The sequence below is a fragment of the Rattus norvegicus genome, chromosome 2 (genome assembly GCF_036323735.1).
Source record: "Rattus norvegicus strain BN/NHsdMcwi chromosome 2, GRCr8, whole genome shotgun sequence".
Classification (NCBI taxonomy): Eukaryota; Metazoa; Chordata; class Mammalia; order Rodentia; family Muridae; genus Rattus; species Rattus norvegicus.
This window is the reverse complement of record NC_086020.1, coordinates 207,389,624-207,449,529: the sequence shown is the minus strand read 5'-3', so window position 1 is coordinate 207,449,529 and position 59,906 is coordinate 207,389,624. Positions and strand designations below refer to the sequence as shown.

The 59,906-nt window shown below is 41.2% G+C and overlaps 1 protein-coding gene across 2 annotated transcripts; it reads left to right on the top strand.

The window, feature by feature from the left end:
- The first annotated feature begins 3,570 nt into the window (after window positions 1-3,570).
- On the top strand, window positions 3,571-59,581 carry Agl (amylo-alpha-1, 6-glucosidase, 4-alpha-glucanotransferase). Of its 2 annotated transcripts, none has more exons than XM_006233229.5 (34): window positions 3,571-3,806; window positions 4,357-4,506; window positions 17,083-17,293; window positions 18,300-18,466; window positions 19,286-19,489; window positions 21,130-21,311; window positions 21,518-21,629; window positions 22,526-22,649; window positions 23,101-23,203; window positions 23,293-23,390; window positions 24,723-24,862; window positions 25,268-25,455; window positions 26,406-26,529; window positions 27,366-27,529; window positions 27,765-27,866; window positions 27,960-28,115; window positions 28,233-28,383; window positions 29,744-29,868; window positions 29,957-30,069; window positions 30,399-30,533; window positions 35,071-35,201; window positions 39,244-39,380; window positions 39,630-39,763; window positions 40,683-40,858; window positions 43,428-43,530; window positions 47,340-47,565; window positions 47,902-48,013; window positions 50,295-50,430; window positions 51,856-51,968; window positions 52,561-52,772; window positions 54,385-54,482; window positions 55,548-55,635; window positions 55,738-55,871; window positions 57,039-58,709. In XM_006233229.5, the coding sequence occupies exons 2-34, from the start codon at window positions 4,425-4,427 to the stop codon at window positions 57,154-57,156; spliced, it is 4,599 nt and encodes a 1,532-aa protein (XP_006233291.1). In that variant the 5' UTR covers window positions 3,571-3,806; window positions 4,357-4,424; the 3' UTR covers window positions 57,157-58,709. The 2 variants fall into 2 exon arrangements, with proteins under 2 accessions (XP_006233291.1, NP_001102034.1); NM_001108564.1 differs by having other exon boundaries at window positions 3,806-4,280; window positions 57,039-59,581.
- Window positions 59,582-59,906: the final 325 nt, after the last annotated feature.

The following is a 59,906-nucleotide window of genomic DNA, read 5'->3' as shown; positions in this document are numbered from 1 at the left end:
CTGCTTCCCCCACAGGACATGGGTGAATGCATGTGGGTTTAGTGTCAGTGTTGCTTTGTAAAGGACATTCCCTAGTGGTCTTTCATTCCACTGTTGCAAAGGGTATCTTTTTGGTAAGAAAACTTAAAACACAATGCAAGCTGGAGCAGACTATCAGTTGTATGAGGAAGTCCCTTCTCTCTTCCTTTAACGAAACCCAGGCTTAGCTAGCCCCAGGGCTACCGTGTACGTCTGTCTATCTTAGCGAGTCTAGTGAGTCATAAACAGACATGTCATGCCTTTTAAAAAGAAATTATCTTTAAAAAGAAGCTTATTCTTTAATTTTTCTTCGCTCTGCCACATGAACTTGGCTATGATAGCCCCATCCCCACCACACTTAAGTGTAATTAAGATGTGTTAGTCCAGGAGGAAATTATGAAGTAGGAGTCTGAGTTCTGGATATCATAGAGGTGTTCCGCTAGCTTTGACCTCTTTACTCCAGACTGTTATGTTAGATGGGAATAAGCTGACATCTTATTTAACCTGCTACTCTTTTGCTTTTGCTGCACTATATCTGAAGTGACCGAGACAAATAGATGAGCAGCTTTGACACCGTCCACTTCCTGATCCCTTCTTCTAAAGCAAAATGCCAGCTGGAAGCCCTGAAATATGGAAAACGTGGAGTCAACGATTTGAACAGAAAGATAAAACACTGTTTGAAAGGGTAAAAATGCTTGGTTTTAAATTAAGGAACACTTAAAAGATCTTTCATGGGGAGGGGAAAAAAACCAACCCAAACTGAAGCACACCTCTAAGTCCTGGTGTTTGCAAGTCTCTTCAGCTAATTCGTTGTATTAGTGCTTGGGAGTTTTTAAAATTATTTTTCTTTTTTTTAGACTTTTTTTTTAAATGTGTGTGTGTACCTCTAGGTATCTAGGTATATATGTGTATCCAGTTGCGTGCCTGGTGTCCACTGAAGCCAAGAGAGGGTGTCAGATCCCTTGGGACTGGAGTTACAGACAGTTGTATGCCTCCATGTGGGTGCTGGGAACAAAACCAAATCCTCTGGAAGAACAGCCAGTGCTGAAAACAGCTGAGCCATTCCCTCAGGCCCTCTCTATATATATTTTTAAAAACATATTTACTGACTAATCTAAATGTTGTTCTTAGTCTCCGTTTTTCCTGAGAATACATTTACCCTAATACCCCATCTTCTCAGAGTAAGAAACTTCCTGTAACCTTTTGTATCTGTCGTGTCCCAGGACATTTCATCCAGCTCACTGGACAGCATCATTGACCTAAGAGTAACCCCACCTATTTGCCTGACAAATCCCCCATTTAGAAATCACTCCCACACCCTCCCTGTTCCTGAGTATGGAAACCAGTATCATCCCCGAATCCAGGGCTGATCTCCTGAACTCTGTGTTAGGGGAAGACAGCCCATGTGCAAAAAGAAAGCTTGCTTTAAATGAATATCCTAGTAAGAGCACCAGTGGAAGGGGAAGCCCTGGGTCCTGCTAAGACTGAACCCCCAGTGAACTAGTCTATGGGGGGAGGGCGGCAATGGGGGGAGGGTTGGGAGGGGAACACCCATAAGGAAGGGGAGGGGGAGGGGGATGTTTGCCTGGAAACCGGGAAAGGGAATAACACTCGAAATGTATATAAGAAATACTCAAGTTAATAAAAAAAAATGTAAAAAAAAAAAAAGAAAGAAAGAAAGCTTGCTTTAATTAATCTGTCCATGGTTTGGGTAAGCAGTTTTTCTCCTCTCATCTGCAGGATTAACAGAAACTGAGATTGTCTATTAGAAGGTCCTTAAGGATTTTCTCCTGACAGCTACAAGGTGAGATTGTTGCATATATATATAGAGCCTGCACACACAGGACACCGCAAATGTGACAAACATCCATCAACATGCATGTGGTACTACGATGCTGTGGACTGCAATCTTTGGCATTCCGAGAACTTCACAGATAGCTCGTCCTTGTGGCTTCTCATTTTAAAACCTACCACATGACTTGTAAAAGTGCCCTACAAGGCATCTCTTACCAAAGCAGCTGCCCATCATTTAATATTCCCTTTATTTCACAAAATGAAACCTCCAAAGTGGAATTGACAACACTTGAAAACTTCAAGCACCTTCACAAGAATAAATCACTGCTTAAGGAATTTATGTTCTCAATCTGGTTTACCTCTCATATCTACTTGAGACACTGGGTGTCCCATGTGAGTTTTGCTAGAGGTGGGACAAAGGGAAAGGCTAGTTTGGGAGCCCTGGAGAACAGCTGTCCACTGGGGAGCAGCTGGCCATAGGATAGCATGATGAATCTGTACCAGATTAAAAAGTCAGAGCTGCGGCCATGTTCCTTTTTTCAGACGGATCAGAACACTTTGGTTAATCTATGTTTAAAAGAGAAAAAAAAATCAGAGAAACCCAACATACAGCACTAGAGTGTGGTATCTGGGTCACCAGCTCCCATTCTTCAACCCTCCCCATATGAAGACCTGCTGTGTTGATTAGTATAGCCGGAAGTCTCAAACTGGCGTATCTTATGGTCAAGCTATCTTATGGTCAAGCAGGAGTTTGTAGCCAGTTCACAGAGGGCACACTCTGGCCCCCGCACTTCCTAGAAACCCAGGAGAAGAGACACCTAAGGGAGCATCAAAGGAAGAATAGGGCAGGAGGACTTCCTGAAGGGGAAAACCTAAAATGACTCACAGAAGAACCAGAATGCCTTTATAAGCTAGAAAGCAAACTCAATCTCCAATTTACCAAGTCTTTATTGATATCAAGCCAAGGAAATAATGTCAGCCTCAGATAAAGAGCTTACTGAACAGAAAACACCAAGAACGCACTTGAAATCGCATACACTCCGTTGTTCATTAAGTGGCTTTAAACAAGTTACTTAACCTTTGGGGGACTGTTTCCTCATCTTTAAATCAATGGTAACAAAAGCAAAAACAAAAAGCATGTTTGCTGTGATAAAACCCTGACCAAAAGCAAGTTGACGGAAGAAAGTGTTTATCTGGCTTACACTTCCTGGTCACAGTGCTTTATTGGAGGAAGTCAAAGCAGGAACTCAAAAAAAGACCCAGAGGCAGGACCTCAAGCAGAGACCATGGAGAAGTGCAGCTTAATGGCTTGCTCCTCATGGTTTGTTCAGCCAGTTAACTTACAGAATCAAGGACCATCTGCCCAGGTGTGGCCATGCTTATTTTCCTCCCACAGCAACCATAAAACAAGAAAATGCTCCCAAACACATGTCCATAGGACGGTCTGATGGAGGCAATTCCTTAGTTGAGGTCCAGTGTTCCCAGTGTCTAGTTTGTCACAAGTTAACAGCAAAGCCAAACATCACAGAGAATTTTAAGAAACTTGGTTTTTCCTAACTTGCATTTTCTTTACAAAAAGGACAACCCTAACTGAACATTACCCCTGCTCATCTTCACTCCTTAATTCACTTAAGGAAAAGTGATTGTGCATCAGAGAAATGACCCCCTCAAACCCAGACCCCGTCATCCCCTCGCCTGGCCCACCTCTCGCGAGACTAGCTGTCTGCGCTAGCGGGAGCGAAGGCTCCCGGAAGTGGGCGGGGAGGCAGGGCCACGCCCCCTGGGCTTGTCCCGGGGCCCAGCGGAGCTCGCAAGTCCTTCGGCCGCGGGGGGCGGAGTCTCGGCGGCCCCGGCCTGTCACTGTCTCTTGGCCTGGGTCCCGGCTCCCCTCCCCGTGCCCTTCACGGCGCCCTGCCCTCCCGGGTGCCGCCGCTCGGCCCCGCGTTCCCGCTGTACCCGGCTCCCGCTCCCGACGCCGCACGTCTATCCCGCTTGTAAGTGTCTGGAATGCGTCCGGCTCTGGACGCGCATTCTTTCTATCTATAGCAGCTCTGTACATCGCAAGCCGCCGCAGCTATTCCCGGGGCAGCAACTGCTTCCCTCTCGAATCACCTCCCTATTGGTGGCTTCAGACCCGAATTTGGGAACGGGGCGCTCTTCCACCTGTTCAGCAGCCTGATCTCCTGGAGGCTGCAGTGCCATTTGGAGCTTACAGGGCCCTCTGGCTCAGGGACGGAATTTATGCCACTGATCTCCAGGGTTTTCGCGGATGCATTGCTTTTCTCTGAGAATGTTTTAAGGGGTTTTTTGGTCTGTTCTGTTTTGATCAGAGTGTAAGACTCTACGTCTTTGCTTCAGGCTTTCTTATTCTGCTCCAAGAGAGAAGAAACTTCTTGCTTGTCGGACTTTACTGACAAGATTTCATTCTTTCTCTTTGCTCTTCTTGGCTTTAACCATATCTAGGACATGTAAGTGCCGCTGTCAACTCCGGAGAGTTTTAGGTCATATTTCCTTTTTTTCTAATAACTCCACTTTGTTTTATAGGGGTAACTCATTCCACTTCGGAGTTCTTTTAATTCTACGGAAAGAGTTCAGATCCCCCAGAGGCCAAAATGGAACACAGTAAGCAGATTCGAATTTTACTATTGAACGAAATGGAGAAGCTAGAGAAGACCCTCTTCAGACTTGAGCAAGGTCAGTCACCAGTTGTTTGATGAGTTCTTTTTATATCTTTTAATGCATTAACACTCTATTAGATTGTTTTAAGCTTCAAATTAGAGACTGGGTGTTGGCTGGCATAGCTCAGTGATAGAATGCATGCTTAGCATAAATGAGGCTCTAGATTCAGCCCTTTGCAGAACTCACAGACACACACCAAAATAACTTTACGTTAGATGAAACTTCATAGATCTTGATTTGTGCCAAACTGGCACTGTGTCCCACATCAGTGGTGAGTAATGAATGTTTATGTTGATTAAGAATAGATCTTTCCAGTTAGCACAGTGATAGCACAGTTCACTTTGTGGCAGACTACCACCTAAGGGACAGGTTATAGGAAGTCCCTCATGGGTAGAACTTGTGCCTAGTCTGGATTCAGGCCCTACCCAGGGAGAAAAAGAAGTGGTAGTAAGTACATATGCAGTTAGAAGACCGAGCGTGCTATTTGTAATAGCACTTATTGTTACAACTTGTGAAATCATATGGAATTTAGCTTTGCATATATCTGAGGGGTGGCTTTTTAGAGCACAGGCTTTTCATTTGTTGAGCTTAAGCATTGGTAAGAGAGTACAGCAGAAAGCACAGTAAGCCTGCTTACACTACCAGAAGCCTCTCAAGCGAGTAGAAGATGAAGCCAAATACAGTGAAAATCTGATCAGGTGATGTTGGAACATTTGAGCTATCGTTTAAAAAACTAAACTGAACTAGGGCTCTAGCTAAGTGGTATAATACTTGCCTAATACAAGCAAAGTCTTGGGTTCAAACCCCAGCATCACAAAAATCTGTAAATAAACGTAAGATCAAAGATGAATTTGTAGTTCTGTAAGACGTGTTAACAGATGCTTCACATTCAGTGTGAAAACAGTCCACTGATGATTTATAAATATAAGCTGTAAAATACAAGGACAAAAACCAGCCGTCTGGGATATACTCAATGAACATTGTTAAACATCTTGAAGAATTTTTCTTTAATGTTTTAAAAGTCAGGTTTTTGAAAAACCATCTACTGTGTTGCCTTGCTGCTGAATGGTCCTCGTCTTCCAAGTTTGTTTGGGGTTTTGGATCACTGAGTTCTGGCTCCAGCTTGGCTCTCCTGACTCTGCACTTTCTGGTGTTGGTTTGCCCTTCTCTGCTGTCTTCAGTATTCCTGTCACTTTGGTGTCTCTTCTCAGGCTCTGTCTTCCTCATTCCAGTTAATGGCCAGTACCTGCCTGGTTCCCTTCTTGCTCTGTTCATCTACCGTCAGATACCATGAGTTCTCACCATCTGGGCTCTTGCCTCTCTGCTGAGGCCTCTTTGAAATAATGGCCTCAAGTGTCACCTTTTTCTTGTAAGCTTTTAAATCAAATATAATGACAAAGGTAGGGAGGCAACCTTCATTCATTCATTCACTCACTCATTCAAGCTATTAATGGACAAATTTCATTAATTTTTAAGTATTAATTTCCTTGTAAATATATGTTGTTCTCCTGTGGAGTTTAGTTTTAAGATTGTAATCTAGTAATGTTGAGCTTTGTAGCAATAGAGTCGTAAGTAGCAACAATGTATTGGTCTTTCTGCTTCTCAGTCCACTCCACAGAGCTTAGCTTTGTTCTGATACTATTCTGTAGACTAGTTATAAGGTAGCTATGCTAGGCTATACTCTCATCCCCCTTTACCAATTCTTAGTGATGTCTTCTGTCTTCATATTTTTGCAGGCTAGAATCTTCCTATGATGTCACCTCTTTGTCATCTCTCTTTAAACTCAATTTCTTTCTCATATCCCTCCCTGTTTGTCTCTTCCATCTAACCAAATGTGAGAGTCTAAATCATCTTCTTATTCAGTCTTTTCCCTTTTGATCTATGGGACCTCTGCCTGCTTCCAAGACATTCTGAATGGGACTGCACTTTTTCCTGCCAAGACTGAATCTCTCTGTTCCCTGCCTTTAGTGTCTGAATCTAGAGTTCTACATTCTGTCCTGCTTACTCCCATCTCAAGTGTCTTTTCTCGTGCTGTGCTTACATCTCCACTCCTGTCAGATCCCTCTGTATCTGTTGTACCTTTAACATTCATTCTGTGTTTTCAATATCCAGTTAAAGTGCCTTAGTGAAGACTTCCTGTAGTTTTTCACTGTCTCCTTGATTTGGTCTCCAGGTTCACAGTGGACACAGAGCAATTAAGTGCTGAACAATGAAGCAGCCGCTAAAGCTTGCTAGGAATACAGTGAGGTTTGTGAGGACAGGACAGTTTACAGACTTAGAGCTATGCGTAACACTTAATAAATATCCACTAACTAATTCTTTTAAAAATCATTTGTTTATTTTCTGTATATGAGTACACTGTAGCTGTCTTTAGACACACCAGAAGAAGGCATCAGATCCCACTACAAATAGCTATGAGCCACCATGTGGTTCCTGAACTCAGGACCTCTGGAAGAGCAGTCATTGTTCTTAACTGCTGAGTCATCTCTCCAGCCCCCAGACTAATTCTTAAACCCAAGCAAAAACTAATCCAAACTGGAAAAGCTTCTAAGTTGCTTGAAGAGGCAAACTGAATAGTATCAGCTGGACAGTGGTGGCACACACGTTTAATTTCAGCACTCAGGAGATAGAGGCAAGCAGGTGTTTGAGTTCAAAGATGGCTTAGTCAACAGAACAAGTTCCAGGACAAGCTATACAGACTCTGTCTTGAAAAAAAAAAACCCAAAAACCCAAACAAAATGAAAGTTCAAAGAATAATGTTCAGTCTATACCACTAAGTAAATCCAGTAAACCCATCCATTTTTTTTTAATAATTCGTGATCATATTTTTTGAGATCAGTGGTTTTCAGCCTTCCTAACCCTGTGACCCTTTGACACAGTTCCTCATGTTGTGGTGACTCCTAACCATGGAATTATTTTGTTGCTGCTTCATAGCTGTAATTTTGCTAGTTATGTTATGAATCGTAATATACATATCTGCTATGCAGGATACCTAAAATATGCGACCCCAAAAGGGTTTGTGATGAACAGGTTGAGAACTGCTCTTTTAGAAGGCAATTTTTGATGTGAAAGAAATATTGAATAGAGGGAACATTGGGATAAGAAATCATTGAGAAGACCCTTTAAAAAAATCCTGTCTATTCTATTTACATACCTTTAATGCCAGCACTCGGAGGCAGAGGCAAGTGCATCTCTGTGAGTTCTGGACCAGCCTGGTGGTGTACATAGAGTTCTAGGCCAACCAGAGCTACACAGTGAAACCCTGTCCCCTCTCCACCTTAAAAATTGTGACTGGGCTGGGCGGATGGCTCAGTGGATAAAGCGCCTGCTGGACAAGCACTCACTAAGAGCTGGGTGTACCTGGAATCCTAGCATTGGGGGTTCAGAGACAGGTAGATCTAGGGGGCTTGCTGGCCACCCAGTCTGACCAGTCAGTGAGCTCCATATTCAATGAGAGACCCATCTCAAACAAACAAACAAACAAACAGAAAAGTAAGGATGACTGGAGAGATCTCAGTAGCTGAGAGCTCTTGCACTCTTGCACCCACATGGCTACTTACAACTTCCTGGAACTCTAGTTCTGGGGTGTCTAACACCCTCTTCTAGTTTTTGTGGGTCACACACACACACACACACACACACACACACACACACACAACACATACATACATGTGAGCACTCATACATACACATAAAATAAAAATAAATAAATCTACTTTATTTTTTTACTCTTAAGACAGAGAAGAATTATGGAAGACAACCAATGTCAATCAATGGCTTCTGCAAGCACTCTCAGCTGCACACACCTGCACATACATTATACACAGGAAAATAAAGAAAACAGTCAAACAGTCATACCAGGTTAAAGATGAGACTGAACAGTATCAGAGTTGAAAAGGGAGACAATAAGAAAACTCATAGACTTGGTGACAATTAAATGTGAAGAAAAACACTGATATTTGGGTTTTTATATTTGACTCAAACCCTTCTCAGCTTTTATTTTTTCTGTAAGAACCAGTTATAATTTTCAACACTGACATCCTATAGATTCCTCAGACTCAAGTAAAAGTCCCAAGTAATTATCTGTTTTAATCAAATTAGAGTCTTTTAGTTTTCCTTGTCTCATTGTGTATCAGAAAATGAACAAATTTAGCATTCCTCAAGCCTGAAATTGATTCTTCCATCTTTTGTATAGGTCGATTTACAATTTACAGTTTTTACTATATTTATCATTACTGTGTGACATGTATATGCAACATGTGTGGGGTGTGTGTGTGTGTCTGTGTCTGTTGGGGAGAAGGAAGTGTGTGACTGCAGGCTCGCTCATGCCAGTGAGAATGCATGGAGAGCAGAAGAGCTTTTGGGAATTGGCTCTCATCTTCCACAGAGGTATTCCACAAGGAACTCAGGTTTGTTAAGCTCGGTGTCAAGCATTCCAGGCTTGGTGGTACACACCTTCTAGGACAGCCAGGGCCACACAAAGAAAGCCTGTCTTGAAAATAAATAAATGAATAAATAATAACAACCAAAAAAAACCCTAACATCAACAAAAATTAAATAAAATGTGCATTCGCAAATGTTTTCTTTTTTAAAAAAGATTTATTTTTCATTTTACGAGTATGTTTGCTGGCTGGCATGAGTTTATGTGCAGCATACACATATATATATGCAGGTGCCCTCAAAGACCAGAAGGTATTGAGTCCCTTAAACTGGAATTAGGTGCGGTTGTGCGCTGCCTGATGTGGGTGCTGGACAGGGAGCCCAAGTCTTCTGTAAGGGGGACAGGCACTTTACCTGCTGAGCCATCTCTCTAGCTGCGAAGCTTTCTTTCTTGAAGCCATCGACCCACCGCCCAATGGGGAATTTTTGTTTACAGTAGTAATTTAATCCTTTATCCTCCTAGCTAGCTGTCTACAAGATGTCTCTGTCTGTCCAAGTAAAGCGTTGTTAGTGTTAACGTTAACCAGATAGCCACACTGTGTACTGTTGTGACCTAAGCTAATTTTAGCAGAGGTATTTCATGTACTACAGAAAACCTGCTCAGGTTCAGTGATTTGACTGAGCAGTTTAGAGTGGCTTTGAGCTTTGGGGATACTTCCTAATCCCCTACTGGGATAGAGAAATAAAAGATAACATCTTTCTTTGAAAAGAATTGAATTTGATAACATATGAATGGACACTGATGCTCTCAGTCAGTGAATTGAAAACAAAAAGGAAGAAGGTATAGTCTAATGGAAGCTCACAGGCCCCTCCTTATTTGTTGTAGTGTTCCTTGAATTGCACCTGTACCTAACTAGTGGATAAGTCATAGTGTTTTAAATCATACAGATTTACGTTGTAGCTTCATAGTAGAGCATTAATGTAACATGCTCAAGGCCCTAGATGCCATCCTTAACCCCACAAAAAAAAGTAAATGAAAATTTACAAGTTAGAATCTTTCAAAAATTTTATAACAAGAGGAGAAATAACTACGAACATCTCTTTTACGTCTTAGAAATTGTCGAACCTAGCCAAGCATGAAGGTGCACTTAGAAGGCAGAGGCAGGTGGCTCTCTGTTGAGTCCTAGGTCAGTCCTGGCCTACATAGTAAGTAAGACATAGACAGAAAGCAAGAAGTCAGGGAAGCATGGTGGGGTCGGGGTAGGGAGCATGACATGACAGTGAGATCGACTGACTTAAAGATGAGCTAGAAGGGTTTGAAACTTACTCATTCAAATTTGTCCTTTTTAGAAGTTCTATCTGCCTTTTATCATGTGAAACTTAGAAAATCTCATTAGAAAAGACCCCAAAACTTTGTGTGACTGCTGAGGCAATGCAAGTGAGAGCTTTGAAGCTGAGTGTGGAGCAGAGTCAGGTTTCCTGTGCTGTGCAAGTGTGAGACCTTTAGAGCTTTTCCATCCCCTGCTCTTCTGTAGCTAACCAACTCTGCACTGGGACACGAAAGCAGCCAGACAAGACATAAACGAAGTGGTGTGCTTGTGTTCCAGTAAAACTTTATTTGTAGAAATGTGTTGAGCCAGGTAGTTTCCCTTATTATTGCCAAGCGTTCTGATTATTTACTTTAGAAATGCTTTTGTTATTACATGATTTTATCTATATAAGGGAATACCTGCCACCTTTACAAATTTTCTAATCTATTTCATCTCTTGTAAATAAAAACTTCACTTGGTTTTCCAAGTATAAATATAGATTAGCTTGTAAAAATAATTACTAAGTGTCAGGAAAAATAGATATTATCCAACCAGATCTTAGCAAAAGTCTACATAATTGGCGAATGGAATTCACAATTAAGGTCAAGTTTTAGTATGTATAATTACCAAGAACTCCTTTTTTAAATCTATGTTTGGATACGTGTGTGTGTGTGCGTGTGTGTGTGTGTGTGTGTGTGTGTGTGTGTGTGTGCGTGTGTGTGTGTGTGTATGTGTGTGTATGTGCATGTGTATATGTGTATGTTGTGTGTGTTTGTGTGTGTGTGTGTGTGTGTGTGTGTGTGTGTATTGAGGCTCAAATAGTTGAGGCTATTTAAGCCATTTGCCAGCATAAGCAGAATTTGTAATATTTAAATTACATGACTACAAAATTTAAAGTAAGACTTTAAAAAATAGTGAATCTTGCAGGGTTGGGGAGAAGGCTGAGGTGACTTGTGCTTCCTGCTTGTACAGACAACTTTGGTTCTCAGTGCCCACATTACTGCCCGTCACCCCAGTTTCAGAAGATCTGGCCTCTGAGGACACTGGTGTTCATACGTGCATATAGCCACGCACATATACACACATATTACAGATAACCAGAGTCTGAGAGGTGTCTGAGGAGGTGAGAGCACTTGCTCCTCTTGCAGAAGTCCAGGTTCAATTCCTAGCACACACAGGATCATACAAGCTATCCGTGATTCCAGTTCTAAGGGATCCGATGCCTTCTTCTGACCTCTGAGAGCACCAAAAGTGCATGTAATTTACATATACATATGCAGAGGAAATACTCAGACATAAATAAATGAAAAAATATAACCTTAAAATTGTAAACTAATTAAAAATAAATCTTTAAAAAATGGTGAACTTTTAAAAAGTAATAAATATTCAGCTATATTGTTTCCTTGATGGTGTCTGCTTTATATGTATTAGTATTTTGTCTGCATGTATACATATGTGTACTTTGTGCATACCTGGTGCCCATGGAGGCCAAACAGGGTGTTGGATTGCCTAGAGCTGAAGTAAGGTTATTGGTATTGGATATGGAAAATAGGTTTCAGCCACTTTGCATTTGATTTGGGGTTACTTAATTTACACAGTTTATAAGAACAGTGCCACATATACACACAGTATTTGAAGAATATGCTCGAGAGAGATACCCCCATTACTCCAAATACTGTTTGAGAGAGTCTAGGTGAGTTTTAACCTTTGTACTACAGTTTCTCTGAAGCATTGTGTAATTACTAAAGCAATATTTGTATAAACTTAAGAAACAAGTTGTTTAAATATCAACAATGCCTCTGATATCTGTGCATGTTCTAAATGTTACTACTTTTCCTGGTGATAAATTTAATTATTCTTAGAAAGACGTAGAAATTTATAATCTTAAACATTGTAATTTTTTATTTCATTTGTTAATTGAGATGGATCTTGCTATGAGATGATTTTTTTTTTTCTGATGACAGTCCCTAGCCCTGGCTGACCTGAGCACACACATATACACATTACACGTACACCTTCCTACCCCCCCCTTTCTCCCTCTCCCCTTCCCTCCCTCCCTCCCTCCTGCCCTCCCCCTACCCTCACAAGAGAGCTTTTGTTTTGTTTTTAAGACAGGATCTCATGCTGTGGCCTAGTCTGGCTTTGAACTCCATAGTTTCCAGGTTGGCCATGAAACTGTGATCTGGTTGCCTCAGCCTTCTGAGTTTTAGGAATAAAGGTGTGCAAGTGTGCAGTGTGTGCTACCCCAGGTGTTTTAATCCTCTGTGCAGTTATTTTCTAAATCTATGTCATTATTAATCATCTTTAATTTTACAATTATTTTCTCAAGTACAAAATGATAGGAACATCTTAAAAGTATCAGAAAAATGTTGTGACCTATTTGTGATAATATCATACTATATATTTTCTATTTGTCTTCTTACTCTGTTTTAGCCATATTCTTTTTTCCCAGAAGGATTTCTTTTTCTTTTCTTTTTTTTCAGAGCTGGGGACCAAACCCAGGGCCTTGTGCTTGCTAGACAAGCACTCTACCACTGAGCCAAATCCCTAACCCCTTCCCAGAAGGTATTCAAAAGGTGCCATTGATAGCATCTTATCCACAGTAGAATTTCCTTCAAAATGGGCATCAGTCTTCTCAAACCCTGTGCTTTTATCAGCGGATTTACAGACTATCTAAATCCTTTGTTTTCATGGCAAAACCTGCATTGGCAGCACTGGGGCATCAGAAGCAAAAGGATCCCTGCCCACTTGATACTGGCCTCTGATCAGGACTGGTAACTTTAGGGCAGCCAGAACTACAGAGTAAGACCTTACTCAAACAAACAAACAAATGAATAAAATTTAGACTTCATTCCCTAAACGTTTATCCTAAAGCTGTAACAATCCAGGCATATCTTTAGACACTGTTGTTCTGTATCTAATTTTTCTACCAAAGTCTTCACACTGTCACAGCTGTCTGTGAGGAGTGAACTCAACCTTTCCCAGTTCATGTTATTGTTATTGTTAGCACCACCTTGAGTCACAAATACTGTTAATGGCATCTGGAGTCCACCTGACACGTTGCTATTGATGGCACTGTAGTCTTACACACTGTATTCCTTAAATAGTAAATATGTGACAGTCAGTTTTACCCCTTCATCCTCAGGCTACAGACATTAAACAAGTTATATTAGCACCCATGACATTAGTCTCAGTTTAAGTTTCTTCCTGCCCTCTTGGGTGATCTAGTTCATTGTCAGTAAACTCTAATAGTTTTAAAGGACCCATTTTTTTCTGAACGTAGATATCAGAATGCACTAAAATACTCAGAAAGCCTTACTGTAAGCTCTCATCCTGGGCGTGTTGTTTATAGATCATAGGAAAAGTAGATTTCATCTAGTCCTGTAGAGTCACCTGCAGGCACTAGCTGCACCCCCACTCCTGAGGGGCTCAGCCTGTCCTCTGAAGCATTGGGGCTGGGCATTACCTGTCTGGTGCTATGGAGTCCTCTGTCCATCTTGCTCTAATGTAAGACTCTCAGCTATACTGAAAATCCCTTGTCTAGGGGCCACTCTTGGAAGTTACCTGAACCAGATCTGCAGCTTCTACATTGGCATTTGCTATTTCAATGTGGAATTTTTGTATTGGAGAGGTGAATTCCTCTTCTTAAGTCAGATGAGCTAATTTCTACTGCCCTCCGCAGCTTCCTCACTTCCCTCGGCTGTCAGAATTGAAGCCACCAAAGGCCTTGCTCTAAGATAGGCTTTTGCTTCAGGGAATGTTTGGCTGTGTCCGTTGTTGATGCGGACCACTAAGTCATGCCAGCAGTGCACTCACAGGAAGAGCACCCCTACGTACGGCTCACTAGGCATGCGCTGAACTTTAGCACACCTCCCTTGTAATGTACCTCCTGTGCTGATTCAAAAGGAGAGGCAGGCCGCTCTGCTTTTCTCCTGGACAGTTAAGGCTATTGATTATCCTAACAAAGGCACCATCATGCTCAGGAAATTGGGTGGCCTGAGGCAATGCGGAAGGACGGAATCAGCTGTAAGAGCAGTCTTAGCGACAGGTTTGGCAGCTACATTCTGCATTTTAAGTGGGTGTGGTTCATGATACTATAAAACAAATTAGCATCAAAGATCACTGATGCAGAACAGCAAATAGAATAGAAATGAAGACAGTTGAAATTGTGGCTATATGAACATGCACTGCTGTTCTTCAGAATGATATTTATGTCTGTATATGTGTACGTATGGATGTCCAAACATATGCAGATGTACATGTATGTGTGGTTGTTTATGTTCATGTGAAGGCAAGATTAACCCTGGGTATTGTTCCTCAGGATGACTGTCTCCTTTTTAGAGACAGATTCCTCACTGGACTGGGACTGACAGTGAGGCTAGGCTGGTGCCAAGGAGCCCTCTGTCTCCTTTATCCCAATGTTGGGATTACAGAGTGGGCGCGCCTAAGCCCAGCTTATTATATGGATTCTCGGGATCAAACTTGGGTCCTCACACATGGATGGCAAGCACTTTACAGGCTGACTTATATCCCTCATGCCAGAATGGTTGTGCATGTGCGTGCATGTGTGTGTGTGTGTGTGTGTGTGTGTGTGTGTGTGTGTGTGTGTGTGTGTGTATGCATGCATGTATAAATGTGGAGGTAGTCTTACTGAACCCAGAGCTTACCTATCTGGCTAGACAAGCTGGATAGCAAACCATAGGGATCCTCCTGTTGCCGCATAATCTTCTTTTCTTACTTATTTGCTGTCCATTGCTTATGGTGACGACCACTCTAGAACTGAAGCTCAAGGTGAGTGAGATGGTCCTGGTAAAGGCCCCTCCTACCAAGCTCCATGACCTGAATTCAGTCCACGATCCACACAGCGGAAGGAGATAACTAACTCTTGCAAGTTGTCCTCTAACCCCCTGCCATGGAACATGTATGCACACAGACTCATAGGTTTGACAACTAAGTTCTCCAACTTTAGTGGGCATGGTTCATGATACATGATAAATATATAAACATTTTGAAAGAATGTAAATCTCAGGAGTCAGCTGATTTATTCATTGTTACAGGATAGGTTTTCATTGTATGATTTTTATTAATTTTGTTGCATGTTTCATATACATTATAACTATTAGTATATTCTCCTTTTATTTGTCTTTCTTTTCTTTTCTTTCTTTCTTAATTTTCTTTCAGACAGGGTTTCTCTATGTAGCCATGGCTGTCCTGGAATTCTGTAAACCAGGCTGTCCTTGAACTTACAAAGATCTGCCTGCCTCATGCACTACAAGGCATGCACCACCACACCCAACAGTGTATTCATTCTCAATAAGCAAGTTCATTAAGCTTTAAGAGTTCTACTCAGAACCTTCCCCACCTTCTTCAGTTGTGTTTGCCCATCATGAATTGAGATACATCTATATATACATTTCATTTTGTTTTTTAATGGGTCTCACATAGCTCAGGCTGGCCTTGATATTGCTTTGTAGCTAAGAATGACCTTGAACTCTTGATCCTACCAACTCTATCACCCAAATGCTAGGACTCCAAGCATATGCCACCACAATAAGCAATATGTAAAACTTGCATGGATATAGTCATAAATCTCACATTCTGATCATCGTAAACAAATCTGAGCTGAACAAGGGTGACATCAATAGATAAGCCAGTGTGGGAGGAAAAAAGTTCTCGAGGCCTCAGCCCTACAGAGAGAACTGCAGGCAACTAAGAAATGCTGAGAGCAGGAGAAAAAGTCTTCCTCAGAAAAAAGCATACCAATCAGTTATCCAGTACCCAGTGATCAACCCTAAAAACATATGTACAATTAATATCATACAGGCTGGGCAGTCTGTATTTATGTTTTTAGGAATATGTGTATGTATACATGTGTAAAAAATGAAAAAAAGGCCATGAATTTGAAAGAGAGCAAGGAGTGATATATCAGAAAAGGAATGTTAAATTATGTAATTATGTAAACAAACATAAATTTCCTGTTGTGTAAACTGTAATTTTAACTGTAACATGTGTTTTTTCCCTCTTATAATACAATAGTTGTCACTCAGAAGTCTCAGCTATATTTTCATAGAAACAGCCTAACTTTGGTAAAACGGGGGATATCTTGACTTTCAGGATCCACAAAGCTTTAATACTTGTGAGATGGGTGGATAGAGGCAGTAGTGTGTGGCTGCCGCACACAGACTCATTAAGAATCCACTGCACACATCCCTTCCCAGGTCTGAGCCCCGTGATAATGTTTGGTAGCTTTAGATCATCCGTGGTGGGGTCCTTCTGTAAGGAAGGCGACAGATACTGCAGGCTGGTGCTTCCCATCCCCAGGGGAGGTTGTCAGGCCACACTACTGTGCTTGAGCAGGGGTAAAGATGTATTGCAAAGCTTCCAGAATACTCTTTAGGACACTACAGTCTGCTGAGCTTTTCTGTGCTAAGCTGTCCTGTGGCATTTCCCAAGTTCTGCATACAATCTTGTTCTCTGGTGGAGTCTCACTTTCTTCATTTTGGTCTGTGAAATAGTTCTCCTCAGGTACCACATCTGGGTGGTTGGTTGAGGGTTGACAGGAGGGATTCAGAACGGAATGGTGGAGGGATTAGGGCCAACCATTGGGAAAGAATCTGTACAGCTCACAATTGTGTGAATAGGAATCAGGTTCCAGGGAAGGGGGAAGGAGGACGCCTCAGAGAGACAGTTCTGGAATACTGATTATATTTGCTAAAATATACAATTCAGCTAAATCAAAATGCCAAGTAGTTCCAAAAGTAATATTAGGTATGACAGATTATCTTAAGTATATTTGAAAATTCATACGTTTTTATAATGCTTTAAGTTAAACATCTGTTTGAATGTTAAGTCCTTCAATTACTTTATTAAAGTAATTTATTCAAATGTGCTTCTTGTTTAGGATTTGAACTACAGTTCCGATTAGGCCCAACTTTACAAGGAAAAGCTGTTACTGTTTATACAAATTACCCATTTCCTGGAGAAGCATTTAATCGAGAAAAATTCCGTTCCTTGGATTGGGAAAACCCAACAGAGAGAGAAGATGATTCGGACAAATACTGTAAAGTTCATCTGCAGCAGTCTGGGTCTTTTCAGTACTACTTCCTTCAAGGGTAGGCCCAGTTAGCAGTCTGTGACTTTCGTTATCTGACCGTGCTACCGACTGAGCAGTGGCTGTGCAGCGCTCACAGTGCTCGCATTTTATTTTTGTTTTTCTTTTTTTGTTTTTTGTCTTTTGAGACAGGGTTTGGAGATCTGCCTGCCTCTGCCTCTTGAGTCCTGGGAGTAAAGACATGCACCACCACTGCCCAACTACACTGCTTTTTGGGATGTAATTAGGCTGTGATTCTTCAGTTTTGGGGTCATTATAGATCCCATTCCAGATTCAAGTTAAAATTCCAAGGTTTTCCTGCCATTGGTTTATAGGATACTATTTATTTGAATAGTATTGTTACTGATAGACATTATCATATTATTTTCTAATGAGTCAATATTACTGGATGTCATTTTTTACTCTATTTAGATATATAGTAGGTGAGAAAGGACACAAAATACCTGTTGTGGACCTGGTCCAGATTAGTGATGAAGAACTTGAATTGCTCTTGTTGAGGACCCAAGTTCGGTTCCCAGCCTTCCCATGAGATGGATCACAACATTCTGTAACTCCAGCTCCAGGAGGTCCATTTTCCTCTTCTGCCTTCCATAGGCTCCCAAGTGTGCATACCACACACTCACAGACATGAACACATGCAAGAAAGGAAGGGAGGAAGGAGGGCAGAAAGGAAGGAAGGAGGGAGGGAGAGAAGGAAGGAGGAAGGAAGAAAATACCTGTTTTGTTGTTTTGTTGCAACCTTGTAAAATGACTTCTATATACTTAGAAATAAACATATTTCAGCCATGTGTGGTGGCACGTGCCTGTATTCCATCCCTGGGTATACAGAGGCAGGAAGATCTGGACTTCAGGATCTTCTTCAACTACATAGCCTGGGCTACATGAGACCCTGGATGAAAGGGAGGGAAGGGTTTGAATGGGCAGTTAACCTTTCAGAGAGAATCAGATCGAGTTAATGACTTTTCCCCTCGGACTAATTAAAAATGTTTTGGTTTATTTTTCCTTAGACAGGAGAAAAGTGGCGGAGGTTACATAGTTGTGGATCCTATTCTGCGAGTTGGAGCTGATAATCACGTGCTACCCTTGGATTGTGTTACTCTGCAGACATTTTTAGCAAAGTGTTTAGGACCCTTTGATGAGTGGGAAAGCCGACTACGGGTGGCAAAGGAGTCAGGTAGTGTTGGTGCTTGTTTTTTCTTTGTTTGCTGTGATACCGTTCTCCAAGGCTGGCTTTCTCCTTTTTAATTTGGCTTACTAATGTACCAATAACAAAAATCTACAATGTCCACAAATACCAGATTATGTTGGTCAGGTTAACAAAAGGAACACTGGTCATAAAATAAGATGATTGTCATTTGTAAGATTTTATTTGGCACATGAAAGTCAGTAATAAATTATTAAAGGAAAATGAATAAAAATTGTGAAGGAAAATGTATCATTATATAGTTTTTATTAGCCAATATTGATTATCCATTTTCTACGTAAAGGCACATGCTACTGGACATGCCAAGAGTAAAATGAAGCTAGGCTGTGTTTTCCTCTGAAGTAAGAGTAGCCTGTCAATGTCCAGGTCAACATTCTGCTTTCAAGCTAAATATTTTATGAAGAAGGGAATGACAGCTCATTGGTGTAGCTATGATAAATGCAAGTCCCGTGGGACATTTAAAGCACTACCCTTGTAGGAAAGCCTGTACAAGCCGCTCTGTGCTGTCAGCAATTACAGTTGAACCTGGTAGTGGCTAAGGCTGTGCTGATGGCTACCACGGCCTTCATGTCATCCCTCGCTTCTCCTAGATGAGGACAGTGAGTGCCTGAAGGCTTGCGTAGATTTGCAGGCAGTCGTTACTAAATCCAGGCACTGAACCCTATCGTGGGTTCCTTTTCCAGTCATGGCTGTCTCACTGCTGGTGAGTACTGAGGACGCGCATGGTTACACTCAGCTAGGCTGTGTGTTCGCTCTTTCATACAGTGGTCTGTGTTTTCTCCCTTGTAGGCTACAACATGATTCACTTCACCCCGCTGCAGGCTCTCGGACTGTCCAGGTCATGCTATTCCCTTGCCGATCAGTTAGAATTAAATCCTGACTTCTCAAGGCCCAATAGAAGATACACCTGGGATGATGTTGGGCAGCTAGTAGAGAAGCTGAAGAGGGAGTGGAACATTCTTTGTATTACCGATGTGGTCTACAATCATACTGGTATGAGCTTCGGCAATTTCAGTGTGAATATTAAATTCTTACTATTTTATTTCTTAATATTTTAATTTCACTTTACATTATTATTGTTAGAAGTAGTAATGCTTTGCAGTATGAGAAATTGATTACTGGCCCTCATAAATGCTAAACTAAGCAAGCTGTTTGCCTCTTAGCCATGTCCCCAGCCCTTTATATAACATTCATTCTAAAGATCAAAAAGACAATTAAGAGGCCTTCAGAGTTAAAAGCCATTTTATGGAATAAAACCTTTTTACTTCCAAGGAAATAGTTAGGTGAGCATATAGTCAATGTGTAAGTACTTGATGCTTATAAAAATGGGAGGATACATAAAAGGGACATAGGTCATATGTTTTCACCTGAATATAAATGGCAGTGTGGAAAGTCTGGTGACCACCTCTTTACATATGTCAACAATGGGAGTTGTGGGTGGTGTCATTTAAGGACATGTGGTTGTTTAATGAAGTCTTTCCTAAGTAACCATAGAAATTAAGAAGTTATTTAAAAGCATATGCATATAGTTCACCACTATTGGTGATAATCTCTAATAGAGATGGCAAATAAAGTTGGGTTTTTAAAAAGACACTTTCCAAAATGTGATGTTTCTGTATGTAACTTGGAGCCAGGCTTCAAAGTTTACAGTGAAAACTATGTATTTCAGTAACTCCATATTTACCACTTGAAAACTGGCAGTATTTAAAATGACTTAGACATCCATGGTATTCATATCAAATTAGCAAACCACATATGCTACCAATGATAAGAGTTAGAATACTGCCTAGGCAGCTCATTAAGACACTTAATAAAACACTGGATTTATTCCTTTCAGATTCCAGATTAGAGTTAGCTCAGTCGTGATGGGGAGCCAGGTTCTTTCTTCTGGGTCACTCGGTCATCTTGTAGCCTTTGCTTCCAAGGTTTAATCAAATATGGCTGCTCTGCCTCCTGTTGCTACACTTGTGGAAATGGGAAATCATGTCTTTAAAGGCACAGCCTCATGTTTATGTCACTTGTGTCCGCTTTGCATCACGTAGGAGTTTGTCTTTATCACACCTAGGTACGTGGGAAACTTGTAGTAGTGTTAGGTTCTGGGGTTTTTTGTTTTTTTTTGTTTTTGTATTTGAGATAGAGTCTCACTTTGTAGCCCAGGCTGTCCTGGAAATTCCTTTGTAGGCCAGGCTAAGTTCAAGCTTTGCGTAAGCCTTAAGCTTTTGGTAACCCTGCCTGGGCTCCTAAGTGCTGGGGTTATAAATACAAACCACCAAGCCGAGAGGTGCATGCCTTTAATCCCAGCACTCACATGGCAGAGGCCAATCTCTGTGAATTTGAGGCTAGCCTGGTCTACAGAATGAGTTCCAGGACAGCCAGGGCTACACAGAGAAACACTGTTCAAAAACAGTACAATAAGTTAATTAATTAATAATTAATCAATGCTGCCATGCCTTGCCTGGTCTAACTTTCATTATGAGATTCGTGCTCTTGACGTGTCCTATCTTCACCCCAGTGTTTATTTATTTTAGGTACAACTAAACATTAAACAAGTTACTAAATGAGCAGTAGAGAGAGAGAATGGTGTTTGTAAAGTCCAACCTAAATACAAAATATGTTTTTTCCTTCTCTTTAAGCTGCTAATAGTAAGTGGATCCATGAGCATCCAGAATCTGCGTACAATCTTGTAAATTCTCCACACTTGAAACCTGCCTGGGTCCTAGACAGAGCGCTCTGGCATTTGTCCTGTGATGTTGCAGATGGGAAGTACAGAGAAAAAGGAGTCCCTGCTCTAATTGAAAATGACCATCACATGAACGTAAGTGTGTGTTCACCAACTTCCAAAGAGTGTGTGTGTGTGTGTGTGTGTGTGTGTGTGTGTGTGTGTGTGTGTGTGTGTGTGTGTGTGTGAGAGAGAGAGACAGAGAGAGAGACAGAGAGAGAGAGACAGAGAAAGAATGTGTGGAATATGGCTTAAATCAGGTCAAATATATTTTATGTTGTTTTTACCTTGAAATTTTTCAGTGCATTCGGAAAATAATTTGGGAGGACATTTTCCCAAGGATTCAGCTCTGGGAGTTTTTCCAAGTAGATGTTCAGAAAGCGGTTGAACAATTTAGAAGACTGCTCTCTCAAGGTAACAGCTTCACACTAGGCCGTCCTCTCTCCTTTCACTCTTTAAGAAATGTAAAGTAACTCTTGAAGGATGACACCTTCTCTCCAGTTAACATTGTCATTAAATCTTTATTACATCATATTGTGTGTTTTATACACAAAACTCCAATTTTCCCTGGCATAGTGATGCATGCCTTTAATATCAGTCCTTGGGAGGGAGAAAAGCACATTTGTATGTACATAGAGCAAATCCCTCTTCCTCAAATCTTAAAATTACTTATTAGTACTTTCTTACGTTCTTTTCAAATATTTCTCAAGGAAAGTCAGAATTTATCAGTAGTTTAATATAATTTTCTCTATAATGTATACATGTCTGTATTAATATCAATTTAATATAAAATTTAAATATTTAATATAAATAAAAATTTAATATAAAAATAAGACTAGAGACTAAACCTTACGTTTGATTTTTTTCATTGACAGTATGAGTTTATTATTTTGTTTAACTATTCATACTCTTAACCCCTACTAGGCAGTGTGTGGTTTTTAAAGTATCTTACTTTACTAGTGACTTAGACAGATTACTTGAAGTGTGTTCACTGTTCACTCGTTAGAACATGTGTTGAACCAATCCGTGTATGCTAGAGACCTTTGAGGTAGGGGGATTTAGTGGTGACCAGCAAAGCTGAGCTGCAGGAATCGTGGGTTTCCCTCTTTAACAGTCAGGCTCTCTTCTTATGTCCCTCCCTGAGTCTGCAGGGGATGTATGTGTAAGGAGGGTAGGGAAGGGAGGAAAGATGCTTGCTAACTTTTTACATTTTTTTCTATAAACAGCTATATACTAAAAAATTGAAAAAGTAACAGTTATAATCTTTTATCAATATTTACATTTAAAATACCTTTTTTTTTTCCTTTCAGAAAACAGAAGAGTAACTAAGTCTGAACCGAAAGAACATCTTAAAATTATTCAGGACCCCGAATTCAGGCGGCTGGGCTGTGCTGTAGATATGAACATTGCTCTGGCGACCTTTATACCACATGAGTAGGTTATGTATTTGCCCTGTAATTTTACTCATAATCATTAATGCTGACAACCTGAAAGTGATCCTCAGAACCCCACAGTGAAAGGAGAGAATCCACTCTCAAAAGTTTCCTTTGACTCCACACACATTGTAGCATGCATGTGCATATACACACACACACACACACACACACTCCCTACACACATAATGATATAAGTAAACAAATAAATAAATGTAAAAAACGTTTTTAAGTAAAATAAATAATCTGCCATTTCAACACCCGAAGCACCCTTTTCTACATTCTCTGTCAGTCCGTTCTGCTAAGCCTGTATGTAAAACCTTTTACAATTGAAAATGTAAAAGGTTGAAGAACTCACTCGTCACTCAGATTGAGTTTTTGGTGACACCTGGAAATGTTTAGTGTGGGTTTTTATGAAAGCGCTGCTGTTTGTTTTGCTCCATCTGTGCTAGCAATGGGCCAGCTGCAATTGAAGAGTGCTGTAATTGGTTCCGTAAGAGACTCGAGGAGTTAAATTCAGAGAAACACCACCTCACCAGCTGTCATCAGGAACAGGTTCGCTGAGCTTTGAATTGCTGCTTTTCTGTTTTTGAATTTGAGTATCTGTTGTCATTGGCGTTGTAACATGATTCAATGTTTTCTAGGCCGTTAATTGTCTTTTGGGAAACGTGTTTTATGAACGGCTGGCGGGCCATGGCCCTAAACTAGGACCCGTCACCAGGAAGTACCCTTTAGTTACCAGGTACTCATTCTGTCCTTAGATTGTCCTCTCACTGACGGTTAAAAGCTGAGAATATTTGACTTCAACTTAACCTAAATGTTTCTTTAAAGGTATGACTTCAATACGTTTTCTTGAAATAGAAATTTTGGTTCAGAAATAGGCTTAATACTGATTAAGGAGAATGTTTAATTAGAAAAACCATCACCAGTTTGAACCCATTTATATTTGTTTATATTATATTTCTGGAGGAATGCATATTTAATGTCAGTCTGTTTTCTATTGCTAAAAGAGAATAGCAGGGATTGGGTAATTTATAAAGAGTTTAATTTGGTCGAGGGTCCGCAGACCAGGAAGTCCACGAACATGGCACCATATCTGCCCTGCTCATCTTCTGGACAGGACTTTGGGCTGTGTCAGCTCGTGGCAGAAGGGCAAGTGAGAGCAGATGGAAGACACAAAGCACAAGACGGCGTCTGAAAATCCATCTCAGAGCTATGCCAGGTCCCCAAGAACAAGAACTCACTCAGGAGATAGTCATCCTAACCCAGGCAGCTGCCACTGGGCTCCATCTCCCAACACTGCTCCTGTAAGGAACTAAGGCTCCACACCTGCCATGGTGGACAAGTCTGTGATCTGTAATCCCAGCCATAGGGAGGCAGAGATAGGAGGAGTCCAAATTTACAGTCAGTCTTGCTACAAAGTAACACTGTCTAAAGGAAGGAGGTGGAAGGGCTAAGGTTCCAATAGAAGAACCTTTGAGGATGTGCTATAAGAACAACACTTAGCAGTAAATTCAGTGTCAGAAAGCAAGCCCCTAGCTCCTCACGTAGAAGCATGCAGCATAGGGCCTGGAGGGGCCTGGAGGGCCTGCTCAACGGTGTGGGGCACTTGCTGCTCTTTCAGAGGACCTGGGTGCGGCTCCTTGCATGGCAGCTCACAGCCCTCGTAACTCCAGTTCAGGGGGTGCATTGGCCCCTTTGTCCTCCACGGGCACCAAACACACACACAGGGCACGTAATACATTCAGGCAAAGCATTCATACACAGAACATAAGAGTGATATTTCTTTATAAAGCACACAGCATGTGTGTAGGTTAGGAAGGCCTCGATGGTTTCTCTAAAATATTAAGAAGTTGTAAAGTTTATTTAAAATGTTAGCCATTTTTCAAATCCTACTGATTTATTTTAAAAAAAATCCACTGGTGATCTTTGCTTTCTGTGAAGTTTATATTGTACAAATGGGGCCAAACTAATTTTATCTATCCTACTCACTAGGGGATGTGTAATGTTTCTACTTCACATTGTCTTCAAGGAGTTTCCTTGTGTGGACCTTGCTTTACTTCCGTTTCCCTAGGTATTTTACTTTCCCCTTTGAAGAAATGGCCTTGTCTGCAGAAGAGTCCCTGCTCCACCGCCCAGATAAAGCTTGCTTTCTGATGGCACACAATGGCTGGGTGATGGGCGATGACCCGCTTCGGAACTTTGCTGAGCCAGGTGCCTGATTTTTCACTTCTCTGGAGGCAGGGAAACAAGAGCGTGTGGAAGGCCACCTTAGATGTAATTTTAGTCAGGAGGCAGGAGAACCGGCTCTCAGTGTGAAGCTTGCTCTTCCAGAGAACATGGGTTCAGCTGCCAGCACCCACAAGGTGGCTCACAGCCATCTGTAACTCCAGTTCCAGGGGCTCAGACACTCACTTCTGGCCTCCAAGGGCAGTAGGTACACAGACATACATGCAGGAAGAACACCCATACACCTAAAATAAAATCATAATTTTTAAAAAATTTAGCCAGATATCATTTATGGGAAAAACGACACAATTTAGAAGCAGCGCTGTTTCCTTGAGGATTTTTGTCATTCAGTTTCCTGCTCCACTGAAAGCAGCTCTTCCTCTTTAACAGGTTCCAACGTTTATTTAAGGAGAGAACTTATTTGCTGGGGTGACAGTGTGAAATTGCGCTATGGGAACAAACCGGAGGACTGCCCTTACCTGTGGGCACACATGAAGAAATACACTGAGATCACTGCCACTCACTTCCAGGGAGTGCGCCTTGACAACTGCCACTCCACGCCTCTCCACGTGGCTGAGGTACGGACACCTCTGTTGACAGAGAATGGCAGTGATACCTGTAGCCTCCAAAGTCCCTGCCATGCTGGTCTAGTCAGCCGGCTATGGATTTGATAGAAATATCGACACACATGACAGCTTAGCCAATTCTAACAACCCGACACAACTGCTGTAGAAAACTAGGCTGTGATGTGTTTACTAAGTTAGCTTTTAAGTTTAGATCATGTTGTGTAATGGCATGCATAAAAAGTGTTTATTGGTAATAAGTAAAATGCTAAGTGGTCTTTTAGGTTGTTTTCAGTATAGATTGTTAGCAGTGTAAAATTAAACGGCTTTACATAGTCCAATGATTGTTCAACTCTGCTTTCTTTTCACGTTAAGGGTACTTGAAGCAGTGTACATTTTAGGACTGCTCTGTTCTACACCGAGCTACACCCCAGTCCTTACTGTGCACAGTTAAACTCTAATACTCTGGCATCCTGAGGCCACACAAGGGGGAAGGAGCTGGCATTTGTTGTTATTTACAGGAACAAGTTTAGCCTAACCTTTACAGATTAATTCATCAGCATATATAATTATCAGTCTGACTTACTAGCCACCAAGAGATCAGTAATCTTATTAGAGCCACTAAAAACAAATAAAAAGCCGGGAGGAGACTGCAGAATTGCAGCGTTACTGGCTGCAGTTATAATGACACTAACTTTTCCTTTTTCTTTCTTCTTCCCCTCTGTCCCTATGTCTTCAAAATCTAATCTCCCTTTTCTCTGATGCTCTCTGTAAATCCTCTGGTCCTCCGTGTGTGGCTCTCTTTCCTGTTCCCTTACATGTGCACATCAAACTTTGTTTGGAACTTCCTTTTGCATCTCTCTGCTTTTGTACCTATCTTATGCCAAATCCATGCCCAGTCTGTCCCTCCTTCCCTCTGTCCTGCTCTCTTCTTCCTTTTACATTTGTGACTGTGCTTTTTGCAGTACATGCTGGATGCTGCTAGGAAATTACAGCCCAATCTTTATGTAGTGGCTGAGCTGTTCACAGGAAGCGAAGATCTGGACAATATCTTCGTTACTAGACTGGGCATCAGTTCCTTAATAAGAGGTAGGAAGTGCATTTCCTATCTGAGATGCTTCACTTTTGTTTAAGTAAATGACAAGGAGTGTAATAGCCTTATGTGCAATACCTAATATAGCTGAGTCCCCTTTTAACAGTTAAAATGTCCGATTTGTAGCATGACACTCATTTCAGAGAGAAAGACCACTGAGGCCAGATTCAATGATCTCCCCCTGTAATCTCACCACTAGGAAACTGAGGCAAAAGGATCACATCATTAAGGCCAGCCTTGTCTACATGAGTTTCAGGCTAGCCTAGGATATATTTTTTTCCCCCAGATTCTATCTCAAAAATAAAGAGTAAAAAAGCTAATGTGATAATTCAGTGAGTAAAGGTATGGGGGACCCAAGATCTGAGGTAAGTCCTCAGAACCACAGGGTAGAAGGAGAAAACTGATTCCTCAGAGGTGTCCTCTGATGTCCACACGTGTGCTGGCATCCGTGTACCTACAACATGTCCACAAAATTAATTAATTGATTTTAAAGGGTAAAGAGGGAGTGAACTACTGATTAAAAATATATTTTGAAATATACAAATCTGTTTTTAACTACTATATGATACAGGCTTTAAGTATTTTTCTGTAGATTTGATATGATAAGCATCCCAGTGAACAGCTATTGATCCTTTTTTCTACTCAAGCTGTTTCTTCAGCTAAGTCGTAGTTAAGTGTTGGTCACTTGTACTTGGTGACACTGCTTAATTACTTAACTCTCACTTTTCATAATGTTGATAGGCCTTGAATGTCAGTCATGATAAGAACTGTAACCTTCTCGTGGGCATTTCTGAGTAGCAGGATTGCTAAACTTTGCTGTGCTGCTCTGCAGAGGCAATGAGCGCATATAACAGTCACGAAGAGGGCAGATTGGTCTACCGGTACGGAGGGGAGCCCGTCGGATCCTTCGTTCAGCCCTGTTTGAGGCCTCTTATGCCAGCTATCGCGCATGCCCTGTTTATGGACATCACCCACGATAATGAGTGTCCAATTGTGGTAAGCAACATCATGTTTCTTGTGCTGACCTATTTTGCTAAATGCTTCAATATTTAGTGGTCTGATGCTTGATGACTGTAATATCCACATACTTTTTAAGGGATTGAAATACGTGGATTTTAAGACACCTTACAGAATGTATCTGTACTTGTTCTTTTGCTCCATTATGCTAATGAGGTATGAAATGTCACTTTGCGTTTTAGGAAACATAAACTTGTGCTTTCTTCTTTTCTAGCACAGATCAGCCTATGATGCGCTTCCAAGTACCACAGTTGTCTCCATGGCGTGTTGTGCTAGTGGAAGTACAAGAGGCTACGACGAGCTAGTGCCTCATCAGGTGTGTTTAACCTACAGGGCCAGCACACCAGCCACTCTCAGCCACAGTCCTTGCCGTTAACCTGCACACGTGACCAGGCTTTCCTCTCTTCAGATTTCAGTGGTTGCTGAAGAACGGTTTTACACTAAGTGGAATCCTGGGGCATCCCCATCGGATACAGGAGATGTTAGCATCCACAGTGGGATTATTGCAGCCAGATGTGCCATCAACAGACTCCATCAAGAGCTTGGAGCCAAGGGTTTCATTCAAGTAAGAAACGAAAATCTTAAACTTCTCTCCCAACTTTCCATTTCAAAGGAAGACCTTCTGACCTGAGCACCCTTTCCGAATGGGGCTCTAAGCCGGCCTGGTCTCTCCATTTCTCAGGTGTATGTGGATCAAGTGGATGAAGACATAGTGGCAGTAACCAGGCACTCACCAAGCATCCATCAGTCTGTTGTGGCTGTATCGAGAACGGCTTTTAGGAATCCCAAGACTTCATTTTACAGCAAAGAAGTGCCTCAAATGTGCATCCCTGGTAATCTAAGACAAGCACAGTAGAGTTAGCCGTGAAGCTATGCTCACGCAGTGTCTCTATGCATACAGAGCACTGGCATATAAACGGAGTTGAGAAAAGTTAGGATACGGGCCCTTTCTCTGCATGGAGTAAAATCTAGACAAAAGTAATTGAAAGTATTAACGTTGTTTGAGTTGTGAAATACTTTTGTTTGCATTTTAATATATTCCCTTTCTAAAGTATATATGTGCTTCCTTATACTGTGGGCAATCTGTATGTATGCCCATTTATATACTACATATGCATAAATATACAAATATATACTATATATACATAAATACCCATATGTGGTTCAAAAAGGCAAATATTAAGACTGTTCATAGTCCGTCCTCATCTACCATCCTAGCCGTCTGTCAGTCTGGCATTCAGCCAAGTAGATATTTTCACTATTCTCCAAGAAGTCTTACCCACCCGCATATGAATATTTACAGCATTTGAGGACTAAAGTTCTACTTTTTAAAGAAATCTGTAATTATAGAGTAAGGTCTCTCTTCTAAACATTATGGCATTTCTACAGTCTGTTTCTCTTTTGACAGTTATGTATCTCTGGGATTTTCCCTTACTGTTGGTTGATTTTTTTTCTAGATGTCTACATTTTACTTCCTACGGTAGGTAGTGTAGTATAACACAGCATAGACCTATGCACACAGGAACTGCTTGTTACCTGAATAAAGAGTCTCAAAGCTCCCATCATACGTGTACATCTGTATGTATATGGGTATGTGTGTATGTATGTATATGTGTATATCTGTATGTATATACATACGTTTTTAAGGTAACAGGACCGACCACAGTCATACAGGGCTAGCCTGTCCACACTAGCCCTGGACTGACAGTTACTGACCTGTCTCAGATTCCCAAATTGTAAGATTGCAGATATAGACACCCATGCCCAACCCACATTCTATATTTCTTGGTAATTGCTAAATATCATGGCTTCAACTTTTAAAAATTGTCAACCTAAAGAATTTTAGGGTTAAATATTCATTACTTGTGTTAGCTGAATAAATTTATGTTTTAATGATCTAATAAGGTCTTCTTGCTAATATTTAAGTTATTTTTGTCTAGTATGTTTTGGTATTGGATATTAAGCCCAATACATGCCAAGCATACATTATACTGCTGACCTACATGCCCAGGTCCTCAGTTTCTCTCCTAGAACTCACTCACTGTGCAGTGTTAGCTGAGGCCTGGTGTTGATCCTGATCACCCTCAAACATGGCCACTTTTCCGGTCATTACTTGTAATGTGATTTTTAAAGAGTATTATATTTTGAGTATATATTAAAATAATCTTTGTTAAAATGTTTTTATTTTCCTAGGCAAAATTGAAGAGGTAGTTCTGGAAGCTAGAACTATTGAGAGGAATACAAAACCTTATAGGAAAGATGAGAATTCAATCAATGGAATGCCGAACATGACAGTGGAACTTAGAGAACGTATCCAGGTATTTGGGAGTCTCGGGTTTTACTGTGCTTAGTATTTTAAGGGCATGTAAGATACTTAATGAATGGATTTTCTGAATTCTTTTCAAGCTTCATGAAAGTAAAATTGTCAAACAAGCTGGAGTTGCCACAAAGGGTCCCAATGAATATATTCAGGAAATAGAATTTGAAAACCTATCTCCAGGAAGTGTTATTATATTCAGGTAAGTTCATTAGAGTTTAGACTGTTGACTTGACTGTATTGAAAATAGTTTGGGTGGTCTGGAGAGATGGTTGAGTAGCTAAGAGTCCTTCCTGATCTTGTAGGGAACCTAAATTCAGTTCCCAGGACCCATGTCAGGTGGGTCTCTTATAACCACTGCCAGTGATCTGACGTGCTCGTCTGTGCTCTCTGGGCACCTGAACACATACAATTTATGCAGACAGAGACATGTACTCACTTAAAAAAAAAAAAACTAGAGAAAATAGTTGGTATATCCTTTTAAGTTTGGATAACCTAAAAATTACCTACTTCTTTATCAACATTATGCAGAGTTAGCCTTGATCCACATGCGCAAGTTGCTGTTGGAATTCTTCGAAATCACCTGACCCAATTCAGCTCCCATTTTAAATCTGGAAGCCTTGCTGTTGACAACTCGGATCCTATATTAAAAATCCCCTTCGCTTCGTAAGTATTCCTTATTTTAGAGTCTTACCACTTGAACAAAACGATGAGCTGGCCCGATCTGGGCAGTTTTAAGGGTGCTTTCTCTCTTTGGTACCCAAAGTATGGGACTGTCCACTGCTGTCATCGTCAGCCCGTTAGCTTTCCACTCCATCACTTGATCATTTGCATGTGTGCTCACATGTGCACCTTTTCATGCCTGTGTATTCTTTCTCTATAGACCTTACATGTACACATGCCATCACATGCACATGAGCGTTCTAAGCTCTACAAGATGAAGTTGCTTACATGATACTGCTTACCACATCATTTTAATGCCAACATATTGCATTAAGTACAGCTATGTCACAATAAATTTGGTAATTATCCACTTCGAGACACCCAGAGTGCTTCTAATTATTCCCTGTTTTGTGTCTCGGAACCTCGATTCTTGCTAAGTTTTTAAATGTCCCTTTGCTTCGCAGCAGCACACAGTACTGAAGAATATCCAGTGTAGACCTAAGTTTAGCTTCAGCACTGTCAGCATGATCTTGGCCACGTTATTTAAATTTCCTTCTAGGATTCTCATCTAGACAGAGGGGCCAATAATAATACTTATTTCTTAAATATTGTAAAGATTAAACAGGGTAACGTGTATCCCTACCTCGCTCACCCACTTAAAACAGACATGACTACCTTCCATCCCAGCCAGTGGCGAGGCGAGGAGCATAGGTCTGTCTGCACTGACCTGCAGGCCTGGTAAGGGAGTGATCCCACTCCTGCCAATCTCAGGACATAACTCCTGGGTTTGGACACACCTCGACCTCACTCTTGCTCCAAGACTGCTCCTCATGAACCCATGTCTCCCCAAGCATCACAGTAACACATGAAAAACATGTGATGCATGCCTCTCACCTGAGAGCTGCTTAGCAAGCCGTGGTCACTGACACTAAGCTCAATTCTCAAAATGGAATTTGGGGGCTAGAGCGAATCACATATTTGAAGTTTTTAATACATACTGTAAAGTAACCTCTGGGAACTACTTGATGGGCATGTAAGAGTGGCGTCTTTTCCAAGAACGAGTAAATATGACATTGTAATGTCATATTTAAGAGCACTCAGTAGGTAGAGGTAGGCAGATCTCTGTGTGTCTAGCCTGGTCTACACAGTGAGTTGCAGGACAGACAGGGCTATGTAGAGAGACCATGTATCAAGAGGAGTAACATTTTGCACAAGATACAATTAGAATGCCTTTTTCATTTGTTTGAGTTTTTGTTTCTTGTTTTTCCATACAGGGTTTCTCTGTATATCCCTGGGTGTCCTCTGTACACCAGGCTGACCTTGAACTCAATATTCACCTGCCTCTCAAGTGATAGGACAAAGACATGTAGACCAGGCTTTTTATAGAGTTACAAGAATTATTTATGTAAAACACCTGGCACAGTCTTTGACACATAGTATTTGATCATGATTACTAAAATCCAACTAGAAAATATAAAATAAAATACTTTAACATTTTATTTTAAATATTGATTAAGCTAATGTTTACCCATTGGTATTTATTTGGCTAAATGTTATTTTATTGCAGTAGCCTGTTTTTCTACTACATTCAATATTTTGGTTGTTTTGTAAGAGTTTGTATACACTAAGGATATTAATTCAAAATATTTTAGTAAAGCAGTTACCTACTCAAAAAAGTCTGATGAAATAGCTGTGTATGGTCTACAGAATGTTATATTAAAAATAACTTAGACCAACTCAGAATATTTCAAGGTAAGGATAAAAATGTGTGAGAGAAGGATAGGTAAGGATAAAAATGAGAGAGAGAGAGAGAGAGAGAGAGAGAGAGAGAGAGAGAGAGAGAGAGAGATCGCACCAACCAGCCAAGCACTGAACTTAGCTTACGAATGCCTAGGCCCACCTCCAGTGGAACACGTCCCTTCCCTTCCAAGTTCACACTGACCCTCCAGTGGAACGCTCCCCTACAAGTTCACACTGACCCTCCAGTGGAACGCTCCCCTACAAGTTCACACTGACCCTCCAGTGGAACACTCCCCTACAAGTTCACACTGACCCTCCAGTGGAACACGTCCCTTCCCTTCCAAGTTCACACTGACCCTCCAGTGGAACGCTCCCCTACAAGTTCACACTGACCCTCCAGTGGAACGCTCCCCTACAAGTTCACACTGACCCTCCAGTGGAACACTCCCCTACAAGTTCACACTGACCCTCCAGTGGAACACGTCCCTTCCCTTCCAAGTTCACACTGACCCTCCAGTGGAACACTCCCCTACAAGTTCACACTGACCCTCCAGTGGAACACGTCCCTTCCCTTCCAAGTTCACACTGACCCTCCAGTGGAACGCTCCCCTACAAGTTCACACTGACCCTCCAGTGGAACGCTCCCCTACAAGTTCACACTGACCCTCCAGTGGAACACTCCCCTACAAGTTCACACTGACCCTCCAGTGGAACACGTCCCTTCCCTTCCAAGTTCACACTGACCCTCCAGTGGAACGCTCCCCTACAAGTTCACACTGACCCTCCAGTGGAACACTCCCCTACAAGTTCACACTGACCCTCCAGTGGAACGCTCCCCTACAAGTTCACACTGACCCTCCAGTGGAACGCTCCCCTACAAGTTCACACTGACCCTCCAGTGGAACACTCCCCTACAAGTTCACACTGACCCTCCAGTGGAACACGTCCCTTCCCTTCCAAGTTCACACTGACCCTCCAGTGGAACACTCCCCTACAAGTTCACACTGATCCTTCTAAACAGTGCTAATCCTGGCTGTTCTTACTTAAACTACCACCACTATGGCCAACTGTGCCTAGTTACATGGTCCCACTGCTCAGTGAACAAAGGGACATCACAGCTGTCATAAACAGTTCTCTGTCCATTATCAAGAATATGTTTCTATGGAAACCCAATTTTCATAAATAACTGAAGCAAGGAGCATTGCATCACAGAAGGAAGAAGTACCAAGAGGAGAATGCGAAGGCCGGCTCTGTGCTCTCTCAAGTGCTGACCTTTAAGCTGTCTAATTATTCCTTTATCAGTCCTTGAGAATTTTTAGTTTAAGATAAATAATATAGGGCCAGTGACATGGCTAATATATAAAGTGATATTCAAACAAATCAATATAAATGGACAAGACCTTAATATTTAAAGTGGGATGTTAGCCAGGCATTGGTGGTACATGCTTTAATCCCAGCACTCGAGAGACAAAGACAGGCAGATTTCTGAGTTTGAGGCCAGCCTGGTCTACAGAGTGAATGCCAGGGCAGCCAGAGCTATATGAAGAAACCTTCTCAAAAAACAATAAAATGAAATAACATAAAATAAAATGAGATGTTAAAGTATTCTGCATTTACCAGTTTGATTAGGATAGCAATCATGTAGTAGTTATCAAATACTGTTCCAAGAGTTTTACATGAAATTCTTAAGACTGTATAAAAGCTACTATATCCAAGGGAAAATACTAAATCTAATAAAGATTTTTAAAAGTGAAAGGGCCAGTATGATGGTTAAACACAGCTAAGTGCTTGCTTCACAAGCCTGACAAGCAGAGTCCAATCCCACAGCCCACATGAAAAAGCAGATGCTTGTGACCCTAGGTCTCAGCACTCCCACAGGGAGGTGAGAGGCTCACACAGAGACTCTCCCGCAGGCTCAGGGCCCACTAACCTGGAGTACCAGGAAACAAGAGTGGAAAGTACCTGAACAAGGTAACAGAGAAAGAACTCACAAATCTGCCCTCTGATTTCTACATATGCACCATGCAGTTGCACAGGGCTCGCACGCACGCATATATGCACGCGTGCACACACACACATGTATGCGTGTACACACACATATTCTCTTTACAATAACAACAGTAATAAACAATATCTGCCTAAAGATCTAGTTCTTAATGAATAAAATTGACACAGAGCTAGAGACCTGATTTATAAGCACTTGCTGTTACAGAAGACCAGAATTCAGTTCTCAGCACCCATATTGGGTGGCTAACAACTGCTTCTAATTTTAGCTCAAGAGGATCCAGTGCTTACTTTGGGTCTCCATAAAGTTCTGCATACACACACATACAAACACAGACATAGATAAGTTTTTATTTTTAGCTGTCACTGGATTTTTTTAATTTAGTTTAAGTGACATTAGCTCTTATTTAATTCCCAGCACATTTTGCTCAATTATGACTTGTGATCTATTATGATGTGATGTTTACTGCAGTGATTAGTTTTTAGAACATAGATGTACTAAGTAGTTTTTTGTCGACTTGGTACAGCCAGAGTGGCCTGCAAAGAGGGAACCTCAGTTGAAGAATTTCTCAGCAGATTGGCCTGGGGATCAAGTGTTGAAATCTATGCCTCTGAGGACCTGTCTCATTCAAACCACCACAGACTCTGGTTGGTTCTGGGCAGAGTGTTACCATAGCAACAGAAAAGTACCCAGAACCAAGCGTTTCTGAGACATTTAATATTTATAATGCAGATTTTGCTTTTGCTTTTACTCTCAGAAAATGAAATGACAGTATATTTATTTTCTAATTCTTAGCATTGCCTCTAAATTGACTTTGGCTGAGCTAAATCAGGTACTTTACCGATGTGAATCAGAAGAACAAGAAGACGGTGGAGGTTGCTATGATATACCAAACTGGTCGTCCCTTAAGTATGCAGGTCTGCAAGGTAGGTCTATGAGGATAAAGGTTGTTTGTTTTCTTTAGTGATCATCTTTATAGAAATAAGGAGTGTAAGCCTAGATACGACACCTGAGCTCAGATTATAACTTATGGCTTCTTGTTGGTTGCCACTAGTAAGTAGCATAGCATTCTGAGCCCCTCAACCAAATAAGAATGATAGAGCCAGGCACGTGGTAATGCATGTTTCCATTGTTTACATTACTCTATTTTATGGGTGTGTTTTGTTTGCATGTATGTATGTATGTGAAAATGTGCTTGTCTGTTACCTACAGAGGCTAGAAAAGGGTATTAGAGCCCCAGCAAGTGGATTTTTGCCATGCGGGTACTGGGTACTGAACCCAGTCTTGGTGTTTACAAGAACACCAAGTGGTCCTAACCACTGAGCCATCTCTAGTGCACATCCGTAGTTCCAGCACTTGGGAGGCAGAATTAGGCAGATCTCTGTGAGTTCAATGCCTGCTTAGTCTACTTAATGCGATCCAGGCCAGCTAGAGCTCTACAGTGAATCCCTTTCTCAAATGAAACAAAACAAAAAAGTATTAATGATAGCCAGGCAGAATGGAACAAGACTGTAATTCCAACTACTCAGGAGGCTGACACAGGACAGTTGGATATTTGAGACCACCTGAATTATAAGTAATGTTACTTAACTAATTGAAATCATTCATGTGAAATAGTAAAGAAGAGTGTGACAGAGTATTCAGTCAGTAAGTATTCCCTAAAACTGCCAGCTCTGTGCAAAGACATGTGTCCTTAGAGACATGTATCCCCCTTAAGCATTAACCTCGATAGATATTTCTTGTCTTGCTTTGTTTATCTATTTATTCATTTTAGTTTCTTCAAGACAGAGTTTCTCTGTGTAGCCCTGGCTATCCTGGCACTCACTCTGTAGACCAGGCTGGACCTAGATCACAGAGATCCACCTGCGTCTGCCTCTGAAGTGCTGGGATTAAAGGCGTGTACCACCACTGTCTGGCCTTGTCTTGGTTATTATGAATGTCCTTGACATTGAGTTTTATACGTGTTATGCACTTTTGAAAAGTCAAATGAGCCAAAGTTCTAAACAAAGTATTTAAATGGAACCCTTTTTTTGCATATTTGGTTTATCCTATATAGTTAAAATATATAGCGTGCTTATAGAACTACCATATGAACCTGATGCAGAGACAGAGAAGTACGTCTTAATTTAGAATCCTCATATCATGTAACTCTGCCTGTGTGAGTCTAGCTTTTTTCACTTAACATAGTGCTTCCTAGTTCAGTTTTCCTATAAAGGACGTAATTGTGCTCGGTACTGTTGAATAAAGGTCCATTGTACGTGTATTGCACTCACACCCTGGCTCGAGGGAGTCGTGCTCCAGGGCTTGTGGAGGTGCAATGTCTCTGTGGCTGACTTAAGGTTCTTTCCAGGATGAACCTGCATGGTGTGTGTCTGAGTCATAAGGCAGCTGTAGTTTTAGCGTTTTTAGGAAGCTACACACTGATTTCCATATTAACTGTGCCAGTTTACATCCCATTAACATGCCCCACACTAACCTCAGAGACACTATTTTGCTAAGGATAACCTTACTCTGATCCTCCTATCCCCACTCTTAAATACTGGGTTACATGCATGTATGAAGCCTTTTTTTTTCTTTTTAAGATTTATTTGTTTTATGTATATGTGTACACTGTAGCTGTCTTCATGCACATCAGAAGAGGGAATCAGATCCCATTACAGATGGTTGTGAGCCACCATGTGGTTGCTGGGAATTGAACTCAGGACCTCTGGAAGAGCAGCCAGTGCTCTTAACCGCTGAGCCATCCCCTTCCCCACACCCTTTCCAGCATTTGTTGTTTATTTTCTAGTTTAAATTAGTTTTACTGTTATTATGTAGTGTAAATGTGGGCACATGGATGTCTTTTACCCCCTTCTCCATTTCCCTGGACCTGTTGTCTATTTTCTTGATGACAGTCATTCTGACTGGATGTGATGGAATTTCAGTGTAATTTTAATTTGCATTTCCATTATGACTGAGTCTGAGCTTTCTTTAAAAACTACCTTATGGGCTGGAGCAATGGCTCACTGGTTAAGAGCACTGCTGTTCTTCCAGAAGACCTAGGTTCAATTCCCAGCATCCGCATTGTGTTTACAACCATCTGTAACATCTGCTGCAGGAGATTAGATGCCCTCTTCTGGCTTCTGCAGGTACATACATGCACATGGGAGATATATATATAGATATCCATATTCAAGCAAAAACATCTTTTTGAAGACCACCTTATTTTTTGTCTCTTCTGTGAAGCCTTTCTTTTGGAGACAAGTCTCACATGCCCCACACTAACCTCAGAGACACTATTTTGCTAAGGATAACCTTACTCTGATCCTCCTATCCCCACTCTTAAATACTGGGTTACATGCATGTATGAAGCCTTTTTTTTTCTTTTTAAGATTTATTTGTTTTATGTATATGTGTACACTGTAGCTGTCTTCATGCACATCAGAAGAGGGAATCAGATCCCATTACAGATGGTTGTGAGCCACCATGTGGTTGCTGGGAATTGAACTCAGGACCTCTGGAAGAGCAGCCAGTGCTCTTAACCGCTGAGCCATCCCTCCAGCCCGACACTTTTTAGCAGACTTTAACAGCCCTAAGTTTAATCCTACCTAAGCACTGCACTGATCTTTTCTTGCCATGAGCACAGTTGTGTTCCCACCTCTTACAATATCCATGTTCTGCTAATTTGGAATCTAGGAACCTTTGTTGCTGTTCTGCTCCAGATTCTCAGCAGCTTGGTTATTTTCAGATTCTGTGTCCCCTCCGTGTGCCATTTCCTTTGCTCTCCACAGTTACCGCCCATTCTAAGACTAAGCGCTTTCTACACACCAGCTAGCCAGTCCTGCATCCTACACAAGCCCTCAAGTCCCACTGGCACTGCCAGCTCTGTTGGCCGTCACACTTTTTTATTGTCATTTCTTTTTTCTTTTTTTTTTTTTTCGGAGCTGGGGACCGAACCCAGGGCCTTGCGCTTGCTAGGCAAGCGCTCTACCACTGAGCTAAATCCCCAACCCCCATTGTCATTTCTTAACTCAGCACCAGCACCAGTGAGTGCTGAGTAGTGATCCTTCCCTGAACATATTGGGGCAGAGGGAGGTCGTCTGTAACACGTTATTTATGCAACTTGTCCTCCCTCTCCTTTGGAAAATTACATTTACCGAGAATTCTGAACTCCAAGAGAGAAAGAAATCCTATATCTTAAATTTGTTGTTTTTAATTTTTCAAAGCATGCTACACACATAAAATCCATTAAATTCTAACCAAATGAATTTACTTAAAATGAAGTCAGTGGAGCCACTCACTGTTTTAAGGTAGAAAGTATTATTTTACTTTTAGGTGAACATGTAGTCGCTCTGTGACAATTGCAGAATCTGCTCTGAGGATGCAAAGGAAGGCTAGTGACTCAAGAGTGTCCTTCATAGTCATCATATGCCCAAAAGCTCACTTAGCAACCTTATCCGGTCCTAAGTATCTCCTGTTGTATTTCAAAGGCTGCTTCTGAATCAGGCTTCATTATCATCTGCCATCGGTGATCTTGCTTCCTCTGAAACGAGTTTTGTGATTTAATTCCTTCCTAACTATTAATCTACCACTTGCTAACACAGAAACACTCAAGCTTATCTGCTTGATGCCCCGGGGTGAGAAATCATGGCAGTTGCGTTCACATGGTCCCATATTAAATACAAATAAAGAGCAGTCTCAGGGACCCTGATTCTCAGGAAGCTTTGTTTTCTCACAGCAGCAGATCCTCCTCTCCTGCTTTTCCGTCCTTGGTAAAGTAGGCACCCTGATATTTTTCTCACTCAGCAGCTAAGTGCTGCTGTGAACTGCACGGCCTTTATGTCTGTCTGTGTGGGGAGACACACACACACACACACACACACACACACACACACATTCATTCACCCCAAATCATTAGAGACTGGGCGTAAGCTTACCAACAAGAACATCTTGACTCTGTCAACAGCTCAATAATGTCTGCATTTTTAGGATTAATGTCCGTGCTGGCAGAAATAAGACCAAAGAATGACTTGGGGCATCCCTTCTGTGAAAACTTGAGGTCTGGAGACTGGATGATCGACTACGTCAGTGGCCGGCTAATCTCACGATCAGGGAGTATTGCTGAAGTAAGTAGGGTGGTGTTCAGTCTGAACGACGGAGGGGATTGTTTGAACTATTAATTATGTTTATTACCCTGTTGTAGGTAAGTTATAGTTTCCTTGACCAGTTTCCTTTCTTGACCATCTTTGCGTTCTAAGGAGTGGTCATCTGGTTAGTGGGTTACTGGCCAGCAGAGTCAGATTGAGCTTTAACTCTTAGAATAGATCTAGCCTATAAACACAGCACGTTAACTTTTCAAATTATTCCTGTAACAGGTTGGAAAATGGTTGCAGGCTATGTTCTTCTACCTGAAGCAGATCCCGCGATATCTCATCCCATGTTACTTTGATGCTATATTAATCGGTGCATATACCACTCTGCTGGATGTAGCCTGGAAACAGATGTCAAGGTACGCCCAGCACAACCTGAATGAACGGGCACAGTGGGAGGCTATAGAGTCATTTTATACACGGTCTTAAAGACCAAACCCGAGGGGCTGTCAGACTCAGCTGAGAAACTCCTCAGACGCATCTGTTAGTCTAGAACGTGCAAAAGCAAATGGAGAGTTCGACTGGGGTTTCTTCTTGTTTTGAGATGGGGTCTCATGTCTTGAAGGCTTCAACTACACTATATAGGCAAGGATGAACTTATGCTGATCCTCCTGCCTCCACTCCCAAATGCTGAGATTACAAGTGTGCATCCAGTTCATAAGGTGCTGAAGATCAAACCCAGGGCTTCAGGCACACAGAAAAGCACCCTACACACACACACACACACACACACACACACACACACACACACACACACACACACACACACTGTGTCCACATTTTAAATTTGATGGGGATGCTTGGGTGTCTAGCTCAGTAGAGCATCATTTGCCTGGCAAGAGAAGGCCTTGGGGCAGTCCCCAGATGAGGGGTTGGGAGTAAGGGGTGCGGTTTAAATCTAGTTTACAAAGCCTGTAAAATATGATATAGAGGGCTGGAGAGATGGCTCAGAAGTTAACACTGACTGCTCTTCCAGAAGTTCAATTCCCAGCATCCACATGGTGGCTCACAACCATCTGTAATGTTATCTGATGCCCTCTTCTGGTGTGTCTGAAGAGAGCTACAGTGTACTCACATAAATTAAAATAAATAAACCTTTTTAAAAAATATGATATGGAAAAACAGTATTATTTTATATTGTTTGTTTTATTTATTCATTAATTTGTTAAATGACACCCATAAAGCTATTTTACCAGTTTTACACATTTCTATAGAAAAATCAGCTGGCAAAAAGAATGCGTAAAGAGCTCAGAAGGTCATGTTTCCATTTTGTTACAGCTTTGTTCAGAATGGCTCGACCTTCGTGAAGCACCTGTCCCTGGGTTCTGTCCAGATGTGTGGAGTCGGGAAGTGTCCTTGTCTGCCGCTGCTTTCACCCTCACTCCTGGATGTGCCGTGCAGGTTAAATGAGATCACGAAGGAGAAAGAGCAGTGCTGTGCTTCCTTGGCTGCAGGTGAGGACGGTGTGGAGGTCAGAGGTCAGATAGTAACAGCCTCTGTGTTCAACAAAGAAACTCGTGGGAAAATGATGTTTTTTTAAAATCCATGATATTATCCAAGATTTTTATGCCATTGCTTAGTAAACTGCTCACTTAATAGCCTCTCACTCATAATAATTATTCTTACTATTTAACTATAACTATGTTCTAACCTCTTCTGTGTATTTTTTATTGTGGTTAGGTAATCCTTTCTTCTGCAGGTATCTGTTAAATCCCATTTCTTGGCATCTTAAATATCTTCCATTATATTTAATTTAATACCATTTTCCCTGTATTTCTTCCCTGGTTTTTAAAAGTAAACCAACCTTACAGTTATTAAGAGATTGCAAGTTATGAAACACAAAACATGTTAAAAAAGATTTTTTTTTTAAAAAGATTTATTTTATTTATTATATATAAGTACACTCTAGCTGTCTTCAGATACACCAGAAGAGGGCATCGGATCTCTTTACAGATGGTTGTGAGCCACCATGTGGTTGCTGGGAATTGAACTCATGACCTCTGGAAGAACAGTCGGGTGTTCTTAACCACTGAGCCATCTTTCCAGCCCAAAAAAGATTTTTTTATCATATGCCTTTATTGTTATCAAATACTTTAAGTCATATTTACTGACTTTTTCAAGTAGGTCTCAAACATCCAAGTAGTCAGAATATGCCTGACTTTTCTCTTTAATGAACTCCCAGTGTGTGTTTAGAAAGCATGGAGGAGTCGAGGCTGCTAAAGTTTAGACATTCCCCTTGCTTCCCGGGCTCTGGTGAAGTGAAACCTATCATTTACAGCTCTCCAAACTAACCTGAAAACTCTAAGATAACAACACTAAGTAGTAATATGGTCTGCCTAGTTTCCTCTGCTGAGTTCAAGCTTTCAGTTTGCATTGGCTCAGCTGAGATTAAAGACCTGTGGCATCCAGTGCACTCCCTGTTCCATTAGAGTGATCATGACACTCTGAGGGCTAAGAGACGAGTAGTACCTAGTCAGTGCACGGCCCTAAGAAGTTCAGTTCCTCAGCATTACACACACATACAAAAATTGTTTAACTAAGAAGAGGAATCAAATGAGAGTCCACTTTAATTCTCTAATTGTGTTTCAGGATTAACTGCTAGTTCTGGTAGCCATCATTTCCCGAGTGCAAGCAGGTGCTCAGTAGATAGAGATGGGGCAGTGGGGGAACTCGGGATTTAAAGCCATATAAACTAATAACTTCAACCTTTTAAACTGTGCACTGCTACTAGAACACATGCATTTACTCATATGCAGTTTATCCAACAGATATATGGCATGTAAATAGAAATAATGGTTCTAATATTCTGATGTTTTAAGGGAGTATTTTGCCTAATTTATTCTGGACAAAAGTAAAATGTTAAGCAGATTTGCCACTAGGTTTCTGTTTGTTTTAAACTGATAGAAATGCTTCTCTTTGTAGTAGTATTGAAAAAAAAAAAAAAGAAGTTAATGTTTATGATAATTGACAACATAGAAATTACCCCCAAAATACTTGACCTATAAGTTGTATACTCATAGAGAACAAAAAAAGGGAACATAAAGAGTCCTGTATATCAGTGCTAAGGGCTAAGGACTTTCACTTTTCGTAGTTGTTGTTAAAACAAGATCTTACTCTGTAGCCCAGGCTATCCCCAAACTTGACATCTGCCTGCCTGCACCTCCTGTGACTTTGGATCAGGTTTATATCACGACACCCAGCTCGTGATGTTGAGTTACAGCACTGGGAAGAGCTGCTGACATTGTAATTGGTGCCAAAAACAGCTTTCTGTCCAACGAATAAGGTGCAGTGTGTCTGAGGGCATTTTGAACATCATTTTGTAAACAGTCTGTTTTATCTTTCTTGGAATATTCAAGTTAGTAACACTGAGGTCTTTGGTTCTATCTTCATAAATTGTTTATATAAAAGTATAAGACTTAAAATTATTTCCTACATAACTACACACACATACATACACACACACACACGCGCACACACACACACACGCACACACGCACACATGCACACACACGCACACACGTAGTATGTGGCAAGTACAGCACTAATAATCCATTGTAAAATGTGGAATTTGGTGATAAGCTTTCACTGTAGATAAATCAATAACCATTTAATTAGATATTGTTGAGCTAATCATTTCACATTTATATTAATTTATAGCCCTTAGAGTCAGGGCAGAATTTTTTAATGTATTTGAAGTGATATCATATCACTTTATATATTAAATATGTGATCTCTAATTTTAAGCTTTTAAATTTTTAAATGCAAAGACAACTAAGATCTGCTTAGAATGCCCTTCTTAGGTTCTTAGGGCTGGGTTGAAACTGAATAGCAGAGCCCTTACTGAGCGCCACCTTTAGTCTCCTTTGAGTCACCAATGCCTTTCAGAATCTGATATCACATAAAAGCTAAGTGCAAATGTACATTTTTGCTACAGAGGATTCTGGAAGATTTACAGGCCTTCTAATTTTCCCTTTAGTCCAAACCTGAAGTGTGATTAACACATGACTTTGTGGTCTTTGGCAGGCTTACCTCACTTTTCTTCTGGTCTTTTTCGCTGCTGGGGGAGGGATACTTTCATTGCACTTCGAGGGATGCTGCTGGTTACTGGTCGCTACCTAGAAGCCAGGTAAGAGCCTTCCCTCTGACCCATCTGCTCTCAATGCCGGAAAAGTGTGATTTCCTTCAGTGTTTTTTAGTGTGTGTGTGTGTGTGTGTGTGTGTGTGTGTGTGTGTGTGTGTGTGTGTGTACATGTGTGTATGTAAGCACAGGCATGCCAGCATGCACATGTGAGCCAGAGAATGGCTTGCTGGAGTTTTGCTTTCATTCCACCAGGTGGGTGCCAGAAATCCAGTTCAACATTAGACTTGGTGGCAAGTACTGAGCTATCTCACAGCCTCCAGATTTTTAGGTTTTATTTTGTGTGTTCTGATTTAGTGGGTTTAGAAAATTGTAAAGGAAAAGGGCAATTTGAAAGTTACTATATTTCATGCTAGGTCAGATAATCTTCACTGTTCAGAAGTTTATTTTTTAAAAATTAGAGGGGTTGGGGATTTAGCTCAGTGGTAGAGCGCTTGAGCACAAGGCCCTGGGTTCGGTCCCCAGCTCCGAAGAAAGAAAAGAAAAAAAAATTAGACTCATTTTCATAAAGAGTATTGCTGACTCATTTTAAAAAGGAATTATATTAAGTTTTCCTCCATTTCTTGTCAAGCTTACAACCCCCAATTTGATTCTTTCCAGTGATGAAAAGTTGAAGTGATGTTTTCTTTTATCATGGAGATAGGAATAAATTTATTGCAATTAAAAAGAAGTATAAGCATTTGATCCCAGGATGTGAAGGCAGAGGCAAGCAGGTCTCTGTAAGTTGAGGCTAGCTTAGTCTACATAGTGAGCTCTAGAATAGCCAGGGCTTCAGAGAGAGACCCTAGTTTCAAAAATCCTAAAAAATACCCCAAAAAGTTATACAATAGTGCCACCTTTAGTGTGTTCTACAAGTTACTGTCACAGAGCATCACCAGCGGTGACCTTGCTGAACATGCAGGTGCTTGGTGCCCAAGCCAAAGCCCCTCCGTCCAGACCTGGGGATAGGAAGGTGTTGGAAGGCCAAAACTGTTTCCACAGTGTCTCCAGTCATTATCAGCAGCCTGAAACTAGTTTAAAAGCACTGCTCTGTTAGCTAAAATTTTTAACGTAGAAGCATTTTATGAAACTTTATTTTTATGCTATCAGAAAAATTACTGGTGTTTCCCTCTTCAGGTGTTAAATTTTATTGATTTTTAAAATTGCTTATTTTTAGTTATGTGCATGGGGGTGTCTTAGTCAGTGTTTACTGCTGTGAACAGACACCGTGACCAAGGCAAGTCTTATAAAGAACAACCTTTAATTGGGGCTGGCTTACAGCTGAGAGTTCTACATCTTCATCTGAAGGCTACTGGCAGAATACTGACTTCCAGGCAGCTAGGATGAGGGTCTTAAAGCCCACACCCACGGTGACACACCCACTCCAACAGGGCCACACCTTCTAATAGCTACTCCCTGGGCTGAGCGTATACAAACCATCACAGAGTACTGATGCTCTGCAGGACCAGAAGAGGGCATTGGTTCCCTGGAGCTGGAGTTACAGGCAGTGGTGAGCTGCCCAGTGTGGATGTTAGTAAAACAGGTCTTGTGCAAGAGCAGTACATGCTCCTAACCACTGAGCTGTCTCTCCACCTCGCTTTGGTCATTTTAAAATTGGTCTAGGTGGTTACCTAAAATGAACCGCATCTTCCCCTTCAAACCTAATATAAAGTATTTTCTAATTGAGTGGTGGCAATTATGCAGCTTACAATTTGGGGCTGGCTGAGTATGGTGGCACACTCCTTTCATCCCAGCACTCTGGAGGCAAAGGCAGGCAGATTTCTTACCAAGGCAAGCCTAGTCTACATAGAAGGTTCCAGGACAGCCAGGGCTACATAGTGAGATGCTGTCTCAAAATAAATAAGTAAGCAACAAATAAGTAAACAAATAAATAGTAAATTGAGGGGCTCACAAGATGGCTCAGCTGGTCAGGGTGCTTGCCCTGCAAACCTGGAGCCCACATATAAAGGTAAACGAAGGGAACTGACTTCACAAAGTTGTCCTCAGACCGAAACACTCATACTGTGACACACACACAGACACACACACACACGAGTAATGATGGTGATGATGATAATGACAGTTCTTTTAAAAACTGGGGGAACTAGAGAGATGGTTCAGTACTTAAGAACACTGGCTGTTCTGGAGGACCCAGGTTTGATTCTTAGCAAACACACGGAGGCTCACACCATCTGTAACTCCAGTTCCCAGGGATTTGACACCTCCTTCTGGCCTCAGCTAGGGCTGCATACACCACCAGGTAGACTGGCATACATGTAGGCAAAACATCATACACATAAAATAACAATCTTTTAAATGAATTTGGAAGGCTGTTTGCTTCTGTATCAGATGCCTTAAGCAAATGATTTACAAGTCAGATAAAAAAAATAAGTCTGCTTGAACACCTTTAATCCCAGAACTCTGGAGGCAGAGACAGACAAATCTCTGAGTTCAAGGCCAGCCTTGCCTACAGAGCTTATTTCAAAACACAGGGCTACACAGAGAAATGCTGTCTTGAAAAACCCAAAACCAAACAAACAGGATTCAGCAAAACACAGTGGCAGCAACCTTGGCCTGTGTCATGGACAGCTTCTATCGCTGGCTCACATCAGCAGCTGCCAGCTGCCATCCTCCCTCAGTGCTTTCTGTGGGAAGGCCAGAGTGCTCACCTTACTGAGTGTAATGACTGCTGCAGTTAATGGGCCTGAAAGGCTCTCTGACACAGGGCACACACTCGGGAAAGGTTCGGGGGTTAAATCATCGCTACAGTGCTGGTACAGTAGTGGTCCCATCCTCGGTCATCACTCTGTGTTGCTCTACAAAGTTCTGTCCTTCATTTTACCTTTGGCCATCTGGATCCCGGGTTGTCATGCTGTGTTCTGTGACCCTTTGTGTGACCTGTGAGCAAAACTAGAATAAAAGCCTCCTATGGTACACTTAGGAGGCAAGTATTAAACTGAGACAATAAGGACTAGACCCTTTCAGTGACCTTTCCAAGGTTAGACCTCACCTGGGAAATAGAAGCTTTGTAGCGTGCAATGCCATCTCAGACTAAGTTCTCATTTGTATTGCGGTAACACCACAGAACATAAACTATCATCTGTCAGTTAATAATGTGAGTCACGGTTGGGGTTTTGCTATTGTTGTTTTGGGGTTTTGTTTTGTTTGTTTCTTTGTTGTAAAACAGGGTCTTACCTTGTAGCCCTAAATAGCGTACAACTCATATAGGCCAGCTGGTCTAGACTTCAGATACCTGCCTGCTGCCGCCTGTGTGCTGGGATGAATTAGAGTTTTCAAGGCCAGCTTCTGTCCATTGTCTTCTATGTATTTACTTCGTTCTTGATCTCTACTAGGTAAAGTAATAAAGTCCATATTGGAGGATTACTTAAATACCTGAAATGTTGAAATACCGTAGATTTCAAAGACAGAAGCTAGGACCTGGAGAGATGGTTCAGTGGCTAATGGCGCTCACCTCTCTTGAAGGGTTCAGTTCCCAGAACCCACATGGCAGGCATACCATTTTAACTCCAGTTCTAGGGGATCCAGCATAGTTCTCACCTCCGTGTGGAACTTCACATCATACACTTAGACACACATAAACAAAAGTAAGAACATCTTTTTTACATATAGAAGTCACAGCACTCCTTATAAATTCCTGACTGAGGACATGACTCCAAAGATACAAACCTGTTACAGAAAGGGAGGGCTCCCCAGGGTGCTAGAGAGAAAAGCTGGGCCCCGGAAAAAGCAGCCTTTTTTTCCCTTTGTTTTTATAGGAGTTTTCATCTCAAATGATCCATTTGCTTCTGTTGTTTCAGGAATATTATTTTAGCATTTGCTTGTACCCTGAGGCATGGTCTCATTCCTAACCTCCTTGGCGAAGGAACGTATGCCAGGTACAACTGTCGTGATGCCGTGTGGTGGTGGCTGCAGTGCATTCAGGACTATTGCAAGATGGTTCCAAATGGTCTAGACATCCTCAAATGCCCAGTTTCCAGAATGTATCCAACAGATGACTCTGCACCTTTGCCTGCTGGGACTCTGGTAAAGATCATTTCTTAAAATAATTTTGGAGAAAATGTAACTTTATCTTTTAATGTAAAATATTAAGGCTCCAAGTCATAAGAATTCAAATATCAAAAAGTGTCAAAATCAATATTCCTTTAGTGTCAACACAGTGAGAAGTTACAGAGATAAGACTTGCTCCTTACTGAAGCACAGAGTGTGGGAGCATAGGAGCTGCTGCTTTTCCCGGCCCCACCCCACTCCCCGTTTCTTCTCCAGGGGAAAGTATTTATCTACATTCCTGGAGTTGAGGGATTTAGGAAAATAAGAATGTAACCCATTCCTAACGGCAGAGATGACCTGCTGTCTCCACAGGATCAGCCTTTGTTTGAAGTCATACAGGAAGCTATGCAGAGGCACATGCAAGGCATTCAGTTCCGAGAGCGGAATGCCGGTCCACAGATCGATCGAAACATGAAGGATGAGGGTATGTAATCCAGCGCCATGGGCAGGACTTACCAGTGCTGTCAGAGTAACCCTGCTGTGCCTTGCAGATGCTTGTGTGCGGTACTTGAAGCTATAGTTGAGAAAGTGAACATTGTTCCTGATCTCTCCACGCTTGTGTTGCTAAGGAAAAGATAAAAGTTTGTATCTTTTGTCAATTTCCAAGGTAATACTGACATTATAATTTATTTTCTGTAAATGAAGTTTTTACCTGCAAGTATGTATGTGCACCATGTGCATGCTGGGTGCCTGCAGAAGAGGCCGTCAGACCCCTGGACCGAGAGACTGAGGTGGCTGTGCACCTCCGGTGGTCCACAGAGCAGCAGCATTAACCACTGAGCCACCTCTGTGGCCCTTAGTGCTACAATTTTTAATCTCAAGGCTAGTGTTGCCTTTTTGAAAACCAGGCATGATGGCCCATGCCTATAATCTAGCACTCAGGAGGCAGAGGCGGGACTATCATGAGTTCAAGACTAGTCTGAGCTACACAGTGAAACCTTGTCTCAAACATAAGAAGGACCCAGCATTGTGGTACATGCCTTTAGTCCCAGCACCGGGGAGTCAGGTCCCTGAGTCTGAGGTCAGCCTGGTCTACAGAGTGAGCTCCAGATCAGTCAGAGCTACACAGAGACACCTGTCTCAAAAATTAATTAATTAGCTAACTCTGTTTTTGAGAATTGAGTGTTAAGTGCCAGGCTTTGTGATGATGGCTTTACCATTGTCCTTCCTCATTAATTCCTGAAGACATTAAGAGTGAATTACACTGGGCTTGAGAGATGGTGACCAAGTGAGAGAATCAGGACTCAGATCTCTGGAACCTATGGAAATGCCAGGTGAGCTCTGCTGAGGGCAGAGGCATGGTGTCCAGGAACGGTAAGCCAGCCAGTGAGACTAGTGTGTCAGACAGAGAGCTCTGGGTCTCACTGTATGAACAAGGTGGAAGACGGAGCAAGGAAGATTTGACGCCAACCTCACACGTGGGAATGTAGCCGTCCTGGCTCTCCCTTGTAAACCAGGTCAGTCTGGAACTCACAGTGATGGGCCGTCTGTCTCGACATCCTGGGTGCTGAGATTCAAAGTCTGGGGCACACACCCGACTTTGAAAATTTTACATAAATTGAGTATCAGTATGTAATGTGTTTAATTTGGCTGATCAAGACAGGATCTCCCTATGAAGCTTTAGGTGGCCTGGAACTGCTAAATAGACCAGACTAACCTTGAAGTCATGATGCTTTATTAATTATAATAGTGTAATAGTATGTGGTATAGTAGTAATACCCAAACATTAGCTCACTAAGTTAATTGGTAACAGTCACTGATACACTTCTTTATCCTTCCCTCAGCGAAGTCAATGGAAACAGCTTTAGTATCCAAAGGACATTTTTACGGGATCTCTGAGATATTTTAGGGTTAACTGTTGTTGTTGTATGAAACATTTCAACTATAAGTAAGCAAAATAATTTTTACCTTTGAAGCTGGTGTTGAAATTAAATGTATTGATTTACTATATTTCTTCATATCTTTCTGTTTTACTTTGAAAAGAAATAAAATATACTACATAATCCAAAAATTCTTTTTTATTTTTTAATTACTTATTAGAATTAATGACTAGACTGTAACTGGAGTATACTGTTTCCATGTATATTTTTATATTTTATGCATTTATATATGTTTGAGCATGTATAAATTAGTTGTGATATATATCATGAAATATAAACTCAATGTATTATATATTATATGATTATATTAGGTTCTTAAATCCTATATTCTATACAAATATATCAGATGTGTAAAGAATCATAGATGAAAATCTGCATTTTAAGGTTTTTATTTGCTACCTTCTGCAATGTGTTTACTACATCATTTTGTCTTAGGGACCCATTCATTTTGTTCCATAGACATCCAGTTTGTTCACTTCAAGGACAGAGCATGTCTTAGTGTATATGATGTTAAGGCCTTCCTCTACTGAGTAGACCTGTGATTTTGCCAATGTAAGCAGTGCTTTAGAAACAACATCGTGATATGCAGTTCTGGATACACACAGGTGTCTTTGGAAAGAGAAATGAAATTTATATGTTTTTACCATAAAACTGAATGATTTTTAGTTGTTTCAAAAAAAGAGTGTCATATGAGGTTTACCTGGCTTTAAGCTCACTGTATGAGCCAGCTTCAACCTCGTGTGTGATCCTCTGCATCCTGAGTGCTAGGACTGTAGACCTGTCCCTCCGTGGCTGCTTTCTAAGTGTCTCATTTTGCTTTTTCAGGTTTCAACATAACCGTGGGGGTTGATGAAGAAACAGGATTTGTTTATGGAGGAAATCGCTTCAACTGTGGCACATGGATGGATAAAATGGGAGAGAGTGACAGAGCTAGAAACAGAGGGATCCCAGCCACCCCAAGGTAGAGTCCATGTCCTGATGCTTCTGCACATGCACTTTTAATTCACCGGCTCCCTTTTCAAACACACTTACTCATGGCATCTTTTGTTTTGCTAACCACTAACCATGGTCCTCATGGTGAATCCTTCTAGGTCTCTCATTCCCCCCACTCCTTCTCTGCGGTTTCCTTTTCCACTCATTCCTTCCTTGCCTCCAATAAAAAAAATAGAACAGCCTTCTCAGTGTAAGTAACCTGTTCTCATCCGGGAGTCTCATGATTTTTGCACCTCTACAAGAATCTCAAAATTTTTATGATTCATTACCCCAATGGTTAAGACAACTTTAAAATAAAAACAATAGTTACAATTATTTGTGTGGGATGTGTGTGTGTGTGTGTGTGTGTGTGTGTGGCAGCAAAGGCCTCTCTACCTGCTGTACCATCTCACCATCTCTCTTTAAGACATTTCTTAATCTGAACTTCATACAATGTGAAGATTTTATTATACCAGTCTTTACAAGTTTGGAAAACAATTAATCAAAGCCTTTTTAGCTCTAACTTTGTTATCAAGGGGTTTTCTTTTATGTGTTATCAACAAATATCACAAGTTCTTGATATTGATTTATGCTTGGAAACTATTTTCTTCTTTAAAAATAAATTAAGTGTCCATTTGGGAAGGTGCAGATAAATACAGGTGCCTTTGGAAGCCAGAAGAGGTCATGTGATTCTCTAGAACTGGAGCTACAGGCACTTGAGGGCTGCCTGCTATGGGGGATGGGAGCTGAACCAAGGTTTCTATAAGACCAATAATTGCTCTTAACCAATGAGCCATCTCTCCAGCCAGATGTTGTTTTCTTATTAAAGATTTATCTTCAAACATATCAGCCAGGACTAAAGAGAAAGACCGTCTCAAAAGATGCAAAAACAAAGGAGTACGTTAGAAGAGGCTGAGAGATGGCTGAGCTGTAAAGAAAGTTCACGGCTGCTGCTCCAGAAGGCCGAAGCTCCCTTCCCAGTGCTCACCCTGAAGGGCACACAGCCAAGTGTAACACGAGCTGCAAGAGATCCAGGGCTCTTATCTGCACATCCACACGTGTGGCACGTGTTGATAGAGATACACGTGGATACACTAAGTAAAAATAAGTCTTTATAATATATTAGAAACAAAATCAATGCCAAAGTAGTAAGGGAGGAGATTTCTTATATGATATATTACTCATGATGTGAAGATGTGGGCACAGGTAGTTGCTTGTATGATGCATTAATTATAATATTCACTAACATCTATTGGTGGTGGTGGTTTGATTTGGTTCTATGCTACCAAGAGCCTTCCTTATTGCTAGATATTCAACTCTGAGCTACATCCCCAACCCAGAATTACTTACTGAATGCCCTTTTAAATCATGGTTAAACAAGCTCAACACAGAAAATAAATTTTTTTAATTTTAGAGATGGGTCTGCTGTGGAAATCGTGGGCTTGTGTAAATCTGCTGTTCGTTGGTTGCTGGAATTGTCCAAGAAAAACATTTTTCCTTATCATGAAGTCAGAGTAAGAAGACATGGTAAGCTGATCTGTTTTACAAGGAACCTATAACGGAACTAGTGATTAACCTTTGTTGCTGTCATTGCGTTCAGCCAATAATACTAGAAAGTGCTAACTTTTAAGAAGAAGGAAAAATTGTTAATCCCAATATGGAAATCCTAACAGAGCCGTTCCTACAGCACCAGTGAGCTGAGAGAAGAAGGCGACGTAGTGCCTGCCTCCGTGCCCTCTCCCCTTCCTCTGAGCAAATTACATCCCATAGGCAGTCTAGAAATCTTTCCATCCCCTTCTGGATGAAACAATTTTGAGCTACCTGTAAACTTTAAACTTCTAAAAAGTAAGAAGTGGGTAGCGAGTTGTATGTGCAATCAGTCCACTGTTTGAAATGCTGTTTGGCACAGTGTCATGGTGTGAGTCGGTCTCGAGCTGTCTTTCATTCTTTCGGGGGCAGTATTTTGTCTTTGAATTTAAAGCATATCTCCATCTGAAGTAGCCACATTTTCTAAAACATGGGGAATTTACTTCATAATTAAGCTAATATGAGTTTTGGCAACAACAGACACTTAAATGTTCTGAATATTGACAACTGCCATTCTTTTATCCCTTTTCAGGAAAGGTTGTAGCAGTCTCCTATGATGAGTGGAACAGAAAAATACAAAACAGTTTTGAAAAGCTCTTTCATGTTTCCGAAGACCCTTCAGATCCTAACGAGAAGCATCCGAATCTGGTTCACAAGCGGGGCATCTACAAGGACAGCTACGGTGCGTCAAGTCCTTGGTGTGACTATCAGCTCAGGCCCAACTTTACCATAGCAATGGTCGTGGTAAGTGATGTATGTAGCCCTCAAATTTCAAAACTGTCATGGTAGCTCTACTAAGGGCCTTTGTTTCCTGTTTGGTTTTAAGTTCCAGTTAACCATGAGACATTATTGCCTTCTGGGTAGTTTTCTATGGTTTCAGTAATTAAATATGCATTACCACCTCTAATCTGAAACATTTAGTGTCAAAAACAGGAAACAGTGGATGCTGAGAAACAAAGGGCCCCAGAGTCACACATGCCACAGTACCTATTGCCTGTGCTCAAACTGCACTGAAGAGACGAGGTCTCAGGCCAGTCCAGCTGCCTCACTCAACCCTCACCCTTTCCTCCTGAAAACTCAGGACATTTGTACTGCATAAGCTCATGCCACAAACAGCTCCCCAGTGCACTAGTCAGAGAGTTCTGTGCTAGGGAATGCTCACCGGCAGCGTATAGTCACATTCTGTCTCCTTTGTGTTTTACTCTAATTAGTTCTATTTGGCTTTAAAAAAAAAAAAAGGATTTTATCATTTTATTTTATGTGGGGGGGGGGGGGCAGGAGAGTAACCTGCATGTTATTTTTTTTTTTTTTTTGGTTCTTTTTTTCAGAGCTGGGGATCGAACCCAGGGCCTTGCGCTTCCTAGGCAAGCGCTCTACCACTGAGCTAAATCCCCAACCCCGTAACCTGCATGTTATGTATGTGCAATGCCCCCAAGAGGCCAGAAGAGGGCATCAGATCCCTGAGACTACAATTACAGACTGTTGTCAGTCACCCTGTAGGTGCTAGAGACTGAGCCTGTGTCCTCTAGAAGAGAAGCCATTGTTCTTAACCACTGAGCCATCTCTCCAGCCACCTCGCTAAGAATTCCTGATCCCCCTTTGTTGTAAAATCTCAGTCTAAAAATAAACTCTTAAGGACAGTGGACTAGGAAGGCTCTGTGTTTAGCCATGCGGCCCTGAGTGTTTGACTCTTGTCAAAAAGATTACTAAGCAGAATGTTAGTAATTGTAGTGGTGTGAAAGTGCAACCTTGCGGACTGGTTCATTTCCCAGCACCCACAACTCTCTATAACTCACACCCTCACACAGACATACATGCAGGCAAAACCCACCAGTGCACATAAAGTAAAAATAAATAAATTTAGAAAGAAGGAAAGAGAGTGCAAGCTGGCACAGAGGCAGTATGGGTTTGGCGCCTTCTCACTTCCTTCTCTAAATGGGTGCAGATTTTCACTCTTTCCCCATGTCCCAGCACTTGTGCTGTTGGCATACAAGTTCTTCTGAACTCATTATCACCAAGAAGAGAGGGAAAAGCTTCAGGTACATTATAGGGCACTCCGGCAGATCTAGGAATAAAGTGGCAGGTTGAGGTGGGCTTACCTTTATTGTAGCTGCGGCTCCCGTTTGGATCTGGTAATGGTTCCCAGGTGTCCCGTGAGCTCTCCCAGCCTCAGCTGAGAGAGGAGACTCAGAATCAGCCTCAGAGGCTTAGATCCATCAGGCTCCACTGTCAGATCTGACCCACACTATATTCTTACATTTGTTTTTCAGAGTTTATAGTTAGCAGAGTTACATGGGTAAGGACTAACTTTTCTGCGATATTACAATGTTTCTTCTGTGTTTACTTTCTTCACTAGGCCCCTGAGCTCTTTACTGCTGAAAAGGCTTGGAAGGCTTTGGAAATTGCAGAAGGAAAATTGCTTGGTCCCCTTGGCATGAAGACTTTGGATCCAGAGTAAGCTGGAGTATTAGTATTAAGAAGGTTGTTGAGCTGGGCGGTGGTCGTGAGTGCCTTTCATCTCAGCACCCGGGAGGTAGAAGGGCCGGTAGCTCTGAGTTCAAAGCCAGCCTGGTTTACAGAACGAGTTTCAGGATGGCCAGGGCCATACAGAAAAACACTGTCTTCAAAACAGAAAAAAAAAAAGAAAAGAAAAGAAAAAGAAGGCAATTGATACTGTGTTTAACCCACATAGATTAGTATTATCCATTCCATGGTTATTTACAAGTAACTTCTGGAAAATCACATTCAAACTTCTGAAAACATCTACCAGTTTACTGTGTACGAGTGTTAAATGTACCTCTGACATGCTTTCATTCTTCATATGCAAAATTTTGTATGCAAATACTTGTTATTTTCTCTATGTTTGCATGTTCAGAGAAGATTAAAAACTGCCATGTGTGGTGGTACACACAGACTATCTCTGAGAGTTCAAAGCCAGCCTGGACTACTGAGAAAGTTCCATGTCAGCCAGGGGCACTGCATTTATACCCTATTTCAAACTCTCAGTCCTCAAAAGCAAACAAAAGATCTGCTGATCTAACTAAAAGTTAATGATAATGGTTCACATGGCCATTTTGTATCACTAAACAAGATTTTAAAAGTTACAATTTGGGCTGGAGCGATGGCTCAGTGGTTAAGAGCACTGACTATTCATCCAGAGGTCATGAGTTCAATTCCCAGCAACCACATGGTGGCTCACAACCATCTGTAATGAGATCTGATGCCCTCTTCTGGTGTGTCTGAAAACAGCAACAGTGTACTTCTATATAATAAATAAATAAATCTTTTTTTAAAAAGTTGCAATTTAATTAAATCTTACTGTGCATAACTCATCTGCTGGCAGTGTTTGTGAGGCTGCAGGATATAACTTTGTTAAGTAATGTGCTGATGCTGGGCAGGCTTACTCTACAGAGGAAGAAAGAAGATGGTGATTTTTCTTGCCTTTGCTATTGAAATTCTGATGCCTCTTGTATGACACCTGACCCTCCTTTACTGACCTCGAACTCCACTCGTTTGCAGTGACATGGTTTACTGTGGAGTCTATGACAATGCCTTAGACAATGACAACTACAACCTTGCCAGAGGTTTCAATTACCACCAAGGACCTGTAAGAATTCACTTTCTTTCCAGAGTTTTCAATTTAACTTATTTTTAAATAAAGCTAGATATTCATAATTCTTTTTCTCTTTACTTTTAAATCATATTTTAGGAGTGGCTATGGCCGATTGGGTATTTTCTTCGTGCAAAGTTGTATTTTTCCAAAATGATGGGCCCAGAGACTGCTGCGAAGACTGTATTTTTGGTTAAAAATGTTCTTTCTAGACATTATGTTCATCTTGAGAGGTAAGTCATCTCGTGACTAATGTCCAACCCATGGATTAGCTACCAGATAGACAAGGTTTCCTTAGGACTCGTTTTCCCATGCCCTCTGCTTCTTCGTGGGACCCACCCTGTGCTCTATACCGTAATTTCAACCGTGGAATTTCTACCTCCACTAGGTATTTTGCTTCTTATATCTTATATAAGTATTTGAGATCTTATATTTTATGATCTGTACTTGTATAATAGTCTTTAATTTTCAAGATAACTGATAATTTGGATATGATTAAGATAGATTAAAAAATACTTGAAATATTCAGATTGGGCCTTGTGAGTTGATTCATTTATCAAGTAAAAATATTCATTATTTTTAAAATATTAGTTGGTCTTTTGACTATTACTCCAAGTGGTATTTCTTGTACTCTTTGTCTTAATTGTTAATAAATTAAACACTGTCGATATTGTATATTTTTTCTAAGATGGCATAAATTCAGCCAAAGACTTCCTTGATTTCTTTAAGTCTAGATTATCTGAGTGCACTGCTGCTGATGGCTTAACTAAACGCATAAGTGGCATATACTGCCTCACTTCCTTACGTGAGCGTCGTCAGGTGCACTGACAGTCTGTGATGCTGAGATTTGCCACTGGTTATTAACTTCTGTACGTCCCTCTTCTCTCTTTGCATGTAGGAGTAGTTACTGCAGTTACCTCATGGGTTTCTGTCAGTACTAAATAAGATTTGTACATAACGTACTAAGTATTAGAAGATATGTGTATAATAAATTTATATATTAACTTGTAGAATAAGAAACAAATTGGCATTTTCCTAATTATAACTCTCAGTGTCTCTATATTTGGGTTTCTAGTTCTACTAAGTTCACACATGGAACACTTAGGTGTTTATAGCTTGAGTCCTAACCTTACTCTCAAAGCCTTAAATCATTGCCAGCCTGGAGGTGTCTTCCTATAATCCCAGACCACGGGAGCCATAAATAATAAAGATTTTATATACACACACACACACACACACACACACACACACACACACACACAACCTTTAGAATATTGTTTTTTAGCAAATGACTTATGACTTTGAGTGATTGCTTCTAGAGTTAAAGGCAAAGCCTTGGGACTTGCCTACTTTATTCATGCACATAAGACTAAAATGCATTTGCTTTTCTTTGTTTTCAGATCCCCATGGAAAGGACTTCCAGAGCTCACCAATGAGAATGGCCAGTACTGCCCTTTCAGCTGTGAGACACAGGCATGGTCGATGGCTGCTGTTCTCGAAACCCTCTATGATCTATAGTTGGCTCGTAGATACTTAGTAATTGTGTGAACACTTGACATTATTGAATGCAAGGTCATAAGGAAATGTAAGCTCAACTCATTTTAAAAATCCCATTCATAGCCAGGGAGTGGTGGTGTACACCGTTGATCCCAGCACTCGGGAAACAGAAGCAGGCAGATCTCTTGAGTTCGATAGAGGCCAGCCTGGTCTACAAAGAAAGTTCCTGGACAGCCAGGGGTACACAGAGAAACCCTGTGTCGAAAAACCAAAAATTAAACAAACAAAAAAAAATAGATTTTTTTTGGCTTTTTTTCTTAAAGAATATCATGTGTACTGGGGATTACACGAAGGACCTCATGTATGTTAGACAAGCATTCTACCAACTGAACTTCATCCTGTGTCCTATTTTTTCTATATTCTTTTGATTTGAATCGAAGAAAAATGATCTTTTCCCATAGAAGGTTACAGGGAAAAGTATTCTTCAAAGCAGGGTTTAAAAACAGTGTATTATCTTCAGTTTAGAGGAAGAAGTCCTGCTGTCTGTTGGCACACTCCACAGGCTGTGTCATGAATGCTCTAACGTTTGCTACAGCAGTCTTAATACCATGCCTAATGCAGTCAGTGCACACTTGTTAAATGTTTTATGAATGTGGAATTATGGAAGTTTCCACCCACAGTATATGTTCATAGCTGGAGCACAGAGCTTCAAAATGTGCTTTATTTTTCATGGACAAGTTATGTTTTTAATATAGTAAATGCCAACTATACTTAATATAGCCTATTTGTGTTAAAGAGTAATTGGTCGTAATAAAACAGACCACTAGAACATAAGACAATTCTGTAAAATTAGTTCTAATTTCCCACTATGAGATAGTTTACATTTTCAAAATGGAAATTACTGGGCATATTTATGAAATTTTTCAAGGGGGAAAAAAGCTTAGAGCTGTACTTGGTGACACAGCTTGCTTAGCATGGTCAAGGCCTTGAGTTCTATCCCTAAAACCATCAAGAAAGGAAGGAAGGAGTATAAGAGGGGAGGGAGGGAGGAAAGAAAGAGGGAAGATTTAAAATAGAGCCATATTAGGTTATCAACAATAGGGTCACCATCCACCTCAGAAAATCCTTAGGGTACAGTGCTTATACTGAGGACTGTTGATGAAAGGCTGGTGCTGTGTTGGGCATGGTCTATGTGAAAGTCTAGGAGGTGTATTTTACCTTATCCCAGCCACAGTAATTAGACTGGAAAAGGATAATGGCCATTTGACTGAAGAACTCTTAGGTGCAACGCTTCGTTCCTGTGTGATGCTGCAGAAAGTTTCCCAAACGGTCCGTGCCTTGGTTTGTCACATATCAAACCAATCTTACTCTGCTAAGTGAAAGGTAAACTTAGCAGTTGAACCAGCATGCTGTGGTATTGTAGTGAGTTTTCATAGATGACTGAGGAGGCAGGGAGCCTGTCATTTAGTACATCACCTAAGTGGTAATCATTTCCACTGTGTCCTAAACGGCTCTGAGTACTGAGCAAATGTGTATATGTCTGTGTGTCAAAATAAAAGTTTTTTTTTAAAGGACTCTCTTTGCTTTCCTTCGTCTTCTTTACTGTAAATTTTCCCTGTCCTCATGAGTGGTGCTCAGAGATTTACCTTTTATAGGATATAGGAGCAGGGAGAGGAGGAAGAGAGAAGGCTGTCTGGAGATTTATTAAAGTAGCCATGTGTAAATTAGGAGTGAAGTAAGCTTTCAGTGTATCCCTAAGTCTGTTAGCATCTGTACTCCTTTGATATATCTTGAGTACAGTGAATTTTTATTTACATTTTACCAACTCACAAATATAGTAACAAATGGATGTGAACATTTACTTTCTGAAAAAGCCAGACAATTTTTGCTTTATTTTATTTATTTATTTATTTATTTATTTATTTATTTATTTATTTTTGGAGCTGGGGACCGAACCCAGGACCTTGCGCTTGCTAGGCAAGCGCTCTACCACTGAGCTAAATCCCCAACCCCAGATTTATTTATTATATATGAGTACAATGTAGCTGTCTTCAGACACACCAGAAGAAGGCTTCAGACCTCATTACAAATGGTTTTGAGCCACCATGTGGTTGCTGGGAATTGAACTCAGGACCTCTGGAAGAGCAGTCAGTGCTCTTAACCACTGAGCCATCTCTCCAGCTCTGCTTCATTCTTTTATACTACAGATTCTATGTCTTTACTTTTAGATAGAAGGTGCTAACATAAGAATCTATAATTCCACGTTGTTCGAAATGGATCAGTCAGACTTGCTGCATTTACTTACTTAACCCTCCATACACCAGTACCGGGAAGTCAGGGAATCAGGGTAGTTAGCTTTTGCTGGTTTTTTCTATTTCTGTCCACCCTGGATTATAAAGGAGTGATGACATTAGAGCTGATGCTTCTTTAACTGGGTCTCATGTGATCCGGACTAACCCTTACAAACTCAGTGTGAAATTAAGTCAATAAACTCTGCTACTGTTCTCCTGAGCCTGTGTGTGCCTCTGTTCACTCGTTTAACTCTTGCCCCCAGTCTGCCCCACCCATGTTGTTGTAAAAATATATAAAATAGAAAGGAGTAATTGTCTTTTACCCTGCTAGGTCCTCACTGCGGTGCCCCAAGATATCTGCTAGATATCTTGGTGGAAACACATCCCAGCCGCACACTTTCCTACACTCAAACCGTCACATAAAAGAACACACAACACAATAATCTTTGACCCTATTAGTAAGATATAATTGCCCACTTA

Coding starts and splice junctions, on each gene's coding strand:
- Agl (NM_001108564.1), top strand. CDS start 4,425: ATGGAACACAGTAAGCAGATTCGAATTTTACTATTGAACGAAATGGAG. Junction 17,294..18,299: donor CAGTACTACTTCCTTCAAGG/GTAGGCCCAGTT, acceptor ATTTTTCCTTAG/ACAGGAGAAAAGTGGCGGAG. Junction 30,534..35,070: donor TTAAAAATCCCCTTCGCTTC/GTAAGTATTCCT, acceptor TCTAATTCTTAG/CATTGCCTCTAAATTGACTT.